Below are 72,089 nucleotides of genomic sequence, written 5' to 3' on the forward strand. Positions count from 1 at the left end.
CCTTCCTCTACACCCACAGCAGCTCCACTATGACATCTTCATCCCGCTTGAAGGTCAACCAGAGATCTCAATGGATTTGGGTTGAGGAGGTTGGGGTTCGGGCTGCTTCGGCACTGTCACTGTCAGTACCCCGTTTTCCATGCTCGCCTTTATCTCTTCCATCTTCACATTCTCCGGCAGCCGGAAACGCCGAAGGAATTTTCCACGGGATCGCTCAATGCGGTGCCATTTGTCGTTCTTCTCCTCTTCTTCTTTGCTGGGCTCCCCGCTTATCTGCAGAACTCTTCGTCACTCTTCCAGCTCTATTTTCACCCCCTCTTTCTTCAAACCTGGAAGATCAAATGTGCGCCTCTGCCGTTTCCTTCCAGTCGATCTGAGTATTGGCTACGGCTGAAGTTTCCTTTACAAATTGCCCCAATGGTCCCCCGCTGGCCAGATCTGTGAATGCTTGGAAAGGATCCCACACTTCCAAGGAGAATGGATCAAATGATCTCCTACCGAAAAAGCTGGGAATTATTGACATTTTCAACTAGTAATGAATTACTGCAATATATGCGATTGGAATGAATACAGAAAAACAACACTCTGATTTCTCAGTGTTTCGTTTTCAAGATCGATCTTGGATTGTATCAGATGAGATGTTACTGTCTATTTTTATAAGACGAGCCGGCGGAACCTTTTAGTCGACTCTATAATGCAGGTTCGAGATGATTCTGAAATGCTGGCAGGATACAGTTGTAAACTTCAAAACCATTCTGAAAGCAATGTGTCAATTCTCACTTTGCCGTATGATTGGTATTTGAGCCTATCCATCCAGAATCATCCAATGTAATTGTGTATCATTTTTTCGAGAATCATGTAGCGTTTCATATTGTTCAAGAAGTATGGCCTACAGTCACATGGCTGCCATATGGTATATGCTACAACGATGTGGATGTGAGAATTGATGTTCGATAATGCGGAGGTGTAGCTCCTGGAGGTGTAGCTCCTGCCGCACAGTGATGGGATCTGACGCCTACTTATTTTTCAGGGAGTGTTTTTGTTGTAAAAATAAAAATCATTTTAACTCATAATAAAAAAACTAAAATGGTTTTTTTTTTAATTTAATTTATTAAAAAAAATTGTGGAGTTTTACCACCCATTATAAGGGTTAATGTGTAGGCTTAAATGTTGAATATTTAACATTTATAAGTTTTTTCAATTAAAAATAATAGAAGATATAAAATAAATTCAATTTGTTACACTGTAATTTTGTTTCCGATAGCGCTTATCTCTCTATCTCAAGTTAAAAATTAAAATCATATGGTTGATAGACAAATCATCTTATAGTCTTCCTTTGGTAATAACTAATGAGATGTGATCTATCATACTAGAGTCTTGCTTTCGAGTGATTGATGAGATGTAATCTGAAGTGGATAAGTAAATTGCTTACTCAAAGAGAAACACTTGCATAGATTTTGGTGTGTAGCAATCATTAGTAAGTCTACACATTTACAATTTTACTCCTACATATGGGTTGAAGAAAACAAAAATAATGGTGAGAAGTAACTCATGTAAGTATATTTTTTATATTTTATTCATATTCATTTTTTATATAAGGACTTGCTTAAATTGTGGTGGGAAGTAATTAATGGTAGATATGTTATTTAAATGAGCATAAGTTATTTCCAAGGATTTTATTTTTGGATGTTTTCCAAGTTAAGAATGAAAAATCACTACACATATCTAAATATCATACATGAATATTGCAACTATATCCATAAATTATGGCATAAAATATGTAAGGCATTTATCCACATCACCTTATATTGTGCAAAGGGTGCAATAAGACCTTCAAGCTATGGTCCAATCAAATGTTTGTAAATTAACTTCATTAATTATATTGAAAAATAAATATTTATTTTTCAAAGGCAAACATTATAATTTGCAAACAAGAATTATAATTTGCGTTGGTCAATGCTAAACTAATAGTGATCAACAAACAAATTGATCTTGGCAAGGACTAATAATGATTCCATAACCATGTTTAAATTTAATTAATAAGCACATAAAAACTTAATGCTTACAATAAACTTACAATATGACAAGCTTATTAACCATAGGTATCCACCCTCACTTTACCATGGATATTATTAACTTGTAAATAGGTTTTGTTACAATACCATGGCTTATCAATACCACATGTCAAAAAACCATAACTCATTTCACAATAAAGAAATTAAAATGTAAAATATTTTAGACATTACATATAGCATTGATTACATAAAGCGAATGTAGATTTTTAATGGAAATTGCTACTACTAATGTACTCAAAGTGAAAACAAGAGATTACAAACTTCCTCTACACTATTGCTTAAAGAAATCAACGGTCTAGAAGCACATACACTGACACATGCATACATCAAAACCATAAGAACAACAATATTTCCCTAGGGAACTTAAGTGGGAAAAACCCATATCTCACTTTCAATTAATTAGATGAGACTAAGAACTTATTACAATTGCTTGCTTCAAGTATGAAACAACGCTAGCACTTGCAAACTTGTTCTCCTGTTTCTTATCTGACACTGGCCAACACTTAGCCAAATTCTTAACTCCACAAGCTCCTATTTCCTTGCGCAAATTTGAAGGAATTAAACTCCTATTTCATAGGGAATTCCTATTTCCTTGTTCAATTCCCAAGGAAAGATGCAAAGTATTTTACTAAGCTAGACTTAAGAAGTGGCTAACATCAAGTTAGAATAGTTGAAGGATACATTTGGAAGACATCATTCAAAACAAAACAGGGTTTGTTTGAATGGCTAATTATGTCATTTAGTTTATGTAATGCTCCTTCTACATTCATGCGTGTGATGAATGATCTGTTGAGGCCATTTATTGATGAATTTGTCATAGTCTACTTAAATGACATATTAATTTTCAGTAAATCACATGTTGAACATGTCATGCATGTAAGAAAAGTACTTGAAGTCTAGAAAAAAGAACAGTTGTATCTGAAGATGCCAAAGTGCGAGTTTGGAAAGACTTGTTTAGTTTACTTGAGTCATATTGTTGGAGGAGGTGAGTTGAAAATAGATCCCTCCGAGGTTGATGTCATTGTAAATTGGCCAAGGCCCAAGATAGAACTACAAAGGTAAGAAGTTTTCTGGGAGCAACCCAATATTGAAGGAAATTCATTGCTAATTTTTCTATTATAGCCGTTTCTTTGCATGCATTGACCAACGTGAAAAAGGTTTTTCAGTGGAGAGGCAAACAGAAAAAGGCCTTTGATGCGTTGAAGGAAAATATTAGTACAACTACCGTACTCGCACTTCTAGACTTGAGGCAGTGATTTGAGATTCAAACAGATGCTAGTGACTATGCTATGGGTGCAGTCCTCATGCAGCATGGTAAGCCTATTTGTTTTCATTCAGAAACTTTTAATGGTGCATTGATTAACTATCCTACATATGACAATGAATTGTATGCATTGGTGCAAAGTGTGAAAAAATAGAAACACTACGTGATGGGTAAGGAAATGGTCATTCACACTGATCATCAACCATTGCAATACTTGCAATCTCAATCAAAGTTGCAACAATCAAGGTAATTCCGATGAATGGGTTTCCTTCAACAATTCCACTTGGTAATCAAGTATAAGAAAGGTATCTACAATAAAGATGTTGATATGCTTTCTAGGCCGATTGTTAGTGCAACTACTTTACTCAAGCATAATTTTGTTTTACATGAAAATTGTATTGAGCAATATGCATTAGATAATGACTTTCGAGATGTTTATGCAAGCCTGAGTCAAGGTAACCAAGTAGAGGAATTGGATTATCATTTGCACAATAACTTGTTGTACAATCTTGACAAGCTTTGTATTCTGTAGGGAGAAAGAGTTAAAATCATAAGAGAGGCACATACTTCTCCTATTTCCGGTCATTCAATGTAAGTAAGACAATGACACATCTACAAAGGTATTGTTATTAGCCTCATATGCTTGAAAGTGTGTCTTGTTTTATTAAAGGATGTTCATTATGTGCAATCAGTAATCCTAGCAATAGGAAGTTAGAATTGTACACACCACTTCTGATTCCTTCACGACCGTGGGAGAGTGCTTCTATGGATTTTGTAGGAGGTCGTCCATTGTCAAAGAGAGGTCATGATTATTTGTATGTAGTTGTGGATAGGTTAAGAAAAATGTGTATTTTGATGCCATGTAAAAAGCAAGTTACAACTGAACAAACTACTTAGTTATTATTTCATAATGTTTGGGTGCATTTTGGATTTCCCACATCCATTGTTAGCGATCGAGATTCTCGCTTTATGGGGAGTTTTTGGTCAAACTTGTGGGGATTCATGGACACCAAATTGAAAAAGAGTACAGTATTTCATCCACAAACAGATGGTCAAACAGAGGTAGCGAACAGAACATTGATACATCTTATGCATGGGTATTACAACAAGCATCCTAAGGTGTGGGATGAATAGTTGCACTATATTCAACATGCCTGCAACTAAGCCAAGCACTCTTCCACTCAAACTTTGCCATTTGAGGCATGCATGGGATACTTCCCTAAATCTCCTTTGGATTTTATTTTTGGCAAATATGTTGCTATTGAAGGTCATAATGACATAGACAAAGCAAGAAAATTCATTGAACAAATACAATTAGTACACCAAAAGGTTCAATAACAACTTGAGAAAATCCAAGGCAAGTACAAAGCAAGGCACGACAAGCATCGTCAAGATCACAAGTTCCAAGTTGGTGATGAATTTTGGCTTCACAATAATAAAGAGAGGCTCGAAGGAGAAGGTAAAAAGCTAAAACCAATTAGATATGGTCCAATCATAATTTTGGAAAAGATTGGTAATGTTATCTCAAAATCATACCCTGATAGGCTGCTGTGATCAGGTTGACATTAAGTAACTATTTCAAACCTACTTTAGGCTGAGGCTTAGCCTCCTCAACCTGAGAGAGCTCTCTCAAAAGGATTAATGATATTGATAATGGATTAGATGGCTAACTCTAGTAGACAAATGACAAATGAAAGAGGTTGAAATATAATTAGAAAGTATCCATTGGGCTTATGGAGTTAGACATGCTTTAGTATTGACAGTAAAGTTAGCTTTGCATAGAAGTCAGGGCCTTCAGAATCCAACATATGTAGAACATATCAAACACATAGGGGACCAACATAGTTTACAAATGCATGCAGGAAATTAGAGCACTTTAAGTGATTTCTAAGCGATCACACATTCATAACACTGTAGATAACATTCAGAACATCGAATTCTTTATGATTCCTGAGATGCAAGGCCAATACTGTATTACTATAAAACAGAGTCTGTACATAAAGCCAAATATGAGAGCTATTCTCAATAATTTTCCAACCCTTGGTGCATTGCTCTCTCTCCTATATATAAATTTTTTTACATAGCTGAGATTCCTCCTTGAGCATGAGGGGAACTCGAATTCTGCTTGCTATGACACCTACTCAAACTTTAACTAACTTTAAATACAACAACTGCTAACTGGAAGTTTTAGAAACCTAAGACAATTAGGAATCTAACTCCACATCATGCTAATAATAGCATTTATCAAAACTCGTTCTCTGACACATGTCTTTCTTTAGTTTAGTTGTGGTGATGGTTTGAAACTCCTTGCTGGTCCTTGATGTCTCATCTCTTTACTTCTGCTGGAAAGTAGGAAACTACCCCTGTTTTTCTGCTTTCGGTTTCTTCAAGGATATTCGAAACCAATTATCCATGTTGTTCTTCTTTGATTACACAAAAATGTATTGGAGTGCCACGTTCTTCATGTGCTGTAGACCCTGGCTCATGCACACGTGTTAAGACAACACCTGTCTAATGCTGTTTGAAGCATTATGACCAAAGCTAGCTATGAATAATGACCACTTTATAACACATAGCTTTAGAGCTCATATATGTCTTTCCTCGGCTTGTTCTGCCCCTGCTGGATGCTCATATTTTGTTAATGATCCTCTTTATACACCTCCTTTCAAAAAGATTTGCCGCTTTGTCAATCATAATTGATCAACCGAATTATAACATGCAGCTACAGCAGTTTCGTAGCGCGCTACGAAACTACTGTGTAATTTTAAAAACACAGTCTTAATGCCAAAATTTGACTGTCTTGAGCTTCATTATTTTGAAATGTCTCTTTTCATGTGCCCTGAAGCTGTTCAAAACTGAATGCAAAGGCCCCTTTTAACTCTTAAACACCACATTCCTCTTGAGAGATAGTTGCTTTACCTCTACTGGAACAGACATTGCAGTTGCAATTTCCTCCATCCGATTTCTGCTGAGATCCAGAAATGACTCAATCAAATCACCGTCCAGGAAACTTTTTTCATCCACAGTCTTCCTTTCATTGCTAAATGATCACCACTGTTCATGGCTTAAGCCCCCTACTCCCTTGATCACCTTGACAAGATTTGCTTGCAACTTTTCAAGAAACATATATTGCTCCTGAGGAAGAGATGCAATGACACCAATAACACCATTGACTGTTCCAAATATAACTGTAGGAATCTGGCTAGATTCTGAATCTGGCAGACGCATAACAAGAGATCCATGCCTAAAAAGATATAACAAACTCTCCTAAGTGGTATTCACCTACAACTTCCAATTTTCCTCTCTCTTCATCAGTTGCAGCATCGCTATTTTTCCTCATGTTTGTATATCAATAAAGAGATTGATTTCATCAAATCACCAACTACAATAAAATCTCCACGAGATTGAACATATAGTGCAAGAATATGACCATGATGGCCAGATTCAGACTGCAACTCTCTTGAACCATCATCACGGAGCACCCATTTGTATAACTGAATCTTTTTATTGATGCCAGCAAGCAACTTTCCATTAAATTCATTCAAATTGTAAACAGAAACCTTTGTCTCCTTCTTAGTAACAAGTTGCAGTTTACCATCTTCAACTGAAAATACTAAAATTCAGCCCTTGTTAGGTTCGTTCTCCTCGGGCAATACATATGCTGTCCCAACACAATAATAAGCATTGTTGTCATCTGTAAATGAACAACTGAGGATGGAACATCCATTTTCATAAGTATCAAGTTGATAAAGAACTTAAAATGTCTGATCATCTAACAGGCGCACAAAGTGTGTTTCAGTCTCCTCAATATTTGTCTGAGAATACTTCACACTACAAATGGCAAAGGTGCGAAATTTCTCCTGATGGAAAATACGACGAGCATGCTCTCCAAGAGGAACTGCACGGATATGAAGTTTCTGAATGTCATCAATTTACCCAATAGTAAGCAGGTCCTCCTTTGCAATTGAGACAGCATAAAGACAGGAAAGTTGTAGCTATGTTGCAGAATGCCACCTCCAACGGGATTCCATAAATAGGTCTTGTTCTCATAAGGGGCAAATTCAGCCTGTGGAAACGTCTTATCAGGAGAAAATCTTGATGCATGAATCTGATTCCCAAAACCATACTCAATAAATAGCCCTGCTACTTGCTGAGCAAACCCAGGTTCATCTAATATCCTGTTGAAAACAGCTTCCATTTCATGTGAAGGCAAAAGAAGAGCTAAAGGTTGATCCAGATGTTCCCCAGCATTTTCAAGTCGCTTTATTGGAGCAGTAACTTTTACACGACCTGGATTTGCGCATCCAATTTCACCCGAAATATTCAAAAGCCTCACGCAAGGAGTTCCATCAACTCTTATATACATGGCCCTTTCAAGCTCTGGAACTGATTCTATGGAGCTATGTTGCACACCAGCAGCTACAGCCACATGAATGAGAATGGCGAAGCAGAAGAAACGGATCGCCATTGTCGCGTGAAACCCTTGAATTAATGGAGTACGTGAATTGTAGCCCTCTCGCTCTGCAAAGCTGTCTGGAAAGGAAACTGAATTGAAAGGGCACATGTGATTGACTTCCTTGAGATTCACATTGCTATACAACAACTTCCGATTGCTACTGTAAATAACTGTCGGCCTGTTTGATGCTGCAAAAACATGTGTTGTGTTCTTAGAGCGAAAAGCCCTCAAGGTGATAGCTTTTGTACCTAACGAAATATTCTTCCGGTCAGACAACTCTCCAGTGCTCATATTCAATATGAAGTTGAATAGATTCCCATCCCCAAGACTACATGGAAAACTAAAACAGAGCTCAAGATTGTTTACAAGGAATAGTTTCAGACTGCCCCAAATCCAAAGAACAGATGCAAAACCCAGAAGGAAATTTCCCCGATTGCTCTAATACCATAAAGAAAAGCCTAGTTGAACGACCAAAACAGCAGAGCAAAGTACAACTACAAACATGTGCCAGTACCAAGACACCTACCGACCTAATGATGAGGATAAGCAGTTGGATATGATAGACGAAGTGTATAATCTGACAACTGTTGATGGAAACACAACGGATTTTGATAAATATGACAACTGGGTGAGATTTGTTACAGATCTGAACGAATCCCCGATTTCGTAGCGCAGCCAGTGAAAAATTAGTGTTTTGCGCTACGAAATCACCTAGACAAGGTTTCTGCGCTACGAAATCACCTAGACCGTTTCGTAGCACGTACGAACTTTGAAACGAGTTTCGGCATATGATATTCATGTGAGATATGAGACCAATGATAGACTAAAACAGAGAATTGACCCCTTTTGACATACTAACAAGACTCTTAACAAGACTCCTATTCAAACTGTTTAGACTCTAAAACCAGATGAAAAGACTAGACCCAAAACTGACACCAACCCTTTGACAAACCATCGAACTGATGTGAACAATTTAGAAATTTTTTCTTGAGTGATAACTGGTAACAATGCCTTCAGGTTGGATTTGCCTTCATATATGAAAATTTATGTTGTTGTTAACGTTGAGAATTTAAGGTTGTATGAACCTCCTTTGATTGAAGATCAAGGAGAGAATGCTAAAATTCCATCTATTGAAGACAATTCCTTGATATACTTCAACAAGACACTATACTTGACAGAAGAACAAGGACATCAAAAAGGGGAAGTATTGATTATCTTCGAGTGGGGCTCAAAGGTACAATTCCTTCAAAAGACAAATGGATAGAGGTTGGAAAGATGAGGGAACTGTACCCTTACCTGCTGAACAATTGAAAATGATCATTTTGGGGTCCAAAAGGCTTCTAGTGGGGAGGAGTGATCAAGTGCTCAAAATTAGGCTCAAAAATCAAAATGTCAGAATTTTGTTACACTTAGCTTCAGATCAAAGAGCTTGTCATTCTGATTCCAATGGTGTGAACAACACTCAAATCCGAGCTCGTATGCAAAATTTATAGCAAATCAAAGTTCAGATTTGACTTACTCGCATGGCATGATTGGATGATGTGGCAAGGTCCTTTAGCAAATGAGGAGGTGCCAAGTGGAAAGTTGCCATTGGCTCCCTCATGTCGCAAATCGCAATCGCAGACAGGTTGGCATTAAAAATCATCCCCCGAGCAGGTAAGGGTTGTGATGCGATAAGGTAGGCGGGAAGGCTTTCAAGAATCGGCCGGAGGTGCGATGCGATAGATTGCAATCGCACATCGGCAAAGGGAATGCATTATGGAAAATTGGCCCCGACAAGTTTGGTTTAAGATGCGATATTGCAATCGCAAATCGTAACGGTGCAAAATCCCACATTATGATCACCCGTTGATTCACCACTAAACTGCGATTTGCGAAAAGTTCCTGGAAGCGAGAGGTTTATCAATTCCAGTTTATAGTGCCTTGGGTCCGCCACATCGCAATCGCATAATCGCTCGCTGCGTACACAAAACTTAAGCATGCCAGTCCTTGCCGATTGTGATTTGTGATGGACAGGCAGTGTCGACGGATTATGGTTCGCCGCAAGGCAAAATTCTCGCTCAGTTAGTGGATTTTTGGAGCAAAATTGTGGGTTCCTGTCGGATATGGAGAAATTTGTGTAACGAATAATGAGTAAACAAGGGTAAGTTATAATTTCTTTAGTTTTCCACCAAATTGGATGAAAAAAAGGGGCTAGATAGCCATTTTTGAACATTCTTGACTCATTGGAGCAGGTTTCAGAAGCATTTGAGCATTGTAAACATAGTTTTTTAACATTTTTGAGCATAATAGAGAGGCCCAAGCCATTGGAAGTTGGACCAAGGAGACGTAGCCCAGGAGGGGTGAACTCCTTTATCATGTGCTTGTTGTAATTTGTTTTTGATGATGTTATGTACATGTTTATGCTACTGTTTAGTTTCTGTTTTATGTTAAATTTATCATAAAATTAACATAAAAACTCTTCATTTTACTTGCAAAAATTAATGAATCCTTAAGCACAATGAAAGCATTTTGTTTATAATCTAAGGAAGATCTTAGCACTGCAAACTAATATTCAAAATCAGATCACCAAGGATAGTAGGAAGAAACTTGAGACTACAACTGAGATGGGGATCTTTGTAGGATACACAAATATTCCTCATAACTATAGGGTGTATTTTCCCTCACTCAGGGTGACAATAGTGAGAAGAGATGTCAAATTTGGTGAAGAGAAGGCTATGATATGCTATCTAGAGTGAGAGTTGAGTATCCGATAGGAGGAGGAGCTTCTTGTTCCTAAGGAGGGACCTCATGCAGAGCTTCAGGATGTTGTGGAGAAGCCACAAGTTGAGGAGTAGACAGGGTGCCGAGTTTAGGCACCCACTCAACTAGAATCTATTAGAGAGGTAAGGAAGAGAACCAGAGAAGCTGACAGATTGATACAGATGCATGGGAGCATATGGGAGCTCCTATATCACAACGTAAATGGAGGAGGTCACCAAACAGGTACATTGGATATATAGCTCTCTTGACAAAGCCTTCTTCATTTGAGGAAGCAGCATCTAAACCAGGGTGGGTTGATGCCATGGGAGAGGAGTATGACTCCATCATGAAGAATAGTGTATAGGAGGTGGTGTCGAGGCTAGAGAACGAGTTGATGGTTGGTTCCAAATGGATCTACAAAGTGAAGCATGTAGCTAATGGGATCATCGAGAAGTATAAGGCCAGATTTGTGGCCAAAGGCTTCTCTTAGGTAGAGGGAGTGGGCTATGAGGAAACATTTGCACCAGCGGCAAGATATTCCTCAATCGGGACCATTCTAACATTGGTTGTGAAAATGGGGTGGAATATCCACCAGATGGATGTGAAGACTTCCTTTCTCAATGGTGTCGTTGAGGAAGAAATTTACGTAGAGCAACTAAAAGGATTTGAGGCACATGACAGGGAGACACACGTGTGTAAACTCAAGGGATCCCTATATGGTCTCAAATAGGCACCTCGAGCATGGTACACTTAGATTGATACATATCTTAGAGGATTGGGCTTAACCAAAAGTGCAATAGATGCCAATCTCAATCACATTATGGTAGATGGAAAGTTGTTTATCTCGGTTTCGTATGTTGATAACTTGATATTTACATAGGATGAGTAGTTGATCCACTCTTGCAAGGAGGATCTTGCAAGAGAATTCAAGATGAAGAAGATGGGCTTCATGCATTACGTCCTTGGGTTGGACGTATGGCAAGGTGATGGTGAGTTGTTTGTGTTTCAAGGGAAATATTCCTCTGAAATACTTCAAATATTTCACATGGAGAACTACAAGCCTATGGACATGTTATCACCCCAAGAAGCTCTCCTAGGTTGTATATCAGAGATGCTCGGGAACATTACAAACTCAACAAAATGTTGGAAAAATGGTGGATGAATGAAAGAAATGCTGCATATTCAAGCCAGATAACCACTTCTACTGTGCTTGACCCCAGACATGGGTGAACACCCCCAGACTACAAGGCTTTAGACCACCAATTACTCACAGTTTAAAGAAAATGTGATGATGGAGAACACTGATCACACCAGCAGATGCACAGGACCCTGTGATGGCCAGCTGCAACTAGTTAAAAGGTCTGTAAATCTGTTTTCTAATACACAGACAGGATGACAGCTCTCTGGCATTAAAAGAACAGAAACCTGCAAACAAATTCAATGATACATGCTAAATCCTAACACAGAGGTGGGATGACATCCCCTCTAATGCTAAACATTAACAGCACATGAATAACTGAAAAACAGGCACAGCCTAGAACAAGAAGAAGAAGTGGAAAGTGAGCAATTAACAACAAAAGAAGCTTGTATTAGCTGGAAATGAAGACCAGAAGCTGCAGGTTACACAGTAGTTACAGTCTCCAGAAGTTGAAGCTTACAACAGAATAACACTCATCAACCTGATTACATCTTGTTTTTCAGTATATATGGAGTTTCTCACAAAATTGCTCTGCTGCCCATGCGTGGAGGGGTCATAACTAACCACCAACCGCATTTACAAACTATTATGGGCCTCTGATACATTTTGACTGTTTTAATTAACAAATTTGACATTCTCTGGTACTTTGTTGTACTCCTTGAACAAGTGGAATGTTTCATGAACAAATGTCCATAACTGTTGAAGGTGTTCAACTACTCGAGGCAGTACTTTCTCGTTTTTGATGATGTTGTTCTTTGAATGAAGTTGCTAAGGATTAAATGTGCAGATTGCTGGGTCATCGCCTCCTTCCTTTTTCGGCAACAGAGAGCAGTCGAGAGTGATACAGGTAGTATGGCGGGAGCAGGCTGAGCAGAAAAATCAATCTCAACCGTCAGATCCACAGATAAACGGCGGAGATCAATAGAACGGAAGTTAGCGGGCAGGCGAATGTGGGCCGTCAGATCTCGAAAATGAACGGTGGAGATCGCATCGGGAGGAGTTATCGAGAGGTGGATGATCGGGGTTAACGAGGGCCGTTGGATCGTCGTTGGGCAGATCTGACGGTGATTGGGGGCAGAAGATGCACAATCATTAACGAGCGGGGGTTCAGCAATATAGCAGGCGAGTGGTTTCCCCGCACCGCTTATTGGGTGCAGTGGTATTCGTACAAGGTGGGTGCGATGCAGTTAAAAGACGATGCGTGGCTGACAGGACAGCGGGGAAAACCACTTTCCCGCGGGCTAACGAACGAGCGGATTATAGGGTGAAGGCTTGCGAACACCGTCGGATGATGAGGCGGGATCATCGGACGGCCGAGAATGAACGCACATATTTGGAGTTTGATGTGACAGGCGAGGGGCGGGCCCGGGCTTTATTAAAGCTTAGGGTTATGAAATTTATTATATGCGCGGGGTTATAAAAGCTATCGGGGCTTATCAAGGGTTATCAGGGTTTATAATATTAAAACACAAAATGCCCAAAAGCCTTTTAAATAAAGTTTAAGCGGTTTAATAATGTTAAAACAAAATATCCCCGGGGTTGGTTAAAAAAGGTTTAGGCGGGAATTTGTAGCGGGGTTATAAGGGAATGATGCACATGTAGGAGAAAGAATACAATGAACTGTTGCAAGCTTCTTTGCATCCAAAACCAGCACTGCTTGACCTTAGCCATCAAATGTTGCAAACTATAGCAGAGCTAACACTGGCTCCTTCTAGGGACGAGATCCTCCCTATGAGGTCTCAAGAACCTGCAGACCAATGCCTTTCCAGCTGAAAACCAATTAATCAAAATTCCTAGTGTTCCATTGGGCATGGAGTCTATTTTCGCTGCACAAAACTGATAAAAACTTAATATTTACAGCCTTTAAGGCCAAAAGACCTTAAACAACATAAACTTTCAAAAACCGCCCATTAACTAGGCCATCAAAAACTGTCTTTCCTAAGGTGTTGTTCCCTTGAACCTGTGAAACGATAAAAGGCCCTGTCCAAAAAGCATCAAATTTCCCATGATTGCCTTTCTTTTCCTTTAGTGCATCCCATTTCAGAACCAAGTCTCCAACCTGAAAATTATTTGTTTTTACCTTCTTGTCAAAAGTTTCCTTGATCTTTCTCTGATGTGTTGCAGCCTTTTCAACCAGTTGTTCTCTAATCTGATGTATTTCTACTAGATCAGTGATCCTCTTTGCCATGTATTCTTCCTCATCCTGCTCTTCTTGAAGGAATTTTGCCACAAGAAGAATTAATTGAATTGGGAATACGACATCAGTGCCATATACCAGCTTGAAAGGAGAATTGCTTGTGGACTTTAATGGTCACTCTGTCAGCCCACATTACATACTTGAGTTTTGAATCCCAATTCTTTTTATTGTCATCTAACAGCTTTTTAATTATCCTGATCAGACTTTTATTAGAGGATTCTGCCAGAACATTTCCTTGTGGATAATATGAGGTGGAATGAACAAGTTTAATCCCCATTGAATCACACATTTCCACCAACTCTTTTGCCCTGAAGGCTACTGCATTATCTGTAATCAATTTATGTGGACAACCAAATCTGCTGAAGATATTCTCTGTCAAAAACTTCATGACCACATTATGATCAGCCTTCCTGGTTGGGACTGCTTCAATCCACTTAGTGAAATAATCAGTGGCTACTAATATCCACTTGTGCTGACCGCTGGAATGTGGATTGATTTCACCAATGAAATCCAAAGCCCACTGCTGAAAAGGTCCTTTTGCCTGAATTGGTTTTAGGGGCAGGGATTTCAACTGCTGTTTTCCTTCAAATTTTTGGCACCTATCACAAGACTTAACAAAAGAAAACACATCAGAAAATAAAGTGGGCCAATAGTACCCAACTTTGAGAATTTTATGGGCTGTAGTTTTCCAATAATGATGCCCTCCACACATGCTGTTATGAAACTGCTGCATAACTTCCTTTGACTGTTCTTTGTCCAGACACCTTAAAAATATTCCAGATGAATCCCTCCAGTAGAGCAGATTTTCATTGATACAATATTTTGCTGCCCTAAACTTTAAAATTATAGCTTGACTTTGAGTAAATTCTAAAGGGATTTTTAGCTTCAACAAGAAATTAATTATTTCAGCATACCAATTACATGAAACTAGATTCTCGGCCACTGACTGCTTTCGGTCTGGTTCAGCTGTTTCCTCTTCTTCATTTGTCTGACCATTTTATGCATTTGTGCTCAGGAAATCAATATCTAAAGACCTGCAATTTTCTTCAGCCAATAATTTGGCAAGTCTCTGACCAGCTTGGTGGGCTTTAGCTCTATGTTATATTCTATCATTTTTGCGATCCATTTTGCCCTTCTTCCATCAACATCAGGTTGAGTCAAGACATATTTTATTGCAGCAGAAGGCACATATGCAATTATTTTTGAATGCAAGATATAAACTCTGAAAGCCTTTAAGGATTTAATAAGAGCATATGCCTGTTTTTCTATAATATCATACTTGAGTTCAGCATCCCTCAAGTTTTTGCTGAAAAATGCTACTGGATGTTCTGAACCTTCTTCATCTTGCTGCAATAAAACAGCTGCAATGGTGTCTTCAGAGGCAAATGAGAAAATATGGAACTCCTTGCTGTAATCTGGGCTGCTTAGTGTGGGAGCTTCCATAATGGCTTTCTTAATGGACTCAAAAGATTGTCTTGCTGTATCAATCCATTTGATTTCTACCCCTTTCTTCAACATGGAGGTAACATGCTTAACCAGCTCTGCAAATTTTGGAATAAACCTCCTGACAAAATTAATTTTGTCCAAAAAAGACTGAATATCCTTCTTTGATCTAGGAACAGACAAGGTCTGGATTGCTTTGACTCTTTCTGGGTCAATCTGCACACCTGCAGCAGACACAATATGTCCTAACAACTTCATGCCTTCTTCCAAAGCAAATTGTGATTTTTTGGGATTGATTGAGATTCCAAACCTCCTGCACTTCAAGAACACTTTTTTCAAATGCTGCAAATGATTTTAATGGCTGCTGGAGTAAACTGTTATATCATCAAGGTAGATAAGCACAAATTTGTCCTTCTCTCCCACAAATGCTATATCCATAGCTCTTTGAAAGGTGGCTCTAGCATTCATCAATCCAAATGGCATTTTAGCATACATAAAAGTGCCCCAAGGCGTGGTAAATGCAGTCTTTTCTTTATCATTTGGGTGCACAGCAATCTGATTAAAGCCTGAAAATCCATCAAAAGACATCACTTTAGCTCCTGAGACTTTTTGCAGCAAATGCTCTATCTTTGGTAGAGGATAGTTGTCTTTCTTTGAGCATTTGTTTAAATTTCTGAAATCAACACACAGTCCGATTTCACTTTTCTTCCTCACCACCATCAAATTAGCTACCCATTTTGAATACCTGAAAGGGACTATGATCTTGGTAGTCAGCAATTCTTTAATTTCTTTTTCAATTAGAGGAAGAAGCATAGGATTTATTGGTCTCAGCTTCTGTTTGAAAGGAACAGTGTCTTTCTCCAGAGAGATTATATGCTGAATTATGTTATTGTCATAAGTTTTCAGGTCACTATAATCCCAGGCAAACACATCAGCAAATTGCCTCATTAAATTGCAGTATTCAGCACTTTGATCAACAGACAAATGAGTGGACAAATTCACATACCTAGGCTGACCCGGACTTCCTATATCATGCTTACAGATTGCAGATTGGTCTTCTTTTTGGGCAGCTTTGTAAGGCACATCATTTTGGTCAAACAGTCTTTCTAGAGGAATTAGACCCTTTGGAATATGGTTACTAGGAAGCTGGACTATGTTGTCTTTACCAATTTTATTTCTAAACTGGGACTGGTGGTTTTCTAACAAGGCATCATTCTCTTGGTCAATTTGCATTTTAGAAAATTCATCAATGACTTGAAAGAACCTATTTATCTCATCATCATCATCAAAAACTTTCCAATGGTGGACATTGTCAGGCAAGGATGGTCTGTACTTGATTTGGACTTCATAAACTAATCTGGGAGGCATGGGAGGTATGAATAGACTAGCAGAAACAACAAGTGAATCAGCAAGCTGATTTTGGGCTCTAGGAATATATGAAATACGGAAATAGTCAAAGGAATCTCTGATTCTCCATACCTTATATCTGTATGCCTTCAACCTCAGGTGCTTTGCTTGAAAAGTTTTATTTATTTACTGAATTATCAGATCAGCATCTCCAAATACCTTCATATTCTTGATTCCTCTATCTTTTGCTGCATTAAGGCCCAATAGCAGTGCTTCATATTCTGCTATATTGTTTGTCACTTGAAAAACCAGCTTAAAAGACATCTGAATGCTTTCTTTCTTTGGAGATACTAACACCACCCCTGCCCCTGCAGCCTCCTTGGAACATGCTCCATCAAAAAACATTTCCCAAATCTGACCTCCTTGCTCTTGCTCAGCCTGAATTGTTGGTTTCCTGAACTGCATTTCGGCCTTCTGAGATTCTTCTATTTGGAGAATGCATGCTCCAAAATCAGTGTCCACTGCATATATAGGATGGTTTGTAGGATTCTTGTCATCACTAATGATGTATGCCAACTGTGCTTTTCTGTAAAATCTCCTGCTTTCTCCTCCAAACACTGGGACAGTGGCATAAGATAAATCATTATGTAATGTCCCACCTAGTCTCTTAATCCACCCTCTAGACAGCAGCATGCTAAACTTAGGAGGGACATCTGCTACCACAATTTCCATCATCATACTCTCCATGGGCAGCTGAGTTAAGGTAATAGTCCGATCTTTAATCAATCCAAGACATTTCACCTTCCTTGAATCAAAAGAAAATAAATCATGATAGGGTCTAGTGATATCAAGGCCTAACTCTTCCATGACAGCTTTAGGCATTAAATTGTGGCTGGCCCCTGTGTCTAGCAGGCAATTGTGGAGGATTTTATCATGAATGGTCAAGGAGACATAAAAAGATGGAGAATTATTATCAGCAGGTTCAATCATAGGGCTAAGCACAATGGCAGGCTTGTCATCTTGCAAATTAACAGAGTCAGTGGAGGTTTGTTTGGTTTCTAGCTCAAGGGCTTCAAGGATAGGCTTCCTAAATACTTCACTCTTCACCAACTCAACCAGAGGCACAGATATTTTCAATTTCTGAACTTCTGACTCAAAGTTGAAAGAAGAAGATGATTTATCAGAACTTTTTACCTCTTGAACTGGAGCTTTGAGGATGACTGGATCAACTACTGGTCTTCTCGGTCTGGTATTCTGCGCTTTTGTTTGGACAACAGCTCTTTGTGCAGGATTTTCTTTGTCATTCTTTGCGTTCGACCTAAGGTTATATCTCTACTGATCACCAATTTGTAGAATAGCTCCTTGGTCCCATTCTTGATTGTGTTGCTGCTGTAGCAATGCTTGTTCATATTCAACCAATGTCAAAAATGCAGCGCTGCCTTTATCTTCCATGCAGTGAATTTCATCCTCATCTTCTTCAAATTGTTCCTCCTCCATGACTACATTTTGGAAAGGAGCTTTAACTTTCTGATCTTCTTTTGAATCTTCACCCCTCTGCATTATTTGTAACTGCTCATTTGCTCTTCTGAATGGATTGGGGTTTCTTGGAGCAAATGTGTTCTGCTGCCTTGTTTTCCCTGAATTCTGCTCAACCTTTAGCTTAGAAATTTCAGCAGCCAATGACTCTATCATCTTGGTCATTTTGTCTAATTTAGGCTCTGAAGATGATGCAGAAGAAGTAGAAGCCTAATTTCTCTGCCTCCTTCTGTCAGCCTGATTTTTAAGCTTTTCTGCAGCCATAATATTGGATTCCACCTCCAGTGTTACATCTTGCATGTCTGTCAGCGTAGCACATCTTCTTTCTCTCAACAATAGGCAGAAATCTGAGTCAAAAGCATTAGCATAAGTGAGTTTGGCAGAGGTAGGGGTATGCTTTACCTCAGCTAGTATCTTACTATACATTCGATTGAATATTTTATTAAAATTAGGCAAAGATTCACCATTTTCCCTCTTCAGATCACCAAACTCAGTATGATAATACAACAAGTCTTTTTTATCTCCCCATTGCTTCAAAAATGCTTCATCTAATGCTTCTAAATCTATAATAGATCTCTGGGGTAACTCTCTGAACCACTTCCTAGCCTCTCCATCAAGGCTCTGGACAAAAACTCTCATCCACACATCATTCTCACTTATATCTAAATTATCAGCATAACTGTAAAAAGTTTCAAGGTGTTCTTCTGCTGTTACTCCCTCTATACCAGTGAATTTAGGCATATATTTTTGTTATTCTCCCACAGGCATAGGATTTAAAGGCACAAGCAACACCAATGGTCCATATCTGGCAGCTACAATTCTTTCTATTCTCGTAGGTGCTTGTTGTCGTGCCATGATTGGAATATTTGGGAGAATACTAGCAACTTGAATGGTAGGGAGTAATGTGATGGATGGCAGAGATAAATGGATGTTTTGAACTAAATGGGATGCTTTATTTGGACTGAGATTCAAAGGGGAACTAACTGCACAAGGGGTTGAACTAATCTCTGAAGGTTTTTCCTTATTAACCGTGTTGTGCTCTAAATCTTCAAATTGTAAATATTCAAGAATAACTTTATCCTTCAGAGATGAATTAGATTTCTTAGGCTCACCTGATCTTGATGCCCTTTTCTGTGAAGCTTTCTTCGATTTGACAGTCCTCTCAGGGTCAGGCAATGATCCAGCTGGAAATTTCTGAGGATTTCTTTAAGTGTGTTTCACAAACTGAGCCAGAACTTCAATGTGGAGTCGCCAAATAATGATCTTCCTCCAATGGAGTTGCCAGATAGATGATTACAACCAAAAACTGTGTTCAAACCTTGTCTATCATCAAAGTTTGAAGCTGTGTCGTTCTCCCAGGGAAGCTGAGCTTCGATTCTCCTCTCCCCAACAACGGCGTTAATTAATGTTATCACCCCAAGAAACTCTCCTAGGTTTTATATCAGAGATGCTCGGGAACATTACAAACTCAACAAAATGTTGGAAAAATGGTGGATGAATGAAAGAAATGCTGCATATTCAAGCCAGATAACCACTTCTACTGTGCTTCACCCCGGCATGGGTGAACACCCCTAGACTACAAGGCTTTAGACCACTAATTACTCACAGTTTAAAGAAAATGTGATGATGGAGAACACTGATCACACCAGCAGATGCACAAGACCCTGTGATGGCCAGCTGCAACCAGTTAAACGGTTTGTAAATCTGTTTTCTAATACACAGACAAGAAGACAACTATCTGGCATTAAAAGAACAGAAACCTGTAAACAAATTCAATGATACATGCTAAATCCTAACATAGAGGTGGGATGACATTCCCTCTAATGCTAAACATTAACAGCACATGAATAACTGCAAAACAGGCACATCCTGGAACAAGAAGAAGTGGAAAGTAAGCAATTAACAGCAAAATAAGCTTGTATTAGCTGGAAATGAGGACCAAAAGCTGCAAGTTACACATTAGTTATAGTCTCCAAAAATTGAAGCTTACAACAGAATAACATTCATCAACCTGATTACATCTTGTTTTTCAGTATATATGGAGATTCTTACAAAATTGCTCTGCTGCCCATGTGTGGAGGGGTCATAACTGACCACCAACCGCATTTACAAACTATTATGGGCCTCTGATACATTCTGACTGTTTTAATTAACAAATTTGACATTCTCTGGTACTTTGTTGTACTCCTTGAACAGGTGGAATGTTTCATGAATAAATGTCCATAACTGTTGAAGGTGTTCAACTGCTCGAGGCAGTACTTTCTCGTCCTTGACCGTGCTGTTCTTTGAATGAAGTTGCTGAGGATTAAATGTGCAGATTGCTGGGTCATCGCCTCCTTCCTTTTTCGGCAACAGAGAGCAGTCGGGAGTGATACAGGTAGTATGGCAGGAGCAGGTTGAGCAGAAGAATCAATCTCAACTGTCAGATCCACAGATAAACGGCGGAGATCAATAGATCGGGAGTTAGCGGGCAGGTGAATGTGGGTTGTCGGATCTCGAAAATGAACGGTGGAGATCGCATCGGGAGGAGCTATCGGGAGGTGGACGATCGGGGTTAACGAGGTCCGTTGGATCACCGTCGGGCAGATTCGACGGTGATCGGGGGCGGAATATGCATAATCATTAATGAGCGGGGGTTCGGCAGTATAGCGGCCGGGCGGTTTCCCTGCACTGTTTATCGGGTGCAGTGGTATTCGTACAAGGTGGGTGCGATGCAGTTAAAAGATGATGCGTGGTTGACAGGACGGTGGAGAAAACCACTTTCCCGTGGGCTAACGAACGAGCGGATTATAGAGTGAAGGCTTGCGAACATCGCCGGATGATGAGGCAGGATCATCGGACGGCCGAGAATGAACGCACATATTTGGAGTTTTATGTGATAGGCGAGGGGTGGGCCTGGGCTTTATTAAAGCTTAGGGTTATGGAATTTATTATATGCGCGAGACTATAAAAGCTATCGGGGCTTATCAAGGGTTATCGAGGTTTATAATATTAAAACACAAAACGCCCAAAAACCTTTTTAAATAAAGTTTAAGCGGTTTAATAATGTTAAAACAAAATATCCTCGAGGTTGGTTAAAAAAGGTTTAGGCGGGGATTTGTAGCGGGGTTATAAGGGAATGATGCACATGTAGGAGAAAGAATACAATGAACTGCTGCAAGCTTCTTTGCATCCAAAACTAGCACTGCCTAACTTTAGCCATCAAATGTTGCAAACTGTAGCAGAGCTAACAGGACACACTTGTAGCTAACAACTGGAGGAACGAGATTTATTCTTCAAGACAGGGAGTAGATGCCACCATCTACAAAAAGCTTGTGGGATCCGTGATGTATTTAATGAATACAAGACCCTACATATGCTATGCAGTTAATTAGTTGAGTTAAGCAATGGTGAAATCTACCAAGTTGTATTGGAAGGAAGAAAATCATGTATTGAGGTACCTCAGAGGTGCAACCGAGTATGGGTTATGGTATAGGAGGACAGAGGGTGTGAAGGTCCAAGGCTTCACCGATGCATATTGGGCAAGGAGTAAAGGAGACAGGAAAAGTACTTCACGTGTTATCGTCAGTGTTGGGTCTACAATTGTTTCCTAGTATAGAAGGAAACAGAGGTTTGTGGCACTTAGCTCAGCAGAGGTTGAATACATGGCTACAAGTCAGCAGCATGTGAGGCCATATGGATGAGGAAAATACTTGTGAGGCTTTTAAGCCAGGGGATGGATTTGATAGTGATTTATTGTGATAATCAAAGTTGTATCAAACTCTTTGAGAATCTAGTATTTCATGACATGTCCAATCACATAGATATCAGGTACCATCACTTGCAGGATTGTGTGTAGAGGAGAATTATGATGCTACAGTACATTCCAACTAAGGAGAAAGATGTAGTATCTTGACAAAGGCATTGCCAAGTGAAAAATTCGAATTCCGTAGGTGCAAGATAGGGATGGTGAAAAATACCTTTCTTGCTAAGAGGGAGTGTTTTCCACATCAACAAGATGATTTGGATGATAGTTAACTTATGTGACATGGAAATTGTCTACTAGTTAGCTCAGTAAATTCGAGTTATAGGCTAGAATTAGAGTTGTGCATGTGATGATTGCTAAAATTTAGCAATCTAGTTCATATATTTTCAATTTGACTCAGTTAACTGAGCTTGAGTCCCTAGTTGAGTCAATTGGGTCAGTTGAGTAGTAGAATTGTTGTTAGCTCAGTGTTCTCTCGGTTAAACTATTCAACAACCTAAAAATAGCCCAAACATGCATGGAATTCAAATATTCTAGATGGAGTGAAGGAAAAGGCACATTGTAATTGTCAATTGTATACTAGTTGAGTGTACAGAGCTTGGCATTGAGTAGGTGAATAATTCCTTGGGAATTGCGCAAGAAAATAGGAGAAAATTCTTATCCCTTAAGAGCTAATTTCCTCCAAAATTGCACAACGAAATAGGAGAAAATTGGGGCCTTGAATTGGCTAAGTTTTGGCCAAAGCAGGACAACTAGTAACATAATAGGTTTACAGTGCAGGGTGTGCTTCAAATTCAAAGAAAGACATTGTAATAGTTTCTCATTCACATATGATAAATGAAACGTAGAAGAGGGGTTTCTCCCAGTTGGGTTCCTTTGTAAATCATTGTGTTCTTGTGGTTTTGATGGTTGCATGTCATTGAATGTGTTTTTAAATTGTGATTTCTATTCCGCAAAATAGTAGAGGAAATTTGTAATCTCTTGATTTCAGTTTGAATTCATTAGTAGTAGTAAATTTCTAGTAATTTTTATAGTCTGCTGAACAAATTTTATTAGGAATTTGTTCATATCTAATAGACCTCGACCCAAAATACCTAACACCTATAGAATATAGGAAAAAAGGAAGGAACTATCTAAAGGCAAGATAGTGGATCGCAAGAGGTTGCTCGAAAAATCGACATTGCATTTACTTCCCAGTTAGCTAGTTTGATAGACTTTTCAGTCACTATAGCATTAACCTAGAGGTTTTATGGGATGTTGGTTGCACCCACTACCTATGCGAGGTTGCATGTGGATGAAAACAACATGCTTTAGAAACACAACTGTTGATTTCATACATGGTCGCAAATGGAAAGGCAAAAGAAGTATTCTAGTTTAATCTAGTGACAAGGTAGTCAGTGTGGAGTAGCATTCTTATTTTAAGTCATTTTTTGTTGGAGGCCTTGTATTTACACTAACATGAAGTAGAGATGGGAATAAAGTTTCCAATTTGCACACTAGACTAGCATAGAGTGACACTACATGAAACAATTTGCACTAGCTACTTCTGGCAGTCCAAAGTGAGGCAAAATAGTCATATCTACATTCTTGCTTTATGAATAACCAATTGCAAAGTCTATTTTTGAGGTGATCTAACTCGTACCTAAGAGCGTAATTATATGCCATCATCATGTTATTTATTTCCTCAATGCATTACCCTTTGGTGTTATTACGCTCCCACAAGAAATGCGGTGCACATCCCAAAGGCGCTAATCCCACGTACATAATTTTTTTGCGTTTGCATTATACATATGTTGCACAATCATAAATATACCCAAATTGCAATTCAATTCAATAGAAATTATAAATACACACAAATTGTTATTCAACTCAACAAGACTAAAATGATTATTGCTAGTATTATCAAGAAACCCTAGATTAGGATAATAACTTACTTCCATACATCCTAAACCATAAACATGAATATTTGTAGGGTAAATGACCTCAACTTCTGGGTTGACGGCATCAACGACCATTCCCATAGTGTAAGGAATGGTGGAAACCACAAACGTTGCACAGGTAGAAGTTAATGTAATCGATGATTCCTATGGGGATATAAATAATGGACTTCGAAATTATTTGTTTTTTTGTTTCTTGCCCTAGGATCAATGATATATGCTCAATCATCTATGTAGCTTCTGTAATATGTTACTTCAACAATATGCTTTGCCCCTATATTTGAATGAATTAAGATAAACAAATTATGTTAGACAAATCACCACTATTTCAATGAAAATTTACAAGAAATATAACTATATTATATAGTTGACTATAGGGGCAATCAATACCTGGTTTGAGTCACTGGGATGCAAAACCCTCGCACATGCAAAAGAAAAATTAACTCATTGCACCATGTTTTCAATTCACCTCGCTTCTGTAGGAAATGACTAAACCAGCAACAAAGCATGAGGCCTGAGTGGTGGTGGGCTCCAGTATTGTAGCAATAATGCTACAACTCCTAGAGCTCCCTATCTCTAATTTTATCAACCCGGTAGTTCGTACAAACTTGGAAGCGATGGTGCTGTATGCACAAGTACTAGCTCTTGTCGCAGCTGTCACTTGGTCAGCTGGCACAAGTCCGCTAGGGCTCAAGCCAACTTCTATATGCTCTCAGAAGAAGCTTTTTAACTGATGGACGAAAGCTAACTCAAAGGAAGTTAATCTACTTGCGAAAAGAAACTGAAAGCCAAAAGGAAACACAAACCCTAGCAAACCCTAGCAAACCCTAATTCTACCAGCTAGTCCTACTGATGCAAAGGAAAGAATGCAAACAACGAAAAGAGATGCCATTACTTCTAGGAAGGTAAAATGCATGTGTCTAAGTTATCACTATCTGAAGAAAACATCTTTTTGTATTTTTGATTAAGTTATAAGAATTGTCATGCATGTGCTTTTAACTAGTTTTCCACTGTGCAGGGATGGATCAAGGGATGAAATGCTTTGGGAAAGGCTGGGATGGTACAGAGAGGGTCTAAGGGATACCTGACATTCTCTCTGAGAGTTTCACAAAGTTTGGATGACATGCAACCGTGTTTATGAACTTCTACAGGAAGTCTGCAGGGGTTTCTACAGGAAAGTCCTGTAAGTCTTCTACAGGATGTTCTGTAATTCTTCTACAGGATGTTTACGAATTGGATTTTTGAGGATGGATGGTTGATGGAAGATGCATGGATGGTTATGGAGGTAGGATGGGGGTCTGAAGTGACCTAGGAACTGATGGATGGAGTGATGAGATGATATGTGGGAGGCTGACTTGGCTTGAAGGTGGTTGAGACAACAATGGGGAAGAAGGTAAGGTTACTTGGCAAAAGAGAAGATGGGAGATGAGGGAACAGACTTGGTGATGGAGGAGCTGATCTGAACGAGGCTCAAATGAACGAGGAGGTGATGAAGGTGCCCTGCATAGTGGTTATTTGATCAAACCAACTACATCTTGCATGCAATCGAAATATCATGTGATCTATCTAACAAGTTAATGAAATCGGTGGACAACAACCTTATTCATGAAAAGAATCACGTACAACCTGTGAACAAAAAATTATCAAAGAGATATAAACGCATGAATAACTCCTACCAATCTATCTTAAACAGAAGAAACTACTTTAACCATCAAAAGCAACCTAAGTAACAAAGCATGAATTAAATCTAAAGAGCAGATTTTTTCTCAAGAACGCAGCAAACACACATAAAGAGAAACAAGGGAGGTACTGGGCGCTTGAGATGGGCCCAACCCCAAGAGCTACAGCCTCCCATGAAATATTTCATCACTCCATCCATCAGTTCCTAGGTCACTTCAGACCCCCATCCTACCTCCATAACCATCCATGCATCTTCCATCAACCATCCATCCTCAAAAATCCAATTCGTAAACATCCTGTAGAAGAATTACAGAACATCCTGTAGAAGACTTCTTGCTTCTTCTTTCTTCTTTTGGATCCGCAAGGTATCCAGTTGCATGGCAAGAAACTGCCTCATATCACTCTTGAAATCTTCGATCTGATTTTCAAATTCATCTTTGGACAAGATATTGCTCCCAACATCTCTACTTGTAGCCATTTGCTCCAGAGGAATGTTTTCTTCTTCTTCCCCCCTAGAGGTTCTTTAAATATGCCTTGATGTCCACCCAGGGGTTCTTTCATCACAGCCATCGAAGAAGAACGTTGGCTGTGTGAAGCAGTGGGGGTGTTGTGCAATCATTTTTCTAACTTATCTCTACTCCTACAAAGCATGAAATGAAATCTTTTTGGTTGTTTTTTTCTTTTTTCTACTTCTACTTGCAAAACTGAAATAGATTGAACTGCAACTAACTGTCTTGCTAAAATGAAAATGCGGAATTGAAATGAAAGCAGGAAATGACTAATTTATTTTGCTCAAATGAAATTGCAGGAATGGAAAGGCTAGTCTACGCTTGCAAAATTGAAATACTAATCTACGCTTGCAGAATTGAAATACTAATCTACGCTTGCAGAATTGAAATGCGGAATTGAAAGGCTATTCTAGGAAAGCAGGAAATGCTAATCTATGAAAGCAGGAAATGCTAATATATGAAAGCAAGAAATGATAATCTACTTTTGCATAAATGAAATTGCATAATGGAAATGAAATAAACTACTTAGCAGAAGGTTGTAGTAGAAAATAGAAGAATAGCAACAATCACCAATACTCTGCCGCTTCCCCGGCAACGGCGCCAAAAAGGTGGTGGGCTCCAGTATTGTAGCAATAATGCTACAACTCCTGGGGCTCCCTATCTCTAATTTTATCAACCCGGTAGTTCGTACAAACTTGGAAGCGACAGTGCTGTATGCACAAGTACTAGCTCTTGTCGCAGCTGTCACTTGGTCAGTTGGCACAAGTCCGCTAGGGCTCAAGCCAACTTCTATATGCTCTTCAGAAGAAGCTTTCTAAATGATGGACGAAGGCTATCTCGAGGGAAATTGATCTACTTTGCAAAAGTGAACTGAAAGCCAACCAAAACATGAAACCCTAGTAAACCCTAATTTGACTAGTTTGACCTCTATGATGCAATAGTGAAAGTGCAAATGTCTAAAAAGGATGCCATTACCTCTAATGATGTGAAATGCATGAACTCAAACTACTTCTATGAAAAAGAACATTGTTTTTGTATTTTTGCTTAAGTGGATGGAGTGATTATGACTTTGTTTCTTATTAGGGTTTGGCTGTGCAGAGGTGGTGCGAAGGGAGAGAAAGCTTGGGAAAGGTCAGGATGGCTAGGGGAGGTCCCAGAGGGTCCCTAGCATCAGTCCACAGAAGTCTACACCGTTCAGATGCTCGGCAACCAAGTGTGCAGGCTTCTACAGGATGTCTGCAGGGGTTTCTACAGGATGTTCAGAGATTTCTACAGGATGTTCTGAAAAGAGGATTTTGGAGCATGGATGGAGGGAAAAAGATGATGGAATGAGTATGGGGGTGAAATAGGGGTGTGAAGAGGTCTAGGACTTGGAGGATGGAGTTGAGGAGAAGGTGTGGATGGCTGGACTTGTTCCAAGAAGACTGGAGTAATGTTGCACAAAAAGATGAGAATCATGGCAAAGTAAGCGAATGAGGTAAATGCAAGGTAAGGGTTCTGAGTGAAGGATGAAACAGGTCGGTTGGATGGGGTATGTGCAGGTAAGGAAGGGTAATAGGTACTCTGCAAGTGGTTTTCCAAACTGAACGAACACACACATATAAAACCTATGACCTAGTTACTTTAATCTAATCTGACCTAACAGCAAAAGGAAATGGATAGAAGTTTATTCGAAATGAAATACGTGAAATGACTCTACAACTAAGCAATCATAAACTGAAGCATGCAATCAAAACTGATATCAAGTTCGACCACTAAAAATCCAACACTATTAATTGCATGGTGAAGCAAAGAATGTGTTTTTGTGGGCAGCAAGGTTACATTGGCCCCAGCTCATGATTCCACTGAAGGGGAGGTGAGATCCAAAGTACTTGGTAGCCTTTTTCTGAATATATTCCCTGTGATTAACATATCAAGTAAATCTGAACATGAAAAGCTATTTTACTCATCAAAAAGACAAACTAAATAACAAAACAAAATAGCAGATTTTATTCTCAGAATGCAGCAAAACACATAAAGATAAACAAGGGAGGTACTGGGCGCTTGAGATGGGCCCAACCCCAAGAGCTACAGCCTCCCAAGAGAGATTTAGAGCTGGTGCAAAGCTGGATTCATCTTTATTAAGCAAGAATGAAGAGTTACATCAAAACTGTCCACAAGGAGAGCTTGAGAATGAGCTGACAGCAAAACTAATCTATTGCATAAAAATCGAACTACAAACTAGCTAACTAATGGCTAAACAAAATGACTAACTAGCTAACAAAAATGACTAACCACTAGCTAACCAAAATAAGGCCCCAAGCCTTCTTATTTATACAATTTGAGGACCCAACAGTCCTCCTAAAAGTTAGGGACTTGGCTGCCCAAGACTTGTAGTTAACAGCAGTCCAACTTGACTTGCTTGGCTGCCCTTGAGCTGATTGATTCGGTGGCCCTTGAACTCCGAGCTGATGGTGGAGAATTCGAGGTAAGGGCTCATAAATGAGGGGGACACCTTCCTACAAATCCTCTAGCTTGTTCTCCCACGAATTTGGCTGCCAAGTGCTCATTAAGACCTTCAAATTTGTCTCCAAGTTGACCAAAAAGGCTACACAAAGCACCCATTAGACTTGTTGGCATAATAACTAACCAAATTCATTCTATTAACATAAAAATAATCAAAAACATGCAATAAACAAATGAGAATGGTGGATCAAGTCGAATTAGGAAGTTGAATGAGCCCAAATAATTGTACATTGTTGGGGCTCATCAAGTGGAGCGATACCTATATCCATTAATGTTCTATAAATAACAAGTGGCCCAACTGTCTGTCTGCGACAGAGAGTTACTTTTTTTTTAAATTTTGACAAAGTCCCTTTCCTTTCCATTTGTCTTTAATATTTCCCAAACCTATTTTCGTCTTAAATTTTTTATTAAGACAATTAAAAGTTTCCTTTCAATTTGTCTTAAATTTTGTGCAAATCTCTTTCTCCTAAATTTTTTATTGAGACAATTAAAATTTAATTTAATTGTCTTAAAAGGCCCCTTCGTGTAGTAGCGATGTTGGAGATGCCAGAGGTTACTACATTTGGCATGACAATATAGATCTCTTTTGGATGTTTAGGAGAAGAAGATGTATTCTATCATATTCACATGTGTTTTGCAACGTTATTGTTAAATATTATTGCCCTATCGACAAAGATAGAGTTGGGACCCAAAATTTGGTGGCCTACAAGTAGTCAACCCATCTCGTAAACAAGTCATTGGGGATGCATAACACTGGGGAAAGATGATGAACCCATCCTCTAAAAAGGTTTTTGAAGATGCATGACACTTGATGAAGGCAAGGATATATTCCAAGTGGAATTTGACTTATGATAAATTTCAATTTTACCAATCATATGATTAGTTTTGGAAAAAAGCTCTATATTAAAAGCATTACAAGTATGTATGTCTTTGACTCTTTTAGAATTGTGTAATTTTTTTGTTGAAATTATTTCTATTTAGTAGTTTCAGTATGTTATGTTTTGTTCAAATAAGGTTTTGTTTATTTTTGTAGCTATTTTTTTTTTGAAAATTCGAAGATATGTTATTAGACATGGAATTGGTCTTGAGGAGTTTTGATATAAATTTTCTTTAAAATCTCATGGACAAGTGACTAAAGAATAAAGTTTCTTTCATAATTTTAAGGGAAAATGGAGTCATGATAGACATGATTAATTTTGGTTGAATATCTAGAATGATGGGGCATTGAGATACACAAGAAGTAATTTAATGGAAATAATGAACTTAAAGACTTTATAATATTGACTATTGTTATGTTAAATTCTTATTTTTGTAGAGCAATTTGGTAGAGGTTTAGCAAGGGATGGTGAAATAAGATGGCAGGGAGAAATATGAACCACAATGGGCCAGAAGAACTAGCTAGGGTACCAGAGGGAAAACCATCACTCCATCTAATGAAAAGTTTATATTAGAAATTATGAGTCAAGATAGTAGCTAGAGGCGAATACTACTTTTGCTTCTTTTGAGACTCAACATGCTAGAGCATGCCTCCCCTCTTCCACCCCTTTTAAAATATGTTTTTTCCCTAGTCGGGTATTTATGTGCATCAAAGAAACAAAACCAAAAGGAATAGTTGGTTTAAAGGCTATTTTGATTTATTCAATTTACAAACTATTATGAACAACAAATTGTCAATGGTTAACCTTGAAAGGGAGCATTCTAATTATGGAGATGTTAATGTAATATTTGATGACATATTAGATGCAACGCAACCACTAGGGGAGAGAAAAAGTAACTACACATAATAGTCATTTTCCATAGCAATATTCATGGTTAATAAAGTTTTTTACATAACCCTAAAAAATTAAAAAAATTAAAAATATAGTCTTAGGAGGTGCTTGTTAATTTTTATACCTATCGTGATAATTAGAGAATTGAAATGATAAAGAAGTTTTTTATGTAAAATCGAAGCAACCCATAATCTTAAATAACAAACTCTTATATTATATACCATGTTCTTTCATCATTGAAATCATAAAAAATCTAAAAATACTCTAAACCAAAAATTAAAAAGGTTGGGGGTAATAATTTTACTACCAAAAATTAAAAAAGTTGGGGGTAATAATTATACTACCAAAAATTAAAAAAATTAGAGGTAATAATTTAACTGGATAAGGAGAACTTCACGAAAAACAAATATATGTTATAAATTAGTGCCTCTTTGACACAAACCAATAACCCAAAAAAAAAAAAATAATAATAATAATAAATAAATAAATAAAAATTCAAATTCAAATTCAAATATTTATTAAATTTAAACCATTTGCAAATTCAAACCACTCAATTTAACATTAAATTTCTATTCAAACAACTCAATTCAACATTAAATTATTATTCTTCTCAGACAAACGAAACTACACAAAAAGTAAATTTCAAACCATTTAATTCAATACTAAATTATAATTATATATCTACATAGAAAGTGTGAACAAATACAATAAGTAAATAACTATAACAAATCATAATGGGAAAATACCAAAAATCACATACATAGCAAAGGAAGAAGAGTTATTGACCACAGATGTCTCTTTAAATAATAAGTAAATTTATATCTTTAACAAGAAACAATCGTAGCAAAGTCATTTTTCACATTTTTCACTTTTGTCAAGAACCCTTCGACCTCAATGGTTATAATGTTTTGTGCGCAGGAAAAATGATGAGGCAAGGATGTGAGAGCACGAAGTGGCATGGAATATGGTGATTTTGAGGTGGTGGGTAACGCTAGAGCAATAGGTAGAAGATGCTTGCATGACTCACATGGTTGTTACAATGTCAAATTCATTTTAAATTGTTATTATAATAATGTGCAATGCAATTAAATTTTTATTTAAAATAATAAATTTTTATTATTTATTTTAATTAACAAATTGTAAAAAAATGAAATTTAATTAATTAATTATGAAAAGCAAATATCATACTTAAAAGAAATTATTTTGGTCATACAACAACATTTAGTTAATGAAAATTAAATTTTTTATTTGTTATTTCTTTTATAAAATAAATTTATATAATATAAAATTTTATTAAAAAAACTTATAAAAATAATTCCACTGTAAATAATAAAATTTAATAAATTTTTAATTGTTATTTTTTTATAAAATAAATTTATATAATATAAAATTTTATTAAAAAAATTTATAAAAATAATTCAACTGGGTATTATGTAAATAATAAAATTTAAAGTTCAAATTTTTAATAGATTAAACTAACTAAAACAAAATATTATAAAATTAATCAAAATAATAAAATTTTATTAAAATAGTGTCAAAAAAAAAAACAAACAAATTCAACAATAATATTTTACAACGGAAGAAGAAAAAAAAAACACTATAATACCTGACCAGCGTAGGGGCTCATAACTTTTTTTAAACTAAATAAATATTTAAAAAAATACATCTAAAATAATACAAATTCAAAACCAGAACGAACAAAAAACATAACCCAAAAGAAAAACATAACAAAGAGATGAACTAATGACCACCTTGAAGTATTTTAAGGCCCGTGCTTTGTTTTGGTTGACTGGGTTGTTTTTTATATTGGACATTCTACTCCAGGGAATTGGGGTTCTTTGACAGGTGGCATCAAATGGTTTATTTATATCTTTGCATGGTTTTGGTCCACTCTACAAAGCATTTATATCTTTGACTTATGTCTCCTATACCAAATCTTGGTCCACTCTACATATGCTTTGGCGGTGATTGGTGCATTTCATTTCTTCTTTGGCAATTGCCGGGGGTCTGGCTCCAGGAGAGCGGTACAATATTTTGCTGATCCCAGATGAAATTGGAGTCCCAGATGCAGGCTGGACCCAATGGGCACATATTTTGCAGATCTGTTCTCACAAAACAGCCTTGTGGATATTTGCCCTAATCCTCTGATCCCGACATGGAAAAATGGAAGAGCATCTCCTTTCAACATTGCCAAAAGACTCCATAGATTTCTCATTCACAATAACTTGATCGAGGTCGCTTTATTAGATCTAAAGTTTCCCCGGCAGTCATTTCGGACCATGCCCCCATTATATTGCAGTGGCGCGAGGAACAGGTGGGATCCGGATTTCCCTTCAAATTTAACCACACTTGGCAGGACGATCCAGGTTTATGCGACCTTGATCCTGAAAACATGGATTGAGACCTGTGTTGACCCTGCTCACATGGATTGAGACCTGTGTTGACCCTGCTCTCTTTGCTAGCGCTCTTTGGGTGGGCAGGCTGAAGTCGTTGAAAATGGCGATCCGAAAATGGATATGGTTAGGTGCTACGGAAGGTAGGAAGATACTTTTAGCTAACATAGATACTTTATCCAGGAGGATAGAATTTGGAGGATGCTGTATCAAAACCATTGAATTCATCGATTGGGCTCTACTGTCCATGAGCTTAGGGTGATCGATTGGGCTCTACTGTCCATGAGCTTAGGGTGGGCTATCTCTGGATGTGGCATTTGGAATGATATCAATGGGGAAAATACCTTAAAAACAGAGACCCTTTCGACTGGATCAAACAGGGTGAAAGACGCGCAAAATTAGCATCATACATTGGCTCAGGCAGGACGTCACTGATTGGAATGGATAGCGTTTATGGAATGGCCGGAGATAAACACCTCCCCAAAGGTATTACTGAACATTTAAACTCTAGAAATATATATTGTTTCTTGCAGATCATGAAAGGTTGGGACCCCCTCGAACTTTTCCCCATTTGGATTCCTTTTCCCCATTTGGATTCTGGAACTCCGTGGTGGTCAGGCAGAAATTTGGGACAGATACATATTCTACTTACACTTAGTTGGCATCACATTTAATGAAGAAGCAGACGCGGTTTTCTGGTATGAAGCCCCTACAGATGGTTATATTTCTGTTAAGGGAATTTACAATCATATTTCTAACATCTTGTAGGGGTAGGGGTTCTGAGGACAAGTGCCGATTTTCAAAAGCGTGGAAATGGGAAAGCACCTCTCTCGGCACAACGAAGTGTCATATAAAATCCGCTTTCCGGAAAATCCCGAAAAAATTTTTTTAGAAAAAAACAAAAATACAAAATGAAAACACACCTTCATTTTCACCCTCATATTTAAAAAAAATAAAACACCAATAAATATGTTAAAAAAAAATTCATTTAAGAATGTTAAAAAAAACAAAAAAGTTCATTTAGAAATGTTTATGCTTCTTAAACCTACGAAGATAAAAAGTGATCATAAAAATAAAAAGTGACCATAAACCTCAACTGAAATATGTTTTTATTCTCAGCTGAAGAGAGCGTAAAGGATAAAAAGTGACCATAAACCTCAAGTGAAACATGTTTTTATTAAAGAGAGCACCAATTTTAAATCATATACATTTGGAAAAACAAAACACATTTTAGAATGATTTTAATATAAAACTCGAATATTGTAAAATTTCTTTCCAAATTCATTATGTAGAGTTCTTCTCATTAGCTATCGCTCGAAATAGAGAAGCCCGTCGAAACATTCAAATGTACAAAACTCTATTAATATGCAATCAAACTGCGGGTGTTTTATCGTTCATATTGTTTGATAGCTCTGAACATGCCAGTTCAAAAATGAAAACCTTTTAGACATCACAGTTAAAAGCCTGAACCTGCGTCTCCTTCTATTAAAGGACATACAACACATACAAGCACATTGTAATAGATGGAACAACCGGGATGACGGAGAACCGCTTCCTACACACATCTACACATTATGTAACCTTCCTCTTCATACCGCGTGAGAGGTCAGCCTGAGATCTCGATGGATTTGGGTTGCGGAGGTTGGGGTTCAGGCTGCTTCGGCACTGTCACTGTCAGCACCCCGTTTTCCATGCTCGCCTTTATCTCTTCCACCTTCACATTCTCCGGCAGCCGGAAACGCCGAAGGAATTTTCCACGCGATCGCTCAATGCGGTGCCATTTGTCGTTCTTGTGCTCTTCTTCTTTGCTGCGCTCACCGCTTATCTGCAGAACTCTTTGGCCCTCTTCCAACTCTATTTTCACCTCTTCCTTCTTCAAACCTGGAAGATCAGCTTTGAAAATGTGCGCCTGTGGCGTTTCCTTCCAGTCGATCTGAGTATTGGCTACCGCAGAAGTTTCCTTTACAAATTGCCCGGATGGCCCCCCTGTGGCCAGATCTGTGAATGCTTGGAAAGGATCCCATACTTCCAAAGAGAAGGGATCGAATGATCTCCTGCCCAAAAAGCTGGGAATTATCGACATTTTCAACTAGTAAATGTAACTGCAATATGCGATTGGAATGAATACAGAAATACAACACTCTGATTTCAGTGTTTCGATTTCAAGATCGATCTCGGATTATACAGAAGAGATGTTAGTTTCTATTTTTATAAGACGAGGAAGAACAGTCTAGTGGACTCCATAAGGCAGGTTCCAGAGGATTCTCAAATTCTCGCAGGATACAGGTGTAAGCTCCAGAGCATTCTGAAAGCAAGATGTCAATTCTCACTTTGCCGTATTATTGTTATTTGAGCTTATCCATCCAGAATCATCTAATGTAATTGTGTATCATTTCTCGAGAACCATCTAGCGTTTCACATTGTTCAAGAAGTATGACCTACGGTCATATGGCGGTCATATGGTATAAGATAAGAAACGATGTGGATATCGGAATTGATGTTCGATGATGCGGAGGTGTAGCTCCTGCCACACAGGGACGGGATTATAAAAAATCACAATCTCCTCCTAAATTTATTTCCAAGTTTAAAAAAGAAAAAAAATATTAATTAAATTGTAATTCTACTATGAAATATATGCAATGTTTTGTTTACGTTTAAATCCACTTTATATCAAGTAACGCGATCAACCCGTGCTGGGTCTTGTAGCCATCGAAAACTACACATGCCACGGTTACTATTGTTTTATTGTGGTGATTGATTCCGTAGATACACATTAGATGTGGTAAAGATAGAGATTTATTTTAATAGAATTTTATATAACATGGTATAAATATAAATATATATTTATATTTATTTTTTTTAATATTATAATAACTTGTAAATGTAAAAGTTTAATTCGGCCTGGAGTATGCCGTAAAACTGTTTCTGCTTGGCTAAGAGCTCGTCTTCCTCGGACGTAAGGAAACAGGTTAACGGCCCAAGACCCAGAGGCATCTGGCAGGAGTGAGAGCCTGCTCCCGATTACGGACCACCAGCAGGGTTATGCCAGGTGGCGTGGTTTTCCTATTTAGCAGTGATGAGTCAAACCCAGCATTCGCGGATAGCAGCCAGAGATGGCTGTCCTCACTGTTGGTTTGACACCTGAGTTGATAGGTTTTACCACCTTCGGAGAAATGTAAAAGTTTAATAAAGCAAAAATTTGAGAGTGTTTTTTAATAGGTATGTACATATTTTAATTAATTAATTAAATTTTATTATTTTTTAGTATATCTTATATTTGGAATTATGTTTGGGCTAATGTGTTTTTTCAAGAGTAATGGGATTAGAGGAAGAGTCCATTATTTTGTAGTTAAAAAGATATTAAATATTAAGGTATTGTGGTTGTTTTTATGTATATATAAGTATGTGATTAATAATGAATATAGGCTCTATAGGGTATAGCAAGAAGGTGACTTTAGGTTAGTTTGTTTATCTATTGTGTCGGGGAGAAAAGGATAAGTCAAGCCCTTCGTGGGAGGAGGATTGGCTTGGGGAAATTGAAGTGTTGGGAGGATCGTCGATCATTTTATAGCTAATTTTAGGTATCCATGTCATCTTTAATGGAATGAATTTGGAAGGAAAATTTGTCATCTTGGCCTTGTATTTCATCTGTTGGGGGTATGCATTGTGTTGGAGAGGAGAGCTCCTAGTACCAGACAATAGCAAAGTGAGGAGGCATTATCATAGTTACAGGTTCCAACTCCTTGGTCATCCCTTGTTCCTTCAATGCTCCTCACTCTATAGCCTTCCTCGAGTCCCTACATGCAGCATTTGTTGTGTTCTTTTGGGTAACTCTTTATTTTATACATATCCCTGTCAATTTCTATTTTCGCTTTATGTCTGAATTCTAGTGTGGACTTAGACGCGTTTATGTTTGGCTTGGGTTGTACTACTATTCTTTCAATTGTACAGGTGTTTTGGTGTCCCTCTGAGACATCGATCCTATTCCTTTGAAGCCCTCAATCCGCTCTAGTTGGTGTCACCCTTCTTCCTGTGGTTTGTTCCTCCTATCCCTATGGTTAACTTTGACCCTCCTGTCTTCTCGACTCCTTAACCTCCATTTGGCTAAGACTTTGCAATGCAGTCACTTTCATGTCTTTGTCATGAACTATCCCTATGTAAACCACAGGGCTAATCTATCTCAGTTAGATATGTACGATGTATCTCAGTTAGATATGCAGCAACAAAAAATACAAAGTAGACATGTTGGGGTGGTCATGGCACCCAGGGATGTAATCGGTCCTAGCAAAAAGCCCAAGAGCCCGCTGCAAACTCCCACTCGCTCACACCCCCTGAAGCTCGAAGCTAGATTCACCATTTGGAATCAATAACAACTAGAGAAAGATAAGTTTTCTTGGACTCTTAAATCCTTGAAGATGTTTCCACCTGGCTTTCTAAACCTAGACACACTGTTATGCAACCAACTCACAAAATAGAAGGGGAGATAAATCAATGACTTCAAAATTAGTCTCTTCAAGAGGGCAACCACCTTTACATTACACAAATGAACAATTCTTCGGTGATACAAATGGCAAGACCTCCTTTCTATATATAAGAGTCTAAGGGGTCACAATATAATAAGAGTGTACATAACAATAATATTGTAAGGGCATAGCAATAACAATAGTGGGTTTATATGGGGCAAAATAATAACAATATGGGGACTACATGGCCACAATAATACAATAAGGGGGTTGCACTAATAACAATAAGGGGCTACACAAGTAGTAGAGGGACCTAACATGCCCCTTTACTTCAAAAAAGTGTTCTCCTTAATGCTTGAGTAGTTCTGGATGCTTTTGTATAAAATTCTCATACTCTCATGTGGAATCTTCAGTGCGTATGTTATTCCACTTGATGAGATACTTTGAAATCAATCGATTTTGTAGCTGTTGGGTTCTTCTTTCCATGATTGCTTCAGGTTCCAATATGATTTTTCCTTCCTTGTCAAGTTTCGGAAAAATATTGTTTGAACTAGGAGCTTGTCACCTCTAACCTTCTTTAAGCATGAAACATGGAAAACTAGGTGCACTTGGGAAGATTCAGGAAGCTCCAATTTGTATTCCATAGTACCAATCTTTTGCAACACCTTGTAAGGACCATAGTACTTTGGTGATAATTTATTATCCTTCTTAGCTTGCTTGAGAGACATTTGTTTATATGGTTGTAGCCGTAAAAATACCCAGTCACCTACATCAAAACTTCTTTCACTGCGATGTTGATCTGCCTGTTGTTTCATTCGACTCTACGCCACAGTGAGGTTATCCTTTAAGAGTTGGAGAACTTGTTGTTGATGGTAGATGTGATATTCCACTTCTTGAACCTTAAAATTTTCTCTTAAAGATGATGTGATGGATGGTGGATGATATCCATAAAGTGATCATAAATGGGGTCATTTTTGCCGCAGTATGGAAGGAAGTGTCACTACAACAAAACCTTGTGATTAACATCCCTTTTTCCTTCCTTTTTTGCGTTTGGAGCCCATTTTTGGTGCTATTTGCGTCCATTTATCAAATATTGTGCAAAACTTGATGCAAAAATTGCACCAAGTTTTGCACCAAGTCTTGCACCAAATTTAGCACCAAGTGTTGCACCATGTTTTGCATGAGGTTTTGCACCAAGTTTTGCGCCATCCTTTGCACCAAGTTTTGTGCCAGGCTTTGTGTCAAGTTTGACACCTAATTTGTTTCACCTACTTTTGCATCCTCTATTGCATCCATTTTTTTTTGCCTACACTTGCAGCAACTTTTGAAACTTTTGCTTCATTTTTTGCATCTTTTTTTGCATCCCCCTTTGCACCAAGTTTTGCGTCGAGGTTTGTGCCTAGTTTTGCATCTATTTTTTCATCTACTTTTGTTGCATCTTGTTCTACATCCACATTTGCATCTTCTATTGCATTCATTATTGTGTCCACTGTTGCATCTACTTTTGTTGTGACACAATTTGCACCTACCTTTGCACCCACTTTTGCTTCTAATTTTTCATCCATGTTTGCATCCCCATTTGCATCTAATTTTCCATTTACTTTTGTATCTACTTTTGCATCCATTTTTGTATCCAATTTTTCATCTCGATTTTGCATCAACTTTTGTATCCAATTTTGCATCCAATGTTGCACCCATGTTTACATCCACTTTTGCATCCCTTTTTGCATCAAAATTTGCTTCTTTTTTCGCATCTAACATTACACCCACTTTTGTTGTGCCATAACTTGTGCCATGTTTTGCATCTACTGTTGTACCCACATTTTCTTCTACGTTTGCATCCACATTTCCATCATCTTTTGCATCAAATAATGCATATTTTTTTGCATCCACTTTTGTGTCAGGTTTATGTATCAATTTTGTGTCTTGTTTTATATCTACTTTTTCATCTACTTCTATTGCATCCAATTTTGTGTCCACAATTGCACCCATGTTTGCGTCCACTTTTTCTTCCTTTTTTGCATCTTGTTTTGCATCCAAGTTTGCATCTTCTTTTTTCCTACTATTTCATCTACTTTTGCATCTAATTTTGTTGTGCCACAATTTGTGCCATGTTTTTCATCTACCACTGCACCCACAGTTGGGTCTACTTTTGCATCCACATTTGCATCTTATTTTGTGTGCAAGTTTGCATCGAATATTGTGTATGTTTTTGCATCTACTTTTTCGTCAAGTTTTGCATCAGGTTTTGCATCTTAGTTTACATCTACTTTTACACCTACTTCTAGTGCATCCACTTTTGCATCTAATTTTGTGTCCATTGTTGCACCCATGTTTGCATCCATGTTTATATCATTTCTTGCATCTTATTTTGCATCCAAGTTTATGTCCTTTTCTGCATCCGTTGTTGCATCCACTTTTGTTTCACCACAATTTGCGCTATGTTTTTCACCTACTATTGCACCCATGTTTGCATCTACGTTTGCATCATATTTTGCGTCCAAGTTTGTATTGACTATTGCATATTTTTTTGCATCCACTTTTGTGTCGGGTTTTACGTATTGTTTGCATCTACTTGTATTAAATCCACTTTTGCAACCAATTTTACATCCATTGTTGCAACCATTTTTATGTCTACTTTTCAATCCATTTTCCAACACTCATCATTTTTTTTCACCGATGGTATTTCTTATGACAATGAAAATTATGAACAACTCATGACAATACTAATAATCATTACGATGATGATAATGAAGATGATGATGATGACATGAATGGCAATTATGATGATAATGACAATGATGATAAAGACGATGGTGGTTACAATGACAACAAAAATGATGATGATGATGAAGATAATGATTATGATGATGACGAGATAATTACCTTAAAATATCTTCCCAATTTTAAATGTTGTCACTGTCATAATCATAATCATTATCTTTGGCATCATCATCTAAGTCATCATCACTTGATCATTATTATTATCACTTTAATCTAGGTCATCATCGACAATAATAATGGGATGAATGATGATGACGATGTCAATGATCATGATGTCCATAACGACGATCACAACAATGATGATAGAAATTACATTAATGATGATGATGGGGATGATGACAATGATAATGACGATGATAATGGTGGTGGTGATGATGATGATGATCATATGTTTCATATATCATATGTGTCCTAACAACCCTTTTATTTCTCATGCATATACCATATGTGTCTTGAAAACCCTTTTCTAACACTCATTACATTTTTTTGGGTTGATGATATCTCTTACAACGCTAATAATTATGAACAATTGACGACAATGTTGATAATCATGATGATGATGATGAAGATGATGACGATGACATGCATGGTGATTATGATGATAATGCTAATGATGACAATAGTGATAACAATGATGGCAGTATTGAAGATGATAATGAAGACGATGAAAATGATTATGATGATGCCAATGAGCTTACAATCTTATGGATTCATGAAGTTACTAGTTTCAAGACCATCTTTTGCATACATATTACGCACAATTTTCATGTACCTCAATTTAAACGCAAAAAAAAAACAGTAGAAAATAATAATTTATGCTTAGGTTTTGTTTGGATTGATTATTGTTATTGACAGAGAGATTATGACAGATGCGAGATTTTAATGAGGAAATTTGTGGGGCATTGATTTTAGAGTGAGAGCTAAAGTCAAATAGAGCTGCTTTTTTGTCCAGGAGTTTGGAGAATTTTTGAGTTTGTTTAGTGATTGTGAACTGTTCCAGTCTAACAGCTTTTAATGCCGAAGCTGAATCGATCAATACCCATAACTCTGGTTTGATTGAATTAGCTAAATTAATATGAAGATTATAAGTTTTTTGTGATAAAGTATTGAGTTCATACCTGGTTTTACTGATTTTGCTTCGAATAAGAGCAATGTTGGCTCTGTTGAAAATTTGATTATTGCGCTGGCTTCTCAGATAATGATTGATTTTGGCAAATGTAGGAACAATTGACGAATCTCTGCATATTTTCAAGAATGTAAGATCAGTGTTCTTTTTCGTTAAGAGTAATCTGTATCGTTCAAATCGAACTTGTTTCAAAATCTCCCTTTCGTATTAGGTGAGTATTTTGTCTTTGAGGTTTCTGCAAGTCTCATGTTTGTGTAGCTTTTCTTCCGGATCCATCGCATTCAAATTCTTTTTATATCGACGTTTCGAACCTGCAACGGTGGTTCATCTTCAGGATGTGACAGAATTCATTGCAAGACTGATCTTATTTGTTAAATATATATAGAGATGCAAGAGATGCTTAGCCGACAGATCTTTGAATTTTTTTATTTTTTTTGTATTAATTATTTCATGTTTTAATTCTATCTATTTTAATTATATTTGCTTTAATTAATTTAATTATTTTTATTTTTAAATTAATTGTTTCTTTTAATTTTAATTAATTTACTAATTAAAATTAAAATACATATTCATATTCTATGTATATGTATTTTAATTAATTTATTAATTAAAATTTAAATACATATAAATGGGTTATACTATATTTATTTCATTAAGTTTATTTATTTTATTATTTTAATTGTTTATTAATTTTGATTGTTATGATTCTACTAGTTTTTGTTTTAATTTTTAATTTGTTATAGGACGATGTCCTATTCTAATTATGTTAATTAACCCTTTAGTCATGATGAATTGTTATTATTGTAATTGTTTTTACTATGTTTATATCTTAATTATATTACCTTTAATTATGTGTCTTGATTGTTTATTAAGGTTTCCTATATATTGTTCTAGGTTGCGGATTTATTATTGTTAAGATATCTTCAATTGATGTTTATGGTTAAATTGTGTTTTAATATGGTCAAGGTGTGATGATTTAGTTAGAAAGGATTAGATTTTTAGGTTAATTGGAGGAGGATTGTCGTTGGGTAGGGGTAGATTTGGAAGATAGGATTGGAATCCAGTTTTCGCTTATGGTTCATCCATCGTCTCTATTGAGGTTATTAGGGTGTTTGCTAATTTCTATGGCTTCTCTGAATGTCCTTATGAAGTAGTGATCACTTCTAGCTAAGATCCGGGTATCCTCTATGCATATTTGGTGCTTAGTTTTTTCAAAATGTTCAGGAAGGGCTGATGATTTGGATCGATTGTGCTTAATGTTAGCTGAGTGTTCCTGGATTCTTATGCTAAAGTATCTCCCAGTCTCACCTACATAGGGTTTGCCATAAAAGCAAGGAATTAAGTAGACACCTTTATGGTGTTTGGGATCTTACCTCTCTATATAATCTTGATTGCTCTCCTCCATAAACATGAATAGTAGCATATGGCATATCCATCTGTAGAGTTCACTGTGTAAAGCTTTATAGCAACCCTTTGCTGAGATATTAATATTATCCAAATGATTAAGTATTTCAATTTTACATCTATCTTCATTCATTGGTCTTCCAAAACTAAAACCAAAAACCCCAAAACAACTATTTTAGATGCGTTGGCATTGGTAGCTGACCTATTACTATCTCAGAGGTACAACATCAGACTAGCGGCGTTGCTGGGGAGGTCAGTGGAATACTGCTTTTTCGGGCGGGTATGCTCGGACAGAGAGCCAACCCGAAATCACTAAGGGTCATTGGATTTGAATGCATTTGATCGAATGGTGGTGGAGCGAAAGACCAACGCGAAGGTAAGAGGAAAGAGCAACGGAGGGGCCCAACGATTAATCATGGTGGTATGGGTTTATTATGTGTTAAAAACTAAGATTAGCAAGGCTTTATGGTTAAATAGAGGTTTAAGTTGGTTCTTTGTTTAAATTATAAAAACATTTTAACAAAGAAATCCTTTGCAAAACAAGGTATGGTGAACTTGAAATAGTATGAATTCGGGCGGATAAATGACATTGGGTCCAAGTTCATCGCATATCGCAATCACAGTTTAGCGAAGGAAGGCCCATCGCAAAGGAATGCGATAGGGGCCGGACGCGATGTGGAAAATAAATCATGGATAATACTGCGATCGGGTCCGGGTTCCCATCGCATATCGGAGATCGCAATGGCGGAGGGTGTATGTTTCAGCCGGGACTTGCGATGAGGGGCGGATGTGAAATGGGCAATGAATTATGAAATATATTTGCGTCGGGTCCGGGTCCATCGTGCATCGCATATCGCAATGCAGAGGAGAGTGCATGCACGTTGAAAAGTTTGCGATCCACCAATATGCGATGTTTTATGGAATACATAATTTTATAATAAAACTTATGGTTTCACGATATTTAGTAAATGGAGTTAATAATATACAGGAAAGGGACTTTTAGGGGTTTAATACTCTAAGTTAGTGTTAATATGAAACATGAGCGGAAAGGGGAAATACACTAAGTATAATGCCTTTTCATGAGTTATTTGCTTTTCACATATATACATCAATACTTAAGCTAAACATATTTTTATGGGTTTTTTGGGTAAAAATGGGTTTAACATGGGGTTTTCACTTTTCTTAGGTAAAAAAGATTTTAAACCTTAGGAAAAGGGGTTTTTTATGAAAAATGAATGAATATGAACTATATGAAAATGGCAAAGGGAAATTAGTAAATATAGGGATGAATGGGGATGAAGGAAGTTAATTAATTGATCTTGTAGACCTTCATTTGCTTTGTGTAATTGCCTCATGGACATAAAAGCATATGGTAAAACACGATAAATGTACATTTTGTCCAATCAATCATCATACTTCTACACCCTTTCTTCTACTTACCCTTTGCTTATCCTATCATTTTTTCTTCACTTAATGGGTGCATTTAAGTTAGCAAACCCTTTTCCTTTCTTTTTATTAAAAAAAAACAAACTATATAATTCTAACCTTATAACATCCAAGGGCTCAGATTAAACTGATGAACACCTTATTATTCTCTACCTAACTACTGATCTGCCAAGATTAAATAATTTGGCCAGATCTTTATTCTCTAATTATAACATTAAATTTAAAGCATGAAACAGTGAAGATTAAACTATTTGACTGTCATGGGTTATGGCATTTATGACAAGCTGCACACAACCATTATTTTGTGGAAAAAATAATAGTGGCATTTAGACTTGCTCACTTTCAAAGTTTATTTGTTTTCTTTTCTTTCTAACCTAACATTTTCTTTGATATGGACATCATCATCTAGATATTTTCAAAAACATTTTATTCAATATTGTTATGTCCATATACTAACTTTTAACATTTTTTCGAAATATTTTGTTTTTATTTTTTTGACTAATTTATTCTATCTTATCAAAACCAAAAATGCTACAACATCCGATTTGAAGGAATCAGAGAAAGAGGTTATGGAAGAGATGAGGGTTCAAGTCGAAAAGCTCTAAAAAATAATGAATTTGTTGAACCTCATCCTACTCGTCCTAAGTCTGAAGAGTATAGCAAGAGCATTGAAGGGGATAAGACCGAGGGCGTAAAGGAGGTTCTCGAAGATGAAGAAGAAAATAAGACAATCACTGAAATAGAAATGAAAGCCAACACCATAAATCAAAGAGCATATCCATTTAAATTTAATCATGCATGGTTGACGGAGAAATCCTTTGAGGAATTGGTTCAAAGAAGGAAAGAATTGGTTCAAAAAAGGAAGGAATCATGTCTTTTATAAAATAAATTTATATAATATAAAATTTATTAAAAAAATTTATAAAAATAATTCAATTTGGTATTATGTAAATAATAAAATTTAAAGTTCAATTTTTTATAGATTAAATTAACTAAAACAAAATATTATAAAATTAATCAAAATAACATAATTTTATTAAATAGTAAAAACAATAAAAAAACAAATTCGACAATAATATTTTACAACAGAAGGAAAAGAAACACTATAATACCTAACCAGCGTAGGGGCTCACAACCTTTTTTAAACTAAATAAACATTTAAAAAAATACAAATTCAAAACTAGAACGAACAAAAAAAACATAACCCAAAAGAAAAACATAACAAAGAGATGAGCTAATGACCTTCTTGAAGTATTTTAAGGCCCATGCTTTGTTTTGGTTGACTGGGTTGTTTTTTATATTGGACATTCTACTCCAGGGAATTGGGGTTCTTTGACAGGTGGCATCAAATGGTTTATTTATATCTTTGACTTATGTCTCCTATACCAAATCTTGATCCACTCTACATACGCTTTGGCGGTGATTGGTGCATTTCTTCTTTCCCTGTTTTGCCGGGGGTCTGGCTACAGGAGAGCGGTACAATACAATATTTTGCTGATCCCAGATGAAATTTGGAGTCCCAGATGCAGGCTGGACCCAATGGGCACATATTTTGCAGATTCTGTTCTCACAAAACAACCTTGTGGATATTTGCCCTAATCCTTTGATCCCGACATGGAAGAATGGAAGAGCATCTCCTTTCAACATTGCCAAAAGACTCCATAGATTTCTCATTCACGAGAACTTGATCGAGGTCCTGGGCCTTATTAGATCTAAAGTTTCCCCAGCAGTCATTTCAGACCATGCCCCCATTATATTGCAGTGGCGCGAGGAACAGGTGGGATCCGGATTTCCCTTCAAATTTAACCACACTTGGCAGGACGATCCAGGTTTATGCGACCCTGATCCAGAAAACATGGATTGAGACACCCTGCTCTGTTTGCTAGCGATTTTGGGTGGGCAGGCTGAAGTCGTTGAAAATGGCGATCCGAAAATGGATATGGTTAGGTGGTACCGAAGGTAGGATAATACTTTTAGTTAACCTGGATACTTTATCCAGGAGGATAGAATTCGGAGGATGCGGTATCAAAACCATCAAAACCACTGAATTCTTCGATTGGGCTCTACTGTCCTTGAGCTTATGGTGGGCTATCTCTGGATGTGGCATTTGGAATGATATCATTGGGGAAAATACCTTAAAAACAGAGACCCTTTCGACTGGATCAAACAGGGTGCAAGACGCGCAACATTAGCATCATACATTGGCTCAGGCAGGCCGTCACTGATTGGAAGGGATAGCGTTTATGGAATTGCCTGAGAGAAACACCTCCTCAAAGGTATTACTGAACATTTAAACTCTAGAAATATATATTGTTTCTTGCAGATCATGAAGGGTTGGGACCCCCTCGAACTTTTCCCCATTTGGATTCTGGATCTCCGTGGTGGTCAGGCAGAAATTTGGGATAGATACATATTCCACTTACCCTTGGTTGGCAGCACATTTGATGAAGAAGCAGACTGTCATATATCTGTTAAGGGAATTTACAATCATATTTCCACACCTTGTAGGCGTAGGGGTTCTGAGGACAGATACATATTCCACTTACCCTTGGTTGGCAGCACATTTAATGAAGAAGCAGACTGTCATATATCTGTTAAGGGAATTTACAATCATATTTCCACACCTTGTAGGCGTAGGGGTTCTGAGGACAAGTGCCGGTTTTCAAAAGCATGTAAATGGGAGAGCACCTGTGCCTGTAAATGGGAGAGCACCTCTCTTGGTACAACAAAGTGTCATATAAAATCCGCTTTCCGGAAAATCCCGAGAAAAAACTTTAGGAATGTTAAAAAAACAAAAAGGTTCATTTAGAAATGTTTATGTATGCTTCTTAAACCTATCAAGATAAAAAGTGACCATAAACCTCAATTGAAATATGTTTTTATTCTCAGCTGAATTGAGCATAAATGATAAAAAGTGATCATAAAAATAAAAAGTGACCATAAACCTCAAGTGAAATATGTTTTTATGTTTTTATTAAAGAGAGCACAAATTTTAGAGCATATACATTTGGAAAAACAAAACACATTTTAGAATGATTTAAATATAAAACTCTAGTATTGTAAAATTTCTTTCCAAGTTCATTATATGGAGTTCTTCTCATTAGCTATCAATTTGTAGGAATGCATATGAAACATAGGGTTCTTCTCATTAGCTATCGCTCGAAATAGAGAAGCCCGTGGAAACCTTCAAATTTACAAAACTGTATTAATATGCAATCAAACTGCGGATGTTTTATCGTTCATATTGTTTGATAGCTCTGAACATGCCAGTTCAAAAATGAAAACCTTTTAGACATCACAGTTAAAAGCCTGAACCTGCGTCTCCTTTTATTAAAGGACATACAACACATACAAGCACATTGTAATCGATGGAACCACTGGGAAGACGGAGAACCGCTTCCTACACACATATATATACATTATGTAACCGCTTCTTCTACAGCCACAGCAGGTCCAGTATGACATCTTCATACCGCGTGAGAGGTCAACCAGAGATCTCGATGGATTTGGGTTGCGGAGGTTGGGGTTCAGGCTGCTTCGGCACTGTCACTGTCAGCACCCCGTTTTCCATGCTCGCCTTTATCTCTTCCACCTTCACATTCTCCGGCAGCCGGAAACGCCGAAGGAATTTTCCACGCGATCGCTCAATGCGGTGCCATTTGTCATTCTTGTGCTCTTCTTCTTTGCTGCGCTCACCGCTTATCTGCAGAACTCTTTGGCCCTCTTCCAACTCTATTTTCACCTCTTCCTTCTTCAAACCTGGAAGATCAGCTTTGAAAATGTGCGCCTCTGCCGTTTCCTTCCAGTCGATCTGAGTATTGGCTACGGCAGAAGTTTCCTTTACAAATTGCCCGGATGGCCCCCCTGTGGCCAGATGTGTGAATGCTTGGAAAGGATCCCATACTTCCAAAGAGAAGGGATCGAATGATCTCCTGCCGAAAAAGCTGGGAATTATCGACATTTTCAAATAATAAATGTAACTGCAATATGCGATTGGAATGAATACAGAAATACAACACTCTGATTTCAGTGTTTCGATTTCAAGATCGATCTCGGATTATACAGAAGAGATGTTAGTTTCTATTTTTATAAGCCAAGGAAGAACAGTCTAGTGGACTCCATAAGGCAGGTTCCAGAGGATTCTCAAATGCTCGCAGGATACAGGTGTAAGCTCCAGAGCATTCTGAAAGCAAGATGTCAATTCTCACTTTGCCGTATTATTGTTATTTGAGCTTTATCCATCCAGAATCATCTAATGTAATTGTGTATCATTTCTCGAGAACCATCTAGCGTTTCACATTGTTCAAGAAGTATGGCCTACGGTCATATGGTATAAGCTACATACTCGATAAGAAACGATGTGGATATCGGAATTGATGTTCGATGATGCCGAGGTGTAGCTCCTGCCACACAGGGACGGGATTATAAAAAATCACAATCTCCTCCTAAATTTATTTCCAAGTTTTAAAAAATAATAAATTATTAATTAAATTGTAATTCTACTATGAAATATATGCAATGTTTTATTTACGTTTAAATCCACTTTATATCAAGTAACCGGATCAACCCGTGCTGGGTCTTGTAGCCATCGAAACTACACATGCCATGGTTACTATTGTTTTATTGTGGTGATTGATTTCGTAGATACACGTTAGATGTGGTAAAGATAGAGATTTATTTAATAGAATTTTATATAACATGGTATAAATATAAATACATATTTATATTCATTTTAATTTTTTTTTAATATTATAATAACTTGTAAATGTAAAAGTTTAATAAAGCAAAATTTTGAGAGTTTTTTTTAATAGGTATGTACATATTTTAATTAATTAATTAAATTTTATTATTTTTTTTTTTAGTATATCTTATATTTGGAATTATGTTTGATATAATGTGTTTTTTTTAAGAGTAATGGGATTAGAGGAAGAGTCTATTATTTTGTAGTTAAAAAGATATTAAATATTAAGGTAGTGTGGTTGTTTCTATGTATGTATAAGCATGTGATCAATAATGAATATAGGTTTTATAGGGTATAGCAAGAAGGTGACTTTAGGTTAGTTTGTTTATCTATTGTGTCGGGGAGAAAGGAATAAGTCAAGCCCTTCGTGGGAGGAGGATTGGCTTGGGGAAATTGAAGTGTTGGGAGGACCATCGATCATTTTATAGCTAATTTTAGGTATCCATGTCATCTTTAATGGAATGAATTTAGAAGGAAAATTTGTCATCTTGGCCTTGTATTTCATCTGTTGGGGGGTATGCATTGTGTTGGAGAGGAGCGCTCCTAGTACCAGACAATAGCAAAGTGAGGAGGCATTATCATAGTTACAGGTTCCAACCCCTTGGTCATCCCTTGTTCCTTCAATACTCCTCACTCTATAACCTTCCTCGAGTCCCTGCATTCAACATTTGCCGTGTTCTTTTGGGTAATTCTTTATTTTATACATATCCCTGTCAATTTCTATTTTGGCTTTACGTCTGAATTCTAGTGTGGGCTTAGACGCATTTATGTTTGGCTTGGGTTGTACTACTATTCTTTCAATTGTACATGTGTTTTGGTGTCCCTCTGAGACATCGATCATATTCCTTTAAAGCCCTCAATCCGCTCTAGTTGGTGTCGCCCTTCTTCCTGTGGTTTGTTCCTCCTAGCCCTATGGTTAACTTTGACCATCCTGTCTTCTCGACTCCTTAACTTGCATTTGGCTAAGACTTTGCAACGCAATCACTTTCATGTCTTTGTCATGAACTATCCCTATGTAAACCATAGGGCCAATCTATCTCAATTAGATATGTACGATGTATCTCAGTTAGATATGCAGCGACAAAAAATACAGAGTAGACATGTTGGGGGTGGTCATGGCACCCAGGGATGTAATCGGTCCTAGCAAAAAGCCCAAGAGCCTGCTGCAAACTCCCACTCGCTCACACCCCCTGAAGCTCGAAGCTAGATTCACCATTTGGAATCAATAGCAACTAGAGAAAGATAAGTTTTCTTGGACTCTTGAATCCTTGAAGATGTTTCCACCTGGCTTTTTGAACCTAGACACACTGTTATGCAACCAGCTCACAAAATAGAAGGGGAGATAAATCAATGACTTCAAAATTAGTCTCTTTGAGAGGGCAACCTCATTTACATTACACAAATGAACAATTCTTCGGTGATACAAATGGCAAGGCCTCCTTTCTATATATAAGAGTCTAAGGGGTCACAATATAAAAAGAGCGTACATAACAATAATATTGTAAGGGCACAACAATAACAATAGTGGGTTTATATGGGGCAAAATAATAACAATATGGGGACTACATGGCCACAATAATACAATAAGGGGGTTGCACTAATAACAATAAGGGGCTACACAAGTAGTATAGGGACCTAACATGCCCCTTTACTTCAAAAAAGTGTTCTCCTTAATGCTTGAGTAGTTCTGGATGCTTTTGTATAAAATTCGCATACTCCCATGTGGAATCTTCAGTGCGTATGTTATTCCACTTGATGAGACACTTTGAAATTGATCGATTTTGTAGCTGTTGGGTTCTTCTTTTCATGATTGTTTCAAGTTCCAATATGATTTTTCCTTCCTTGTCAAGTTTCGACAAAATATTGTTTGAACTAGGAGCTTGTCACCTCTAGCCTTCTTTAAGCATGAAACATGGAAAACTAGGTGCACTTGGGAAGATTCAGGAAGCTCCAATTTGTATTCCATAGTACCAATTTTTTGCAACACCTTGTAAGGACCATAGTACTTTCGTGATAATTTATTATCCTTCTTAGCTTGCTTGAGAGACATTTGTTTGTATGGTTGTAGCTGTAAAAATACCCAGTCACCTACATCAAAACTTCTTTCACTGCGATGTTGATCTGCCTGTTGTTTCATTCGATTCTACGCCAGAGTGAGGTTATCCTTTAAGAGTTGGAGAACTTGTTGTTGATGGTCGATGTGATATTCCACTTCTTGAACCTTGGAATTTTCTCTTAAAGATGATGTGATGGATGGTGGATGATATCCATAAAGTGCCATAAATGGGGTCATTTTTGCTGCAGTATGGAAGGAAGTGTCACTACAACAAAACCCTGTGATTAACATCCCTTTTTCCTTCCATTTTTGAGTTTGGAGCCCATTTTTTGGTGCTATTTGCGTCCATTTATCAAATATGGTGCAAAACTTGATGCAAAAATTGCGCCGAGTTTTGCACCAAGTCTTGCACCAAATTTAGCACCAAGTGTTGCACCATGTTTTGCATGAGGTTTTGCACTAGGTTTTGCACTAGGTTTTGCACCAAGTTTTGCGCCATCCTTTGCACCAAGTTTTGTGCCAGGTTTTGTGTCAAGTTTGACACCTAATTTGTTTCACCTACTTTTGCATCCTCTATTGCATCCATTTTTTTGTGCCTACACTTGCATCAACTTTTGAAACTTTTGCTTCATTTTTTGCATCTTTTTTTGCATCCTCCTTTGCACCAAGTTTTGCGTCGAGGTTTGTGCCTAGTTTTGCATCTATTTTTTCATCTATTGTTGTTGCATCTAGTTTTGCATCTTGTTCTACATCCACATTTGCATCTTCTATTGCATTCATTATTGTGTCCACTGTTGCATCCACTTTTGTTGTGACACAATTTGCACCTACCTTTGCACCCACTTTTGCTTCTAATTTTTCATCCATGTTTGCATCCCCCTTTGCATCTAAGTTTCCATTTACTTTTGCATCTACTTTTGCATCCATTTTTGTATCCAATTTTTCATCTCGTTTTTGCATCAACTTCTGTTGCATCCACTTTTGTATCCAATTTTTCATCTAATGTTGCACCCATGTTTACATCCACTTTTTGCATCAAAATTTGCTTCTTTTTTCACATCTATCATTACATCCACTTTTGTTGTGCCATAACTTGCGCCATGTTTTGCATCTACTGTTGTACCCACATTTGCTTCTACTTTTGCATCCACATTTCCATCCTCTTTTGCATCAAATAATGCATATTTTTTTGCATCCACTTTTGTGTCAGGTTTATGTATCAATTTTGTGTCTTGTTTTATATCTACTTTTTCATCTACTTCTATTGCATCCAATTTTGTGTCCACAATTGCACCCATGTTTGCGTCCACTTTTTCTTCCTTTTTTGCATCTTGTTTTGCATCCAAGTTTGCATCTTCTTTTTTTCCTACTATTTCATCTACTTTTGCATCTAATTTTGTTGTGCCACAATTTGTGCCATGTTTTTCATCTACCACTGCACCCACAGTTGGGTCTACTTTTGAATCCACATTTGCATCTTATTTTGTGTGCAAGTTTGCATCGAATATTGTGTATGTTTTTGCATCCACTTTTTCGTCAAGTTTTGCATCAGGTTTTGCATCTTAGTTTACATCTACTTTTACACCTACTTCTAGTGCATCCACTTTTGCATCTAATTTTGTGTCCATTGTTGCACCCATGCTTGCATCCATGTTTATATCATTTCTTGCATCTTATTTTGCATCCAAGTTTATGTCCTTTTTTGCATCCGTTGTTGCATCCACTTTTGTTTCACCACAATTTGCGCCATGTTTTTCACCTACTATTGCACCCATGTTTGCTTCCACTTTTGCATCTACGTTTGCATCATATTTTGTGTCCAAGTTTGTATTGACTATTGCATATTTTTTTGCATCCACTTTTGTGTCGGGTTTTACGTATTGTTTGCATCTACTTGTATTGGATCCACTTTTGCAACCAATTTTACATCCATTGTTGCAACCATTTTTATGTCTACTTTTCAATCCATTTTCCAACACTCATCATTTTTTTTTACTGATGGTATTTCTTATGACATTGAAAATTATGAACAACTCATGACAATACTAATAATCATTATGACTATGATAATGAAGATGATGATGATGACATGAATGGCAATTATGATGATAATGACAATGATGATAAAGACGATGGTGGTTACAATGACAACAAAAATGATGATGATGATGATGACGAGATAATGACCTTAAAAAATCTTCCCAATTTTAAATGTTGTCACCGTCATAATCATGATCATTATCTTTGGCATCATCATCTAAGTCATCATCACTTGATCATTATTATTATCATTTTCATCTAGGTCATCATCGACAATAATAATGGCATGAATGATGATGATGATGTCAATGATCATGATGTACATAACAACGATCACAACAATGATGATAGAAATTACATTAATGATGATGATGGGGATGATGACAATGATAATGACGATGATAATGGTGGTGGTGATGATGATGATGATCATATGTTTCATATATCATATGTGTCCTAACAACCCTTTTATTTCTCATGCATATATCATATGTGTCTTGACAACCCTTTTCTAACACTCATTACATTTTTTTGGGTTGATGATATCTCTTACAATGCTAATAATTATGAACAATTGACGACAATGTTGATAATCATGATGATGATGATGATGAAGATGATGACGATGACATGCATGGTGATTATGATGATAATGCTAATGATGACAATAGTGATAACAATGATGGCAGTATTGAAGATGATAATGAAGACGATGAAAATGATTATGATGATGCCAATGAGCTTACAATCTTATGGATTCATGAAGTTACTAGTTTCAAGACCATCTTTTGCATACATATTACACACAATTTTCATGTACCTCAATTTAAACACAAAAAAATAGTAGAAAATAATCACTCTCCAGTTGGGGAATACATGGCTTATTTCTTGTCTTTTCCTACTCCCCTGCACATTTCATGGTCCTCAACATCTATTTCTAACAAGTTTTTTTTTGCTTCATGTTACAGACTATACATCCCCTCTTGTTCGAAGAGAGGTAATTCTCCATTTGACTTTTTGATGTTTAACCAAAACACCTTAGCTTATTTACACTAGGCATATATGGTTTGATAACTTACTCATACTATATGACTCCTTTTGATCTCATATAGTTGTTGGACATATATCATATGATATAACACATGTCATTATAGCACCCTTCCCACATTCTATACATGATTAAGATGAAACGTCACCCTTTTACCTTGGGTCATGGTTTTCATGGAACAAATGCGCACACAAATTAGGGGTTGAATTTATACTATGATGTGTTGCTATGTTTTGATTTTAGTTCTTAATATATTGTTGACACTTGATCCTCCGGGATTGGGAAAATATGGTGTAAATATGTAAATACAAAATAAGAAAATGAAGAGACCTTGGAATGTGAATCCCAAGGGTCTCTCTCCTATGTATATATATTAATTTTCTTCTTAATATAAAATTTAAATATTTTAGAGTTACCATATACCTAGCTTGACATGGTATTAGAGCGCAAGATTGCAATTCCCAAATTTGACATCTTTTTTCCTCTGTAACTCCTTTTACATTAGTCTAATTTGTCCCTCTGTTATTCCTTTCCTTGTGTAGATCCATTTTCACTATGGAAATTTGAAATTCATCCTCATCGACCTTAACGAATTCTCCTTTTGTTGCATGACTATAATGTTTATGTAGTCATTTTATGCACTATACACACTAGTTGAGGACCTCCATCAGTTGATACACATTGTGCATGTTGTAACAAGGTTTGTTTACCAGCAAACATTTGACAAGGAACACAACCTCTGACCTTTTCCCCTACTTGTAAGAACAATGTGGACCAATAAAATCCTCCCCTCAGAATATTGTATGTTGTTGCTCTCCAAGCATAATGTCCCCCACAAAATCCTATATGAAACTGATCAATGATTCCTTCAGTTTCTGATTCTGTTAAATATAATAACAAAATATTCAGTGGATCTTTCTGGTATAAATTTGCATTTATAATGCAGTACTTGATTGATTTTAATTTAAGGGTTTTACACTAGGTTTTGGAGAATGATGCTCTACACTCAAAATGGATCAAGAAATTTACAATATCTTGATACCAGTTTGACAAGAAAAATTTTTCATCAATGTGTATAGGATTGATCTACTCTAAAGGTAGAGGTTCTTGTGGGTTCTTTTCTTTAGGATGAAGGGAATGTTCTTGTGGATTCTCCCCTTCAGCAAGTACAGAAGGTTCTTGTGTATTCTTCCCTTGTATTTCTAAAACAAAATTGATTGCAAGTACTTTGCAATTGGATTCAGCTAGAAGCTTGACTAATCCTGGACCTTTTACTAGCTTGGTAGTCTCAATACTTAGATCAAACTCTAGAATTTTAGTGATCCATCTACCTCTTTTCCCATCAGTGTCTGGTTGGGTTAGGACAATTTTCACAGCATATTAGGGACATAAGCAGAATAGGTGAATGTAAGACATACATTCTGAATGATTTCAAGGCTTGAATAAGGGCATAGGCTTGCTTCTCAATGATGTCATACTTAAGCTCAACATTTGTCGTAACCTTGTTGAAAAAAGCTATGGGTTGGTCATGGGAATCTTCATTTTTCTATAATAGAACAACAGCAAGGGTTGTTTCAGAGGCAAAAGAGAAAATACTAAATGGCTTAGTATAATCAGGGCTGGCTAAGGTGGGAGCTTCAGAGATGTCCCTTTTTATTTGTTCAAATGCATGCCTAGAAGAGGCAGTCCATTTGAATTCATGGTCCTTTCGGAGCATGTCAATTATATCTTTTACAATCTCTACATTATTTGGAATAAATCTCCTTAGAAAATTAATCTTACCTAAAAAAGCTTGAATCTCCTTCTTGTTTCTAGGTAAAGTCAATGTTTTAATGGCAGATACTCGTTTTGGGGTCAATTACTACTCCCTCCTTTGAAATTATATGGCCCAACAGTTTTCCTTCTTTGATAGCAAACAAGGACTTCTTAGGGTTCAATGATATTCCAAATTTTCTACACCTGTCAAAAACCTTCATCAAGTGATTTAGATGTTTCTGATCAGATTTAGAAAAAACAGTTATGTCATCAAGATAAATAACCACAAATTTATTTACCTGACCCATAAAAGCTATGTCCATAGCTCTCTGAAATGTTGCTCCAGCATTGGTTAAGCCAAATGGCATCCTAACATACATGAATGTACCCCAGGGTGTAGTAAAGGTTGTCTTCTCTCTGTTTGTTGTATCAACATTTACCTAATTGTAACCTGAAAAACCATCAAGCATAGAAAGTCTTTGTGCTCCTGAAACCATTTGAAGTAATTGATTCATTTTGGGCAAAGGATAATTATCTTTTAATGATGCCTTGTTCAAATTTCTAAAATCCACACAGAGTCTTATTTCTCCATTTTTCTTTCTAACATAAACTAGATTTGCAACCCAATTAGAATATCTAAGAGGGAGGATGATCTAAGCATCTAGCATTTTCTTAGTCTCCCTTTCTACAGTTGGTAGAAGGGTTGGATTCATCCTTCTAAGTATCTGTTGATAAGGTTTTGCTTCTGGCTTCAAAGGAATCTTATGTTGTATGAATGAAGTATCATAGGTCTTTAGATCAACATAAGTCCAAGCAAAAACATCCTTATAATTTTTTAGTAACTTAAGATATTGAGCTTTGATCTCAGGGTCTAGAGATGCACATATTTTGATGTTTTTGATATCTTCATCAGTTCCAATGTTAATCTCTTCTATGTCATCTTCTGAAGAAATGGACTGAGAGTTTCGGAGGACATCATTTTGATCAAACATTTTTTCTAAACGAATGAGTCCTTTTGGAATAAAATTATTAGATAATTGAATAATCATAATTAGCAATTTGGATATTAAAATCTGAAGTATCATTTCCGTCTGCATTTTCATTTATTTCAGTTTTATCTTCATAAATTTGTAGAAATGAAAAATCATCTATTACCTGCATAAATGATTTCAAATGTTCTTCATCTTCAAATATCTGCCAATGTTTCAGATTATCTGGGATAGATGGCCTATACTTGACTTGTATCTAATAGAGTACATCAGTATGGTCAAGAATTTTAAAAGTGCTAGTAGAGACAGCTAAGTCATCTGCATGAATATTCTGATATCTGGGAATATGAGTCAAATTAAAATCATCAAAGAAGTTTTCAACTAAATCCCATACCTCATTTCGATAGGACCTAAGTCTAGGGTGCTTGGTCTGGAAAACATTTCTTACTTTCTTAACAATAAGTTCTAAATCAATAAAAACACTTAAGTTTTGAACTTTTAAGCTTTTGGCTTATTGCAATTCGAAAAGGAAAGCTTCATATTCAGCCACATTATTTGTAACTTCGAAGTCTAATTTACATGATTAGGTTATATTTTCTTTTTTAGGTGAAATTAAAACTACTCCAACTCCTGCCCCATCTTTCGTGCAAGAGCCATCAAAGAACAGTTTCCAAATATCAGTTTGGTTTGGTTCAAGACTTTCAACTACCTCTTCGATTTTGACTAGAGTTTTATGTTGGTTTGAAGTGAGTTGAAAACAACCAAATTCTTGATCTATTGCATAAATTGGATGGTTCCTTGGCTGGTCAGTCTTACAAACAGTATGTACAAATCTTACCTCTCTATATAATCTTGATTGCTCTCCTCCATAAATAGGAATAGTAGCATATGACATATCCATCTGTAGAGTTCACTGTGTAAAGCCTTATAGAAGCCCTTTGCTGAGATATTAATATTATCCAAAGGATTAAGTATTTCAATTTTACATCTGTCTTCATTCATTGGTCTTCAAAAACTAAAACCAAAAACCCCAAAACAATTATTTTAGATGCTCTGGCATTGGTAGTTGACCTATTACTATCTCAGAGGTACAACATCAGACTAGCGGCGTTGCTGGGGAGGTCAGTGGAATACTGCTTTTTCGGGCGGGTATGCTCGGACAGAGAGCCAACCCGAAATCACTAAGGGTCGTTGGATTTGAATGCATTTGATCGGATGGTGGTGGAGCGAAAGACCAACGTGGAGGTAAGAGGAAAGAGCAACGGAGGGGCCCAACAATTAATCATGGTGGTATCGGCTTTATTATGGGTTAAAAACTAAGATTAGCGAGGTTTTATGGTTAAATAGAAGTGTAAGTTGGTTCTTCGTTTAAATTATAAAAACATTTTAACAAAGAAATCCTTTGCAAAACAAGGTATGGCGGACTTGAAATAGTATGAATTCGGGCGGATAAATGACATTGGGTCCGGGTTCATCGCATATCGCAATCGTAGTTTAGCGAAGGAAGGCCCATCGCAAAGGAATGTGATAGGGGCCGGACGCGATGTGGAAAATAAATCATGGATAATACTGCGATCGAGTCCGGGTTCCCATCGCATATCGGAGATCGCAATGGCGGAGGGTGTATGTTTCAGCTGGGACTTGCGATGAGGGGCAGATGTGAAATGGGTAATGAATTATGAAATATATTTGCGTCGGGTCCGGGTCCATCGCGCAATGCGAAAGAGAGTGCATGCACGTTGAAAAGTTTGTGATCCACCAATATGCGATATGTTATGGAATACATAATTTTATAATAAAACTTATGGTTTCAAGATATTTAGTAAAGGGAGTTAATAATATACAGGAAAGGGACTTTTAGGGGTTTAATACTCTAAGTTAGCATTAATATGAAACATGAGCAGAAAGGGGAAATACACTAAGTATAATGCCTTTTCATGAGTTATTTTCTTTTCACATATATACATCAATACTTAAGCTAAACATCTTTTTATGGGTTTTTTGGGTAAAAAGGGATTTAACATGGGGTTTTCATTTTTCTTAGGTATAAAAGATTTTAACCTTAGGAAAAGGGGTTTTTTATGGAAAATGAATGAATATGAATTGTATGAAAATGGCAAAGGGAAATTAGTAAATATAGGGATGAATGGGGATGAGGGAAGTTAATTAATTGATCTTGTAGACCTTCATTTGCTTTGTGTAATTGCCTCATGGACATAAAAACATATGGTAAAACATGATAAATGTACATTTTGTCCAATCAATCATCATACTTCTACAACCTTTCTTCTACTTACCCTTTGCTTATCCTATCATTTTTTCTTCACTTAATGGGTGCATTTAAGTTAGCAAACCCTTTTCCTTTCTTTTTATTAAAAAAAAACAAACTATGTAATTCTAACCTTGTAACATCCAAGGGCTCAGATTAAACTGATGAACACCTTATTATTCTCTACATAACTACTGATCTGCCAAGATTAAATAGTTTGGCCAGATCTTTATTCTCTAATTATAACATTAAATTTAAAGCATGAAACAGTGAAGATTAAACTATTTAACTATCATGGGTTGTGGCATTTATGACAAGCTGCACACAACCATTATTTTGCGGAAAAAATAATAGTGGCGTTTAGACTTGCTCACTTTCAAAGTTTATTTGTTTTCTTTTCTTTCTAACCTAACATTTTCTTTGATATGGACATCATCATCTAGATATTTTCAAAAACATTTTATTCAATATTGTTATGTCCATATACTAACTTTTAACATTTTTTCAAAATATTTTATTTTTATTTTTTTGACTAATTTTTTCTATCTTATCAAAACCAAAAATGCCACAACATCCGATTTGAAGGAATCGGAGAAATAGGTTATGTAAGAGTTGAGTGTTCGAGTCGAGAAGCTCTAAAAAATAATGAATTCGTTGAACCTCATCCTACTCGTCCTAAGTCCAAAGAGTGTAGCAAGAGCACTGAAGGTGATAAGACCGAGGGCGTAAAGGAGGTTCTCGAAGATGAAGAAGAAAAGAAGACAATCACTGAAATAGAAATGAAAGCCAACACCATAGATCAAAGAGCATATCCATTTAAATTTAATCATGCATGGTTGAAGGAGAAATCCTTTGAGGAATTGGTTCAAAGAAGGAAGGAATTATCTAAAGGCAAGATAGTGGATTGTAGGAGGTTCCTCGAAAAATTGACACTGCATTTACTCCCCATTCGGCTAGTTTCATAGACCTATCAATCATTATAGCATTAACCTAGAGGTTTCATGGGATGTTGGTTACACCCACTACCTACGCGAGGTTACATGTGGATGAAAACAACATGCTTCAGCAACACAACTGTTGATTACATACATGTTCGCAAGTGGAAAGGAAGAGGAAGTATTCTAGTTGAATCTAGTGACAAGGTAGTTAGTGTGGAGTATCATTCTTACTGTAAGTGATCTATTGTTGGAGGCCTTGTAGTTATGCTACCATGAAGTAGATATGGGAATAGAGTTTCCACACTAGACTAGCATAGACTGACACTACATGAAAACAATTTGGACTGGCTACTTCTGGCAATCCAATGTGGGGCAAAAGAGTCATATCTACATTCTTGGTTTATGAAGAACCAATTGCAAAGTCTGTTTTTGAGGTGATCTAACTCGTACCTAAGAGCGAAATTATATGCCATCAACATGTTATTTATTTCCTCAATGCATTACCCTTTGGTGGTATTACGCTCCCACAATAAATGTGGTGCACATCCTAGAGGCGCTAATCCCACGTACATAATTTTTTTTGCATTCACATTATACAAATGCTGCAAAATCATAAATATAACCAAATTCCAATTCAATTCAATATAAATTATAAATACACACAAATTGGCATTCAACTCAACAAGACTGAAATGATTATTGTTAGTATTATCAAGAAACCCTAGATCAGGAGAATAAGTTACTTCTAGACACCCTAAGCCATAAACATGAAGATTTGTAGGATAAATGACCTCAACTTCTACATTGATGGCATTGAAGAGCATTCCCATAGTGTAAGAAATGGTGGAAACCACAAATGTTGCACAGGTAGAAGTCAATGTAATCGATGCTTCCTATGGGGATATAAATAATGGACTTCAAAATTATTTGTTTTGTTGTTTCTCGCCCTAGGATAGATGATATATGCTCAATCATCTATGTAGCTTGTGTGATCTGTTGCTTCAACAATATGCTTTGCCCCTATATCTGAATGAATTAAGATAAACAAATTATGTTAGACAAATCACCATTATTTCAATGAAAATTTACAGGAAATATAACTATATTATATAGTTGACTATAGGGGCAAGCAATACTTGGTTTGAGTCACTGGGATGCAAAACCCTCGCACATGCAAAAGAAAAAATTAACTCAATGCGCCATGGCTTCGATTCACCTCACTTCTCTAGGAAATGGCTAAACCAACGGCAAGGGAAATCAGTACCTAGTCTAAGTCACTGGGATGCAAAACCCTCTTCCCCACATAAGCAAAAATAACTCCACACGCCATGGTTTCAATTCACCTTACTTCTCCAAGAAATGGATTAACTAGCGTTAAGGGGACATCAGTCCCTGGTATGAGTCATTGGGATGCAAAATCCTCACCCTTGCAAAACTCCATGCTCCATGGTTTCAATTTACCTCGCTTCTCCAGGAAATGGATTCACCCCACTTCTCCAAAAAATGATTGAACCAATGGAGGGATCGGAGCGGACATGAGGGTTTTGCAGTCTAGGGTTTCGTCGAAGGAAGGATAGAGGGGGTGCCGAACGCTATAGCAGCGTACAAGGGCAGAACACGGGCAAGAGGATCAGAGTACAGAAACTAGATTAGGAAAAGTTGAAAAACCAGAAGCCTGGGGGTTAAAAAAGAATTTCAAGAACTGAAGGAAAAGCAATGGAAACAGCGCAGGGGAGGGGAGAGATCCCCTCCTACAAAGCAGTGACAACAGGGGAAGCGCGGAAGGAACGACAAAAGGAAGAAGATAAAACAAGCGAAGGAGAGACTTCAGCAGCAGGATCGAAAAGGAAAACGGGATCAACAAGCAAATGTCTGCCGAGGGAAACGAATAAACCCAGGTTCGTAATACCTAATAACAGATTAGAGGAATATAGAAGTTATATGAAGGATTATGCTTTGATCTGTAAATTTGTAGGGTTCTGGCCAGCAGAGAGAGATCTTTTCAGATGGATCCAACAAAGGTGGAAACCAAAAGGACATGTGGAAATAAAGCTGGGGGCGAAGGGCTTTTTTACAGTAATATTCTCAAATCTAGAGGACAAGGAAAGGATCTTTGAGACAGGACCTTACTTCATGAATAATGCTGGATTATTTATGAGACCTTGGGTAGACTGTTACAACCCAGAAAAAGAAAAAATGCTACAAGTTCCAGTATGGATCAGACTCTTTGGTTTACCAATAGAATTCTGGGACCCAGAAATCCTTGAGGGTATAGGGAACGCAGTAGGATCTTTTGTGAAAGTGGCAGAATCGACAAAGAGGGGAAGATATACAACATATGCAAGAATCTGTGTGTATATGAATATAACGGAGCCACTTCCAAACACAATAGAGTTGGAATACCATGACAAGATATGGCACCAACCAATTGATTATGAACATATCCCTTTTCGCTGCAGAAGATGCCATGAGTATGGACACCTATACCGAGAATGCCCTATCACGTTATCAGAAAAGGAAAAGGAAGCAGACAATGAAAGGAGAAACACGGCGAAGGAATTAGGACAGGAGGATGAGAACTTCAGAGAAGTGAAGAGAAAGAAAAAAGGAGGGAACAACAAGACACATCCAGACAAACAAAAAGGAATCAATACTATAGAATCCCAAAACAAATTCCAAGTCTTACAGGAAGAAGAAGCGGAAGCAGAGGAGAAAGAAGATGAGGAAATAGAAGGAATGGAGGTCATAAAGGAGAATGCAGATAAAGGGGTAGATCAAGTAGATAAAGGTCCAGAGGTAACAGAGGAATCAATAGAAAACCAAGAGGATCAACGAAGAATGGAAATAGATCCATAGAAAACAAAAGGCGAGGAAGAAGAACAAGTAATGAGGAAGCTTCTGCAGGAATGGAAGACGCTCGATGAAAGATTTATTCCAGAGGAACAGAAGCAGATGTATAAAGAAGCCTTTCAAAGATACAAAGAGAAAAAAGGAATAACTGAAGACAGAAGAATTGGGAAGATGGAGATGCAGGAAACCCAAAATATAGGAATGAGCAGTACTGGCAAAGGAGGGAGAAAAAGAGGTAGAAGAACACTGAGTGAAACAATTCAAGAAGTGGGAGAAATGTTGGTGAATTCAGGAAGAGTTATACCTCTCTCAAAGGTATTTCAATCCCCCCAAAACTATTGAGATGATCATCACAAGCTGGAACATAAGAGGCCTCAACAGTAGAGGCAAGCAGAGGTATTTAAATAATAGACTAAAAAAAGATAAGCCTAGTGATGAACCCCAAAAATGTACAATTATTTGGGCTCATTCAACCTCCTAATTTGGCTTAGTCCACCATTCTCATTTGTTTATTGCATGTTTTTGATTATTTTTATGTTAATAGAGTGAATTTGGTTAGTCATTATGCCAACAAGTCTAATGGGTGCTTTGTGTAGCCTTTTTGGTCAACTTGGAGACAAAATTGAAGGTCTTAATGAGCACTTGGCAGCCAAATTCGTGGGAGAACAAGCTAGAGGATTTGTAGGAAGGTGTCCCCCTCATTTATGGGCCCTTACCTCGAATTCTCCACCATCAGCTCGGAGTTCAAGGGCCACCGAATCAATCAGCTCAAGGGCAGCCAAGCAAGTCAAGTTGGACTGCTGTTAACTACAAGTCTTGGGCAGCCAAGTCCCTAAATTTTAGGAGGACTGTTGGGTCCTCAAATTGTATAAATAAGAAGGCTTAGGGCCTCATTTGGGTTAGCTAGTTGTTAGTCATTTTTGGGATTAGCTAGTTAGTCAATTTGTTTAGCTAGTGGTTAGTCATTTTCGTAGCTAGTTAGTCAATTTGGTGTTTGTTTTTGTAAGCCAATTTTGGCATGATATCAGACTTTTGATTATGAATAAAGGCAAGCAGATTTGGATCTAATTCTGAGCTTTTAAGGGAGCTATAGCTCTCAGGTTAGGGCCCAACCTGAGAGCAATAGATCTCCTCTTCTTGTAGTGTTATTCACCTTTCTTTCCAGCATTTTGTTTACTTGTTTTGATATGCATTTCAAGAACACAGTTTGCTGATTTGATTTCGTTAATAGGATTGAGTAGGATTGGTTTATGATTAAATTACTTTCAGCTGCTTAGATTCAGATAGGAGGTTTGTAATACACAGGAGCTCCAAGAAAAGGTTGTTAGAGATCACTGCCATCTCTGTTTAGGGATTGGGGTGCAGTCTATACCAACCACCAAAAAAACGCAGTCTTTTCTACTCTCATGCAAGCTGCAACACAGTCGGTTTAATCGTGGATCCTTCCATGCACTTTTGCTCTTGAGCTACACTTCGTCATTGCAATTCCATGCACGACTTTTCTTCATGATTTACATCACTGTTTATTGATTTAATAGCACAGGTAGCACTGGTTAATGAATTCTCGTTTTTTGGTGCAAGACATAAGTCATTTGTTTTATTTACACTGCTCCATATCATTCCACTTCCTTCTTCTTCTTCTTGACCTCTCCTCAAGCCACCTACTCGACCTCTATTCAGCTCGTTTACCTTCCAACTCATCCATTGCCACGTAGCTTCATCTTTTTGACTTTTCGTTGCTGCCATCCTTCTATCCACCAATCAGCTCCATGCACTCTCTCTCCATCTTATTCCTTTGCCCCTGGGTCATCACGAGCTCCATTTCCACCTTACCTATCCACCCAAACCATTCCATCACTTCACCATCACCCAAAACTTCCACTTACAGCACATCCTGTAGAAGTTAGCAGACTTCCTGTAGAATTCCTTAGTTTCCTGTAGGATCCCCTGCAGACATCCTGTAGAAGCCTGCAAACTTGGTTGCCGAGCATCCGAATGTTGTAGACCTCTGTGGACTAATGCTAGGGACCCTCTGGGACCTCTCCTAGCCATCCTGACCTTTCCCAAGCTTTCTCTCCCTTCGCACCACCTCTGCACAGCCAAACCCTAATAAGAAACAAAGTCATAATCATTTCATCCACTTAAGCAAAAATACAAAAACCATGTTCTTTTTCATAGAAGTAGTTTGAGTTCATGCATTTCACATCATTAGAAGTAATGGCATCCTTTTTAGACATTTGCACTTTCACCATTGCATCATAGAGGTTAAACTAGTCAGATTAGGGTTTACTAGGGTTTCCATGCTTTGGTTGGCTTTCAGTTCATTGTTGCAAAGTAGATCAATTTCCCTTGAGATAGCCTTCGTCCATCATTTAGAAAGATTCTTCTGAGAGCATATAGAAGTTGGCTTGAGCCCTAGCGGACTTGTGCCAGCTGACCAAGTGACAACTGCGACAAGAGTTAGTACTTGTGCATACAGCACCGTCGCTTCCAAGTTTGTACGAACTACCGGGTTGATAAAATTAGAGATAGGAAGCTCCAGGAGTTGTAGCATTATTGCTACAATACTGGAGCCCACCATCTTTTTGGCGTCGTTGCCGGGGAAGCGTCAGAGTATTGGTGATTGTCGTTTTTCTTCTATTTTCCACTACAATCTTCTGCTAAGTAGTTTATTTCATTTCCATTCTGCAAAAGTAGCATAGACATTTCCTGCTTTCATAGATTAGCATTTCCTGCTTTCATAGATTAGCATTTCAATTCCACAATTTCATTTCTGCAAGCGTAGATTAGCATTTCAATTCTGCAAGCGTAGATTAGCATTTCATTCCTGCAATTTCATTTGAGAAAAATAGATTAGTCCTTTCCTGCTTTCATTTCAATTCCGCATTTTCATTTCAGCAAGATAGTTAGTTGCAGTTCAATCTATTTTAGTTTTGCAGGTAGAAGTAGAAAAAACAAAAAAATCAACCAAAAAGATTTCATTTCATGCTTTGTAGGAGTAGAGATAAGTTAGAAAAATGCTTGCACAACACCCCCACTGCTTCACACAGCCAACGTTCTTCTTCGATGGCTATGATGAAAGAACCCCTGGGTGGACATCAAGACATATCTGAAGAACCTCTAGGGGAGAAGAAGAAGAAACATTCCTCTGAAGCAAATGGCTACAAGCAGAAATGTTGGGAGCAGTCCCTTGTCCAAAGATGAATTTGCAAATCAGATCGAAGATTTCAAGAGTGATTTGAGGCAGTTTCTTGCCATGCAACTGGATACCTTGCGGATCCAAAAGAAGCAAGAAGAAGCCAAGAGGGCTTTGGCCATTTTTTGTCCTAGGTGCACTAGAAAGCATCCTGGGAACGAATGTCCAATGCACCCTCTAGAAGTGTGTTTCATCTGTGAAGAATACCATCATACAGATCAGTGCCCTTCCTTGCCCAGAATCAAAGCTACATATCAAAGAGCCAAGGGAGCCATTGAATCACTCTGTTATATGAACCAAAGGAGGCCACATGGACCCGTACCCTACCAGCAGGAACTACAAGGGACACCCGAGACCTATTATGACCCTTACCAAGCCACCTTCATGCCTTCTTGGGGTCCCCCTGCTCATCCTTACTGGTCTACACCTCCTCCTTGGTCATATCCTCCTTGTTCCTTCACAGATCCATATTATGCCCAACCAGTTGCTCATTCATTTCACTCTTATGCTCAGCCACAGCCTCAGTGGAATGCACCTTATCAGGAGTGGAGGCCCCAGTACAACTCTCATCCCGCTCATTTTCCTCCACCACCTGCTCATCCACAACCATCGCCTCCTCCTCCACCAAGGCAACCCCAAATGCCTACCCAACCACAATGCCATCCATCTCCATCTCAATTTCACACCTCCACTCACTTACCCGTACCACCATTTCCAAAACCACACAATGGAGCAGCTCAACCCCAGTGCAAAGCTGAGGCACAACATGTGCAAATGACTCCTTTTGAGCTCAATGATCTTCACCATAGCTCAGGAAAAGCATTGCAAAAAAGAGATCATCTTGAAAGCATTGAAGGATCACATCCAGCAAAAGAAGATTCAAAAGAGGAGATCAAAGAACCATTGATTGCACTTGATGAAGAGAAGAGATCAGAATCAGAGATCGAGAGAGTTCCTTCATGGTTACCATAAAATCTTCCATGTATTCAAGAGAAAGATCAACAAAAAGAGGAAGATCAGAAGGTCATGATAGAAGGTGACATGAAGAATGATCCAGATCAGCAAAGGAACCAAGGATATCAAAGCTATATTGAGACATGGTTCCAGACAGTCACTAAGTTGCAGCAGTACTTTCTTCCTCAACTTCGTTTGATCCCTTCAAAGCCAGATCATTTGGTCTCTGAGATCTGGGTACCTGTCGAAGCATGCATTTCGAGCCTTCACATCATCTTGTCTCTAATCTCGATGTGCACATGGCTCCATTGGAAGTATTCTTATACTTGAGAACGATTTTGTTTTTCAAGTAGGGTAGGGTAGAGAGAAAAAAAAAAAAAAGAAAAAAAAGAGAAAAAAAGAAAAAGAAAAAAATGAAAAAAGAGGAAAATAGAAATCTAAGGTGAAAACCTCCTCGGAGGCGCATTAGATTGGCTCATTGATTGAAAACCTCCATGAGGTGGTCAATGGGTTGGAAAAAAAAGAGAAAATAAAAGGGAATAAGATCTTTGGGTGAAAACCTCCCTTGGAGGCGCCCAAGGCAGGCAATTAGGGTGAAAACCTCCATGAGGCTCCCTAGTTGTTTTTCAAAAAAAAAAAGAGAAAAAAGGAAAAGAAAAATAAAGCTAATCTTCATTGAATAATTTCATGTTGCAGCAGTGACATTGCAGGTTGCAAGAAGGACGTTTCATGACAGGAGGAGCACTCAAATCAAGGTCAAAGTAATTGTTCTTGTGCCTTCTACAAGAAGCTCTGTATTTCTACAGGAAACATCCTGTAGAACCTTTGGACGAGCCAAATCCAATTTCAAAAGTGAATCTGATGGTGGGAATCTGTTGATTAGGCCTACAAGCACTTGTGTGTCCATCCCTTGCCTTTCTCCATCATTTTTTCACCTCCTTGTGCTTCTCGTTGTGCTTCTACAGGAACTTCCTGTAGAAATTGTGGGAAACTAGGCATGCATTTCAAAAAGTGGTTTGGCAAGCATGGTAGCTTCCTCAAAGGTTCAGAAGTCCTCCTGCAATCTTCCAACTCCTCCTCCATCATCTCCATACCTACATCACAGCCAAAATTCATTTTGTCATACCATGCAACCAAAATGCAAAGTGCTTTGAAGCAAAAACACATAGAGCAGAATTTGTTTATGCCATAACTTGAAAACCATGCATCCATTTGACAAACCGTTTTATGGGGAATTGTACAAGGTTGATGACAACATGCCTGAGCAGTTTCATGCAATTCCGGTGCACGGTTTCCAAGAAATCAGCCTCCATCACCATCAACCATTTTTGCATTTTCTCCATATCCGTGCATCCGTTTTAAAACCTGTTTCATGGGGAGATGCACATGGGTGATAGTAGCCTACCCAAGCAGTTTCAGCCGATTCCGATGCACGGTTTCCGAGAAATCGAGCTCTGAAATCTTCAGCTATTTTCCATTTTTCTCGAAATCCGTGCATCCATTGATCACAAATTTGCTATGGGAGATGCATAATGATGGTAGGAACATGCTCACCAAGTTTCAGATCAATCCGATCTACCGTTTGGGAGAAATGGCAAAAAGAAGTTCTGGTTTTGTGACCATGCAGCAGCAGCAGCTTGAACGGGCAGAGTTGAACGTGGAAACGATTGCATGCAGCTCAGATCCGGCCAGAGGACACCTGCACAAGGGAAAGCAATCAAAATCATCAGCCACGCCCTCATGCAATCAAAGAATCAAAGCATGCAGCAGCAAGAAGCTTCACAAGCAGCCGTTTGATTTCAGGTACGTGACTAAACCTTGTTCATCTGTTTGCATAGATCTAATCTAAAGCAATGCATGAATGAATGAGATGAGTGGATTCAGCCAAGAAGAGAGCCACGTTCAATTGCACTCAGCAAGGCAAAAATCACGCAGCATGATCAGTCATTCACGTGAAAATTAAAGAAAAAACAGTTAGTGGTAGATCTGTTGAACTCCAGTGCACACGACATCAGCTGATTGACAGATAGATGAAGACATGCAGTTCATAACATTACTGTAGTTCTAAAAAGCCAGCGCACATGTTTTTCCACCTCACTCCACCAAAAATCACACAGAATTAATGAGCGCTCAGCTGGAAGTCATGAACTGTTAGTCAACTTGCACTTGCATCATGTTAAACTGAGGTATCCATCCTCTGCGTCCACAATCGGCTTAACCTATCGACCTCCGCTGAGTTTCCTACCTATTTTCGAATTTCTCTAGTGCATCGGGCTCACTCAAAGGCCGAATCACGTTCTACAGGAAACGGGTGAAGTCGTCTACAGGAAAGCAGAAACAGGCTTCTACAGGAAGCCCGAAAACAGAGAAAGGGTCTTCTACAGGAAGCCCGACACTGACAAAAGGGCTTCCACAGGAGTACAGCCTATTGAGGTAGCAGCTAATGACATGAACAAGCATATGGGTGCAAGAGGTACCCCATCTTCTTCAGTTCCTAAAAAGGACAAGATGCCAATGAAACTGGATACACAAGTTGCTTATCATCCTTTGCTCTCTAAAGATCTACATCTACATGACCAGAATGTGAATCCTTCCAAGCAAGTGAATATGAAGCTAGAGGAAGATGCTCATTCCACTTTTTCCTCAACTGCAAGTGCAAAATCAATCAGAGATTCTAAGGGCAAGTCTGGTAGTGCTCCTTCCGGAGTTGGTTTCAGCTTTAGATGTAATGAGAGAGCTGACCTCATTTGGCTAGGTCGCAGTCAAAGGGAGAAACAACAAAGGTGTAGGAGCAGATCTGGAGCCATACACAGGAGACTTGCAGCAATGTTTGGGACAGTACTAGATTGTCATCTCAAGATAAAATACACAGAACCAGTGGTCAAGAGAGGGTATGTTTGGTCACTTTCTTGTTGGCAGTGTTTACTAAGTGGATGAAGTTTTGATGCAGCAAGTGGGAGCCATGTGTTGAGGTTGAATTGGGCAGTTAGAGACCTCAACTAGGAGCAGATCTTGCAGTGATTGGATTGGGTGCCATCGGACCAGTGGAGGGCAGTGTGTTGGCAGGCCAAAGTATCCCTTGACAAGTTGTCCTGAAGGAAGTGTGATAGTTGAAAGTTGGGTGAAGTGGATGAGCCTAATGTGCAGTCCACTGATGGACTAGTGGACTGCTAGATTGGCAGATTGGAGCAATTGTTGTTCATTAATATCACACGGCCCAGGAATTCTTCCTTGAGTCCAAGGGGAAACCATCAACAACATTCCCTTTTCTAACCAAAGCATAAGGAAAGGAAGAACTCTCACCATGCCAAGGGAATTCACAATTCATCATTATCCATGGTTATCATTTTAGGTTGCTGTGTGCACGTAGACATGGAGTTGATTCCCCTCCATAAAAGAAGTTAAGCATTTCCTATTTTCTTCTACAGTCATTAAGTGAATGTGCCACAAAAATAAATGAAGAATTTTGGCCAAAGATATCAATCCTTCTAACAGTGAGGAAGAAGAGTAGAAAGGGGGAGAAGATGAAGGCTGCCATAGCCAGGCTGAAAGGAAAATCGCCCACAGCCAAGCAGGATACAGTGGTGCTGTCTGTTTCTACAGGAAGATAGAGGACTGTTTCTACAGGAAGCCAGCGAACTGTTTCTACAGGAAGTTTGGAAAAAGGGCAGCAAAAGGAGAAATCGGCCGAGATTTTAGCTAAGGAGGCAGCACCTGTGTTGGCCACCCTAAGCACATCCATCCCCTCCATGAACACTCATTTCTTTCAAGGTTCGGGCACAATTTAATCACGGTTCAACCTTCTACAGGAAGCTACAGGACTTTCTACAGGAAGTTCTGTATTTTTACCAAAAACATCCTGTAGAAGCCTTTTGGCAGGACATAATCAATTATGGAGAGGGATTTGAAGCTTGAAGTCTGTTGAGGAGGCATGCAACCACTCTTTTCTTCCATCCTCCACTGGTTTCATCTCCTTTCACCACCGTTTCCGCCATCAGATTGAATATACTTGCACAATCATACCCAAGCTGAGAATTCTTTAGGAAAAGGAGCAAGTAGTGGGAAGAAGCAAAGAAGCATGGTTTCATGACAGAGAAGAGGACATCACTTCAGAAGCTTGGCATGACAAGGAGGTCAACAGGGCCATCAAAGACGAGGAGAGAGATTGGTTGCTCAGAAGATGAGCAACACTTTCAGTAGGGGGGTGATGATGAACCCCAAAAATGTACAATTATTTGGGCTCATTCAACCTCCTAATTTGGCTTAGTCCGCCATTCTCATTTGTTTATTGCATGTTTTTGATTATTTTTATGTTAATAGAGTGAATTTGGTTAGTCATTATGCCAACAAGTCTAATGGGTGCTTTGTGTAGCCTTTTTTGTCAACTTGGAGACAAAATTGAAGGTCTTAATGAGCACTTGGCAGCCAAATTCGTGGGAGAACAAGCTAGAGGATTTGTAGGAAGGTGTCCCCCTCATTTATGGGCCCTTACCTCGAATTCTCCACCATCAGCTCGGAGTTCAAGGGCCACCGAATCAATCAGCTCAAGGGCAGCCAAGCAAGTCAAGTTGGACTGCTGTTAACTACAAGTCTTGGGCAGCCAAGTCCCTAAATTTTAGGAGGACTGTTGGGTCCTCAAATTGTATAAATAAGAAGGCTTAGGGCCTCATTTGGGTTAGCTAGTTGTTAGTCATTTTTGGGATTAGCTAGTTAGTCAATTTGTTTAGCTAGTGGTTAGTCATTTTCGTAGCTAGTTAGTCAATTTGGTGTTTGTTTTTGTAAGCCAATTTTGGCATGATATCAGACTTTTGATTATGAATAAAGGCAAGCAGATTTGGATCTAATTCTGAGCTTTTAAGGGAGGTATAGCTCTCAGGTTAGGGCCCAACCTGAGAGCAATAGATCTCCTCTTCTTGTAGAGTTATTCACCTTTATTTCCAGCATTTTGTTTACTTGTTTTGATATGCATTTCAAGAACACAGTTTGCTGATTTGATTTCGTTAATAGGATTGAGTAGGATTGGTTTATGATTAAATTACTTTCAGCTGCTTAGATTCAGATAGGAGGTTTGTAATACACAGGAGCTCCAAAAAAAGGTTGCTAGAGATCACTGCCATCTCTGTTTAGGGATTGGGGTGCAGTCTATACCAACCACCAAAAAAACGCAGTCTTTTCTACTCTCATGCAAGCTGCAACACAGTCGGTTTAATGGTGGATCCTTCCATGCACTTTTA

The 72,089-nt window shown here is 37.8% G+C and overlaps 1 protein-coding gene and 3 pseudogenes across 1 annotated transcript; all 4 read right to left on the reverse strand.

Annotated features, from left to right (window-relative positions):
• LOC149241189 (17.8 kDa class I heat shock protein-like) overlaps positions 1–624 on the reverse strand; it is a 929-nt pseudogene extending 305 nt beyond the window's left edge.
• A 5,763-nt stretch (positions 625–6,387) lies between these two features.
• LOC149241190 (DNA damage-binding protein 1a pseudogene) lies at positions 6,388–8,086 on the reverse strand (annotated as a pseudogene).
• Positions 8,087–34,131: 26,045 nt separating this feature from the next.
• On the reverse strand, positions 34,132–35,089 carry LOC149241191 (17.8 kDa class I heat shock protein pseudogene; annotated as a pseudogene).
• An 11,966-nt stretch (positions 35,090–47,055) lies between these two features.
• LOC149241192 (17.8 kDa class I heat shock protein-like) lies at positions 47,056–48,178 on the reverse strand. The gene has a single exon (XM_089373907.1). The coding sequence runs from the start codon at positions 47,978–47,980 to the stop codon at positions 47,504–47,506; it is 477 nt and encodes a 158-aa protein (XP_089230033.1). The 5' UTR covers positions 47,981–48,178; the 3' UTR covers positions 47,056–47,503.
• Positions 48,179–72,089: the final 23,911 nt, after the last annotated feature.

This window comes from Pinus tabuliformis, chromosome 8 (genome assembly GCF_031772625.1).
Source record: "Pinus tabuliformis cultivar Carrire ecotype Pingquan chromosome 8, CPIR1, whole genome shotgun sequence".
Classification (NCBI taxonomy): domain Eukaryota; kingdom Viridiplantae; phylum Streptophyta; class Pinopsida; order Pinales; family Pinaceae; genus Pinus; species Pinus tabuliformis.

What these genes read in the sequence shown, in the direction of transcription:
- LOC149241192 (XM_089373907.1), bottom strand. Translation starts at nt 47,980, where the DNA reads ATGTCGATAATTCCCAGCTTTTTCGGCAGGAGATCATTCGATCCCTTC.